At 47.2% G+C, this 72,089-nt stretch overlaps 1 long non-coding RNA gene and 1 pseudogene across 1 annotated transcript; both read left to right on the top strand.

Annotated features, from left to right (window-relative positions):
* The first annotated feature begins 37,614 nt into the window (after nt 1–37,614).
* LOC125759478 (uncharacterized) lies at nt 37,615–59,934 on the top strand (annotated as a pseudogene).
* A 4,366-nt stretch (nt 59,935–64,300) lies between these two features.
* On the top strand, nt 64,301–64,684 carry LOC125758058 (uncharacterized). Its single transcript, XR_007415780.1, has 3 exons — nt 64,301–64,359; nt 64,428–64,505; nt 64,567–64,684. It is a non-coding gene; the product is annotated as an uncharacterized LOC125758058 (long non-coding RNA).
* The last annotated feature ends 7,405 nt before the right edge of the window (nt 64,685–72,089 follow it).

The raw sequence follows: 72,089 nt of genomic DNA, 5'->3' as shown, positions 1-72,089 counted from the left end.
ATTTGCTGTAGCCTTCTACACTGCGGTCAACAACAACGCCACGGTCGTCGTCATTGCCAACTTCCTCCGGGTCTGGGAGTTCCCGTAGTTCTTCAAAGAAGTCTCTTTCTTCGTTGCAAATGTTGTGGAGGACGCATGCGCCCATAATTATCAAGCAGCACTACTTGATGCTGGCTGCATCCACGAGATACAGCCGGCGGAACCGCTGCTTAAGCAATTCGAACGCTACCTCTATAGCAACTCGCTGCTGTGCATGACACTTATTATATTTTCTTTTCCAGGTGGGGAAGCTCCGCTCCATATTTTTATAAGGCACCATGAGCCAGGGCAGCAACGGGTAGGCAGAGTCTCCCAGAATATAGCAATTACAGCACTTTGTTGCTGCTTCTTCAAAAAAAGGGCCTTCACGGAGAACCCGGGCGTCATGCGCCGAACCGGGGAATCCAATGAGTACGTCTGTGAATCGGTTTTCGTGGTTACATATGCCCTGGAGGATGAGTGACGGAAACTTCTTGCGGTTGAAGTATGAGTGCGCCGACACACTCGGGGTGTTAATCTCCACGTGACATCCGTCTACGCACCCTATGGTGCTTCGTGGCCCCTTACCAGCGCTCTTTGCTAAGAAGCCCGCTTTGATACGCTCCTGCTGTTGCTGGTTCGGCCACGTGATTACCTCCTCGCTCATGCTTTCCAGAAGGTTGAGCACCCTGTCGATGCACGCGTGCGCGGACGACTCGGCTACGTAAACCTATCTGCAATCGAGTACATGCTGTTAAAACAATAAGGCAGGTTTTCTCCGCACTGATCCGTGCACGCCCTCCATGAGCCTCCGGGAACAACGGAGATGCTCGATGTCTGTCAGCAAGAGAGTTAAAAGTCTCGCGTGACAGTCTGAAGAGCCGTTTAAATTCAAACAATAAAATATCTGCCAACGACGTCTTCACAGTACCGTGGAATGCGGTTTCTGTCCGTTCTCACAAGCTTTACAGCCAACATCGCGACGATGTCGTCGAACTCCTCTTCGTCGCTGTCCGAGTCCACACGTTCCACGGCCACTTGCGCGACTGTCGCAAGCGTGGTCCAGTCCATCGTAGAAGCTCAGCGCAACAGCTATGCACCCACACACACACACTAAAAAAAAATCTTACCGACTTTCTCAAAAACAAACGCAAATGGCAAAAAAGGAAACAGAAAAACGTTTTCACCAACACAAGAAACAGGGAACGCTGTGTTGGGACGCGGAGCAGAACGCCTGCACCGCAGCTGCACCTTGGCATTCGTTTCACCGTGGCGAACCCCCTGAACTGGTGCTCCAAGAATGCTGCACTCTCCGTGCACCACCGTGAACCGTGTTCAAGTGGTGCAGCTGAATTGAACGGACTGTTTGTCTCCGATGCCGTCTTCTCAAAGCTTTCTGTTTTGCCCTCTACGTCAGAATTGGAATGGGACTTAAGATGGCCGCTGTCCACCTAGCTGTTTATTTGGTCGTCTACGGTGAATATTGCAGCACACCCTATGACGCATGGCAATGCTGGGATATGTCAGATTCGGAATCGGTTCGGATTCGCATCGTTCACGAAGAGCCCAGACACATCGAAGACGCAGCTGACTTCAACGCGTTCCTTGCGTCAAAATGCTTATTTCGTACTCAAGGAGTACGTAGTTAGCTATTTAATTTTTATCATTGGACAGAAACGAGTTTTATTTACTCTGGAAACTTCTACATCGATGTACAATTTTACGAAGCTTAAAAAGTAACGAACGGCCGCTCAAGTTGGAAGGCAGACGACAATGCCAGCGCTCACTCTGCGACTCTTTGTCGTCTGTTTCTTTCTTTCGCCGTTTGGATAGGCCATACAGGTTAATGGACTTTTATTTTAGAATATAATATTCGTGAATGAGATGCGCTTATAAAGGTTTGGCTTCAGAGAAGTTTTATTTGCGCAGTCGAATCCGCTTTTTAGCCGAAGCCTCCCTCAACGCCAGCCAACACAAGCCTCGAGCGCAGAGACACATACCGTTATTCCCATCGCGGCAGAGCGCCCCTTAGGAAATTCGCATAAATGGTGGCACCAGATTTCCCTCTAGGTAATACTGTGAGAAGCTTAATGCTCTCGTCGTCTCATGACGTTTCGTTCCGTTCTGTCACAGAGTGCTTACAAGATAGGAGCCCTAGTGAACATGTCCATTTCGGCAGAACGCATTCGGTTACTCGAGAAAGTGGTGAGCCGTGACGTCATCGTGCTCTTGAACATCGCGCACCGAACCCGCTCAGCACAATCTCAGCGTTATCAGAAAGGCGACAAACTGTACAGTAACAGAACACTTGAACAATCTTCACAAGTATGTCCTTGCATATGAACGTGTGCCGAATGCTTGAGAACGATGCAGGGAATGCGTACCGACCTTCCCAAGTGAGTTTGGTGGGTGGCTGCATTAAACCTGATTCGAGGGCTAACGCGATCACGTGATCGGCGTTATGCACGACCTCTGAGATTTGCGCGAAGACTGGGTTCGTTGCGTTGAAGTGCATTCCGTCCCTCTCATTTGTGTCGAGAGTTGTGAAAGCTCCGTGACGTCACAATGACTTTGCGGAAAGAAGAACTGGAAACAGGCGGCGTGCTGCTTGCCGAACTCCGCCAGTCAGTGGCGGCCAAAGTGGTCAGTCCACTAACGGGAGGTCCCGGAAACTCAAATCTAGAAATCGCGACACAGGGCGAAAAGATCAACTGCGGCGCGTTCCTGTGCGACTGTGTAAATTGTCTCGTTGTAATTCATAGCTTTTAATCGCTTTTCATCAGTTTTCGAGAAGGCTAGAACTCATGTGTTTGCCTAGGGAGGGGCAAAGGCTACAGAATCTGCTGCCTGCGAATTCTCGATCGGCAACTTCAAGTGGGCGAACTTTCAATTCTACCCCCGTGCTTTTTTTTCGGCGCGTCAATATTCTACGTACTTACAGCTGAAAAAGTACTCTTCGTGTTTATGCATTTGATTTAGGCCGTATTTGTCATGTTTTTACATGTGTTCTCTTTTGAGCACAGCATAACAAAAGCGTGCATGTAATTCACAGTGATGCATATTAAAACCAACAAGAAACATTTTCGCCACAACTTCGTAGTTGACGTCGAATCCTGCCGTGAAATCGGTAAATATTGCGCAAAGCAAAAACAGGACGCCCGTGCCACCACCTCCAAATATTTTTTGGCACGCTGGGGACGTTTTTAAATGCGAAGCATTTCTTAGGCGAACGTCAGGCACTTTGGCCGTTTCTATCCACGTATCTATCTATCTGTCTATCTAGCCGCCTACGTCTGGGCGCTCTCCAGGTCGTCTCCATAACTTGTATTATACCAAAATTGGCATAGCAGGGGATCAGTCTATGACGACCACGATCCACAGGACATGATATGAATAACGCAAAATGCCTGTCGCGTATACGTCATGAAACCCTTTCTCTCAGTCACGTGTGGCACATACCGGCATACCAGAGTTGATGTTTTACGGGTATGTGCCACAGCTGATACAGTCTCAACCAACACAGTAAGCGCGAACACACACACATTGACACTCAAGCAAAGTGATAATAATAATTGTCGGGGTTTTATATCCCAAAACCACGATATGACTATAAGAGACGCCGCAGCGAAGGGCTCCGGAAATTTTGACCATCTGGTATTCTTAAACGTGTACCGAGATCGCACAGTACATGGGCATCTACATTTTGCCTCCATCGAAATTCGACCGCCGCGGCCGGGATCGAACCCGCGACCTTCGGGTCAGCAGCCGAGCACCGTAACCGCTACACCACCGCGACGGACGCAAGGAACGTGAGGAAGCTGAATACAGAACAGCCCTGGAAGACGCTCAACTACCATCGACTCGTCCACGTGGTTCGCAACGTGGGTTACTCATAAACCGGAATCAACGCTTCCAACAATAAATATGCCAAGATAACCAGGCCTCTCATCATCACCGGTGACTTCAACATTGGTTTATCAAGACCTAACAACGCCTGGTCCTTATACTGCGTGAAAGCCGGCTTGGATGTGGACAGGGCATCGATAAACCTCGCTGCCACGTCCAGGACAGGAGGCAACATAGATCATTTCATCGGAAGAGGCACCCAGGATTTCCACCAGCTGTGCTATACCTCGCTCTTCACTTAGACCCATCGTAGCCGCAATCACAAACGGATCCGAATAACAAGTCCGGTCCAGCTGCTGGGCCTCACTGATCACGGTGATGATGACATCCTTCAAGAACTGTCAAGAACCCCTTCCACATATGCACACGTGTTCGTACGTGCGTGCGCTCGCTCTCCGTGCGCGCGTGCGTTCTCCGTCATAACGGACAAGTATAAGCATAACAACTGTAACAACTGCAACTGTGACTGTAATGTACCTGCAGTGCGCCTGCGCGTGCCACTCGGTTGTGTATATATCTAGGAAAACTTTCCTGAATGAAGCTTAGTTGCGAGTAACGGCTGTCCCGCGCATCTGCATTCCTTCTTTGTCTTGTTCGGATTCGCGTTATCCAGCATTGAATTATATAAACACTACATATCAGCTTACCGCGTCTGGTGTTGGTAACATCCATGTTTGTGTTGGCATCATTACACAACAGTAAACGACTGGTTATACATATAATACATATGCGACACTTCAACATAGGAGTGTGCGTATGCCACTTCCACATTTCTCTAGCGTCATTCCGTAACGTTTCGGTCAATGTGAAAAATTACGCCACAGTCACCATCCCGTGCATGCTTCGCATAACATCGACTCCCATGGTACGTGGGATCTGCCGAATTTTCCTTGGAAATACAATTTTCGGTTCCTTGCACTTTGAATGTGCACACATACCATATAATAACGCACACAAAACAAAAATATCGACCGCGCATGCATGTTCGATCTCTCGTGGAATCACCCTGAAGCAAGTAGAAAGAGACATAGTAGCAGCTACTGCGCCGCGGGAACAGAACACAAATGTGGTAGCGCAGTATCCCACAGTGCAAGGAAGATTGAGATAAATTTTCCAGAGGATCACCCGTACACAAATCCGGGCAACACTGGGGAACATTCACCATGCAAGAACGTGACGTCCGTGACCTCACATTGCCCCGTATCCGCAATCGGTCCAGTACTGACTGCGTGGGAAGCAGTTCCTTTTTCCACTTATTTTATTTCTCGTCTCTGGAAAGCAGGCGACCTCGAGACATCGAGCTCTCGCGCGGATGTTGTATCTCTCCCGCTCCGGCTTGAGCGCGCGGAGCTCCGGAGGCACAACTTCGTCGTCGTCGACAAGACCTTGAAGGCTCACTACAACCCTATTGTCTTTGGTATGTTAGTGAGAAACCGCCCGAGCATAAGTGTAAACTTGGTAACATAGGCAAATATGGATTTGCATTAATAAAGGAATTACGCTCTAAGAGGCGTACATCTCTGAGAGTGAGAACGTTTCTTTACCGTTTGTATTATTTGCATGAAACGATGCTTCGGAGAACGCAGCGGTACATGGCAGATGTGTGGTCCAATAGGTGTAGTTATATATGCCCCGCGAGAAGCTTGTATATTGGGTCCCATCCGAAACAGCCACTGTGTATGCGCGTGTATAGACGGTGGCTGTTTCGGGTGGGATTTTTGCCTTTTTTATTTTTTTATTTTATTGGCGCTCTGAATGCGTGACGTTCTTTAGGGCATCTCTTCACCTTCACCATACGCCTACCCGCCAATTGATCGACGATTGGCGCGGCCGGTAGGCCTCCATTGCTCGAATGTTTCTACATCTCAAGTCTTCACTTTTGTTCTATAGTGGACTTTATACTTCAATTCGAAGCGTAAGAAGCTTCCCTGCATTACCCGTGCATTTGTTGTCCGGTGAGCCAGCAGATAATTAGTAGAGTTACACTTATTGTCCATAATAGATGTAGAGTATTGGTACGGGTTGTGCTTTAATGTGTATAATACTGGTCATGAAGCTTCCGCGAAAGTTTGATATAGGGACAGGAGCAGCCGCTAAGGGCGCCCTCGCCCGTGTGGAGGCATCGGTGCGGAGCCGGCGCTGCAGTTCTACGGCACGCATCGGAACTCAAAAACGTGATTAAATGTATCCGTGAACGTTGATTACATCTTCAGAGCAATATTAGTTTCAGGTACATTCGGGAAAGTTCTAAAGCAGTGCGATTTAGCGTCGAATGAGGCCTTGAAGCACGAAATTCATCGGCGACAAACGCATGTTGCCTGCGCTGTGCGATATGCTAGCGCTATAAAAGCATGTTTCTTCCGTTTTCTTAAAGCATCTAGTGGAAATCTGCGGATGACCCAGAGTCCTTCAGGGGCTCTGGCGGTTCTTAATGCCTCGCGGAACTACAGTGGCTGCAACTCTTGAACGCGCATATCAGTCTATGCACCTGGCGTTTGTATACGAAGACATCTTAAAGTACCTTCCTATTTATCGAACCAACAGTGAGTTTGAATGACTCAGTGCTTTGATTTTAACAATTTAGGAGCACCAATGAATACATTATACGGCTTTTCCCTGGTTTTGTGTTTTCTGTTGCGTTGGGTTATCACTACGGCGCCGCGCCGCGTTTAAAGTTCAGTCGCTCATGCAATACTGTTTAGTGTTCGCAGTGGTTCTTTACTGTTTTTAAGGTGGAAGCCTTAGATGCCTCATCAAATGCAAAAATTGACCGTCGACGCCGGCGGCGCCCCGCGTCGACGGCGTCAACACGAATAATGCAAAAAAATTATCACGTGATGATGCCACCATATCACGTCACAGATCATTGCCATCATGACGTCACGTAACGTGGCGTCACACGATGATGTTATCACATGACATCGTCGCTTTGCATTGCTTCCGTGATCGTTGGACCAATCACGCAGGCAGTGCAAAACAGGCGAGGTGCAGAAACCTTACAATGCCTCCTATCCTGGACGCAGTGCAAAACCACCGTAGGTGCAGACAGCTTTCGAGGAGGTGCGGGGGTGGATCAATACATCGACTGCAGAAAAAGAAGATGGTCTTAACCATTTTATTAGTATAAGGCGAATGCTTAAGAGACCCTGTGAGTTTATTGCGGTCTTCAGTTGCAACTTCCACTAAATTATTTTCTTTGTTTCCAGCATTCGTAAGCGTCTCGGTCTTCATCAGGTATTGATTACATCTACAGTTAGCATGTTAGAACCAGGCTTGTTTTGCACGACGGCTAGGAATTCTTTATTGCTTCACCAAATTCAAACCTTATGATACCAGCACTCGCAACGAAATATTTTTATTTAGTTCAGATGTTTCCTCTGATAGACATGCACAGCACATACGTTTTGTGTATCTTTTACGTTTTTGTTGTGTAGGCGGGCGAGCTCTGGATGTTTTTGCACTAGACAAGTATGCCGGGAGGCCATCGAAAATCCTCGGCACAGCGCCCGGCAGAAGTTTCGGAACATCGCGCTGCGACGTCACAACACCGCCTCCGACTAGCCAATGGTGCACGCGACCGATGCCACTCTCATCGAAGTACTTCTCGCAGACACCCACATGCGGGCAGTCAAATGTGAAACCACCGGTTTCTCGCCTTGGTATTTCCGCATTTCCTGCCGTTCGCTGTCTCTAGGCAGCCAGAGCACCGACACATTTTCGTCATGTCTCTTGCATCCTGATCGAATCCAGGTTACGCAGCAGGTACTGAGTTGCCGGTACTGAGGCACAAAACACCAGGCACAATACAGGACATAAAGTGAAAACTGCGCGCTGGCTGGTGAAGATATTTTGCACTGACACCGGCAGCCGCCTTCGCTGCCTTCTGCCCGCTGCCAACCGACTGGACGCAGCGCCGCGCCGCGGCCGCCCCTTGCAGCGCACAAAGCTCCCTCCTAGAGTTACGGCGAAGCTTCATGACGAGTAAAAGTATTGAAGGACTCTGGTATAATTATAGGATGATATATATAATATAGCAGATAATTATTACTAGTGATGTTTCTAGTCAACTTGTGATTAAGAGTAACTAGTGATTATAGATGAGTTTTTACGATGGGTGGTCAATGGTGTGAAAGGAAAGGTACCCAAGAGATAACGATCGTACGAAGTAATTAATAGAAGTAGGTGTCCTGGGACCGCGAAGAGAGCCGACCAGCTGCCATGACACAGCGGAACAGACTGATACTTTACTTGACGACACCCAAATATACATATTTTTTTGTCAAAGTGTTCGGTGGGACGGGACACGAAGAAAGAAGTGAGACAAACGAGCGCAGACTTTTTAACAGTCTCAGCCCATATGACACGTCTCCTTCGGGGTTGATGGAACATCTAAAAGCCATGAAAGAAGGCGCCTTAAGGGTTAACAATGAAACAGCCAAAAGCCATAAAAATACGCGTAATAGGCCATGGTAAAGCTGGGGAAAAAATGAAGAAAACATGAAAAAAAGCAAAAAGAAAACAACACAAGAACAAAAAACATGGCTGATCCCTACGTCATAGGAATCGCTTTAACATAAAACATGTCCTCACAGAATTGGTGCTTATTTTGTAGTGATATATGAGAGCTTGTAGAATGTGTATTGGTGTTTGGCAGTTATAGCACTGTTTGACGTGGATGCAGCCACGTTGACGCCTAGTGGCACATCTGCATCGTGACTAACGTCCATGATCATGATTTAACCGTGGTGGTAGCTGAAGTTTTTAACATATACCTGGACACAGCATATCGCGAGTCCAGCGCATAGATCACATCATCAAGCCCATATTAAACACTAATACTCTATATGCACTTCGTCAAAGCATCGTCAGTTAAGGAGAGAAACGGCACGGTGTGCGCTACCGAATAATAGGGTAACATGCGCCTGCGCTCATGCATAAACTACCACACTACACTTTAGCAGCACGTGAGGCAGAGGTTCGTAGCTTGAGCCGCGAACGCGCGCAGGCGTTCCATGTCCCGCTGGCCTTTGTCTCGCTCCACCACGGCCGTCACCCGTCGCCTGTCGAGATCGTTGCCTCTCTGGAGCGCTTATGCAGCAGTTTTATCAGTCATTGCTATCGCACATGTGGAAGCTGCACGACTCCGACAACGAGCCGTTACACGCTAACACAAAGCGAAAGCCAAAGAACGTAACTGCGTCTACGGCGACTCCCCGATGCTAGCGCGGCCAGTGCTTTTTTTTTTTTTGCTGTAACCATAGCCTCCGAGATTGCCCCTCGTATTCTTAAACGCACTTTCACTCAACGCTTCGCCTCGACTTCACCAAGTCAGGACCTCCTCCACTCAAGGAGCCGCTGGGTTTCAAGAACGCTCCTTGAGCAGGTCCTTCGCCAAGGGGCTGCTTCAGAAACCTTCATTGAGTTACTCAAAACGCATCTGGTAGCGAGGGTATACAATGAAGTGTTACAATGAATGCAAGAAAAGTCCGTTAAAACGCGTGCGGAGGGCTTAAAACGGATCAAATATTTAAATGCATGAATGGTTCAAACTTACAAGCGGTATTCGAAACCACGACCTACTATACTCCTGACCTGCCCAGATGTCCCCTCTCCAGCGCCCACGTTCTAGTTCATACCTCCTGCCGCTAGGGATGTAACCTACGAGCGTTGTGGCGCTAGTCAACACCTGTTGGCTGACGTCAGCTTTAACGCTCGTGATGATGTTTCGCCAGCGGAGAGCGCTCATGTCGTGTAATTATTATTCATAAATGCAAAATACCTCGGAAATAAAAATACGAAAAGTGAATTAGAACTTTTTTTGCATTTAAAAGGACACAGCCGTCCTAGACTAAGCAAGTCTACGGCTTCTCACGTTAGTCAACCAGTGCGCCGTAAATACTTAACCGCACAGCTTAGTGCGGCTACTTAACTTAACCGCACAGCCTAGTGCGGTTAATAGCTTACTTGACCCTTGGTCTAAATTTGCAGAAACAGTCACAGAATGCCGGCATTTCGTCACATAATACAGGCGTTCTTACTCCAGCGCCGTCCAAACGGTCGCAGAGTAGCAGACGAACAGGTTATAGGTAGCGCCACCTACGGCGAGCGGTTGAACGAGAGCGGCGACGCGCGCTTCCATAGGACCCCATAGAATAAAGAACCAGTTTAGAGAAGGGAAACTGTAGCCTTGACAACGGTACGAAAGATAAGCAGCGGTAGCGCATGGAACTACCGAAGGCACCCAAGAGATGGCGCTGCGTAAACAGGAAGCGGAAAACAAAATTTATTGTTTATTTAGGTAGAAAAAAGCAAATGGCTGCCTTTTTTATTCCGTACCTGGTGCGTATGCGCATACGCGGGTGCCTCGGCTGGTTTTTTATTCTATCCTTTTTAAACAGAAGTGGACGAAAGAGGCCGGGACTCGTGTAAGGCTACGGAGGTCTCGTTATCTTTCGCCCGCTTGTTTTGAGCGCGTCGATGCGCCGAGCAGCATGCCAAAGCGCCCTTCGGAACGCAGTACCTGTGCGTACGAAGGTTACATGGAACCGAAAGGCATACATTGGCAACTGGCACCAGTAAGAACAATTCACGAGTGAGTAGAAGAAACGATAATCTTTATTGACAGTGAGCAAGCGGTAAAAGGCCCTTGTTCAGACATCGTGAGCTCGTAAACGACTAGCCTTCGCGGTACTTCAAAGAGACAAAACAAATTAGATGACGTTTGTTGCCCGTTTCCACCGTCAGCTAGCGCTCACAATAACCAACTTGTATTGTAGGACAGGCGTAAAGCATCAGCATTTTTTTTTGCTAGAGTTTTTAGTACTTGCTTTCAACGAGTACGCCTGAAGACCCCCGGGTTTATTGTTATTACAACGTATTGCGGTCAGGCTGAGAATACCAAGCAGGTTCACGCAAAGAAATCACATTATAGTGGATGCCTACAGAATGGCAGAAAACATGAGCATTTTATTAACACGTGATACCGATGAAACAACCCATAAATGGGATATATGCAAAGCCTCAAAGAGGTGCAGAAATACAGAGAAGGGAGAAACGATTTTCTATACCGGTCATTCTTTTATTGTGACATCGCCGCTGGAAAGTAGGCTTCATCAACAGTCTGGCCAAGTCGTGCTCATGCCATCGCATAATTCACTCGTTCATTTGAGCCCACCAGACTTGCAAGTACAAGTGAAATAGCAGCTTTGTCCACACGTGTTAGCATACAACTCAAAAGCAAGAACAGTGAAGTGTGATATGCTAACGAGGTCACAAAGCAGAAAGAAAAACGCTGAGCTTGAAAGTACGTGTACCTGCCATCGTCGAGGAACCTGTGGAAACTGACGCCTTCGCTGGTATCGCAGCTCCTGCGGCACCATACAGTAGCACACCGACTGCCCACCATAATTGCAATATGATTACATCGGTGAATTAAAAAACTTTCATGCGTATTTTAGACAACATTAACGATAGAATTCGCAAGAAAACGGGGAGCAACAAACCAGCTGCCAACCATCGGACGATAACTGCGCATATTCTGCGCGTTATCTGCGGCACCCGAGACGCAGCGGCGCACTTTTTGCGCTTCGTCACTGGTCACAGCGACGGTTCGCTTGCTCGCTACCGCGCGCTGGCCGTCAGCGGTGAGCGACAAGGCAGATGTTTTCAATCACTGAACAACAAATTTACTCATCATTCAAACATTACTTTCAGTTACACAAGAAAAAGCACTTTTATGCGGCAATGATAGCTGTATTTCTCTTAAATATTGATTTTATTACGGCGCCTCTGGCGGATTTTTTGGCGTTGCCGAGGGCAGATTTGAACGGAGCCACTATGGTTTGTTTGTTAGCTGCGACGGGGTCGATTTTTTCGCCCCCCTTCGGCGATGGCTGGAACTTGAGACTTTCCGAGGCCTGGGACCCCCGATATCTGGGCAGGTCAGGAATACAGTAGGTCTTGTTCGAAACATTTTCAGCTAGTTTCGACAGCAAGCGACGCTATTTTAGCCAAGCCACGCCAGAGCCGAATCCGCTGAGATCACATGTCGTCACATGCCCGGTGGTTGTGCGATCTATGGTGCGATCGGACAGGGTTCTGTTTAGAGTGTACTAGATAGGGGTAGTGGGGCGAGGGAGAGCTGGCGGCAATGGCGCGCAGTGAGGCTGTGAAAGTACGGAAATTTTAACCTGCCGCGTGGTGGCGTTGCTGTGCCTTTCACCTGGCACTGGCGGCGCGCATGCCGTGCGCGGTCAGTTGGAATGTTTGGTGCGCCTCGACATGTTCTGCTGAACTTCTTCGCTTTATCGCGCTCGTGTGCTGCTTCCTGTGTGCAAGACTCGAGAGATTAGCAAACCACATCGCAGAAATTACTGCTTTGCACCTGGATGCAGGAGAGGATACAGTGGGGCGAAAAATGCCTCGAAACTGTCTTTGTTTGGTGTGCCCGAAGACATCGAGCGTCGCCGAGTGTGGGAGCGGAATCTACGCCGTGCACACAAACCTTTAGAAGCGCGCACACAAACCTTTAGACTGTCATCGTAGAAAAAAGTGTGTTTATGAACTACGCCGATAGCTGTGACGCTGTGATTTGCCGCACCTATATACGGAACAAGCTTGTCCGCGAAAAAATCTCCTACAGTCTGAGCGAAGGGAAGCAAGTGTTAGGTGATGCAGATTTCTTGCATCTTTGCAAAGGAGCGGGAAAACCACAAGACTTCGATGGCGTGCCGCTCACAGAGAGACTTACGCAGCAGACAGTTCACCGGATGGCTCAGCATTCAGCGTCCACTGCAAAGGAAGCGTCAACGCAGAGGGTAAGTGTATGTTTTCAGGAAAAAAAAAACATGTCCCACAGCACATCTAAGCTGGTTTTGTTGCTGGTTTCCTGAACTACTTGTTGGTGTCAAAAAGTGTCGCATTTTCACTATACTGTGTGCTTTATAACATTGCCTGCAGGGTCAACGTGCATTCCGTGCAAGTACCTGCGTAAGGCCCTTCTAACAAGAAAAAGTCACGTGAAGAGGAGGATGCAGAAGAGCAACCCCTCTGTAACAGTGCGGCTTCTCAGACAGAAGAACAGGCGAATGGCAAGCAAACTACTCAGTTTGAGATCATGCATCAAGGAAATGAGGACAAGAAACGAATCAATTGAAGAGGAAGTACTCGAAAAGAGCATTCTCAGTCTGCCACGAAAGCAGCAGGCTTGCGTAAGACAGTGTTTTGAAGCCTCAAAAAAAGCCAGCACTAAAGGCATGCGTTATAACGAAGAGTGGATGCTTGAATGCATATTGATGAAGCTTAAAAGCCTTCGTTTGTATGATCACATAAGGAAGCATGAGATCATGGTGCTGCCGAGCAGGACAACCTTAAAGAAGTACATGCGGACATATCGGTCATCATTTGGGTTTAACATGAAGATAATGAGCATTATAAAGAAGAAAGCTTCGAGTATGTCGGCTTCACGAAATGAAGTTGTCCGAGCACTTCAGCGTAACTTCATTGGGCCAGGTTCAAGGCTTTGTTGACCTTGGGGAATTTACGAAGCCAGAAGACAAATACAAGCAATGCGATCATGGAATGGTAATAATGTTCGTTCCATTCGTAGGAAAGTGGACACAAATCGTTGGAGTTTTCGCCACGAAAGGAAACGTCTAAGGGGACATTTTGTTAAAAATATTGATTGAGGCTGCCATTATAGTCGAGAAGGCTGGTCTTTTCGTTGATTACATCACGTGCGACGGGGCCTCCTGGAACCGCAAGATGTGGAGACTCGCAGGTGTATCTGCATCTGCCAAAAATATTATTTGCAAAGTGGATCACCCTGTTGATGCTGAGAGAAGGCTACACTTCATTTCAGACTTTCCGCATTTGATAAAATGCCTGAGAAATGGGCTTGTGAAAGCGGGCATCAGCACACCAGAGGGGCAGGTATGTTAATTTATATTTTCGAAAGGTTCTGTGCGTTCTGGTATCTATTCCCTTATTGCTTTCATATGCTCCTTTTTCAGGTCACCATGCGACCCGTACGAGAAGCATTTCAGCTGGACTGTAACGTGCGGACTCTTAAAGTAATACCAGGACTCACCGAAGCGCACTTAGACCCAAATTCGTTTGGAAAGATGCGCGTGCCGTATGCATTCCAGCTGTTTGGGACAAATGTGCTTAGGGGAATGACTTTCTACAGGAAGGACATTGAAAGAAAATGTGGCACCATAACCGCTACGCAAGAGTTTTTCCTGTGAGTAATTGTTCCCTAGTGTTTTGTTTAGGATATTAGGATAAGCCAGAGTCATAGTAATTTATGTGTTTTATGCAGGAAAATCAACAAACTGATTCATGGGATGACATCAAGGTTTCCCGCAGAAGCACTCAGGCCTGCTTCCCCCACTGTTACAGACCTAGTTAACTTTCTCGATTACCTGGACAAATGGGAAGCCTGCAGCCCTGGAAAGACGGGATTTCTTAGTGACTCCACGGCGACAGGACTGAGAGTCACCATTGCCAGCACTCTCTCATTACTTCAATACCTAACAGAAACACTTGGATTCAAGTACATAATGACTTCGCGTCTCAGTACCGACCCCATAGAGCACCTCTTCGGTATTGTTCGACAGTCCAGTGGCTGTAACGCGCACCCGTCGCCAGAGCAGTTTCTGATCACTGTGAACTGCATTTCATTCTAGAATATTGCCAGAAGTGTTGGCGGTGCCAATGCAACTCCCGACATCGTCAGTTCACTGCTTAATGTGCACGACAGGACGAACGCAGGCGTCACACCAAAGAAAATCGATGAACTGCTCGCGCAAGGCAAGTTGCATGAAGCACAGAAGTGTTTGGTTTCAACCCAGCTCCTTGCAGTCACCACTTGTCTTTAGTTGTAGAAAAGAGTGACTCACGACTGGTCTACTACATGGCAGGTTATGTAGCCAGGAAATGTGTTCTGAAGTTCGACTGTACATCGTGCAGGGACCTCCTTCTTATAAATCCAAGTGAGGCAGCACAGAATAGGCTCCCGTCAGCGTTCACAGAGCAGTGTGACTGGGGCGGTCTTCTATATCCATCAAAGGAGCTTTGCACTTTCATCTCTACACTTGAGGACCTATTCACAGAATGTTTTAGTGTCAGCAAGCTTCACACAAACAGCATATCCAAGTTGTGGCCCTTGTGAGCAAGAACTTTCTTCCGTCCAACACCGTGGGCTGCACAATTCACAGTGAGGAAATTAGTCTCAAAGTTGTTTCTTTTTATGTTCTTACGCGCCTGCACTTTTTGGTTAAAGGCCTGAACAGTGCTAACAGCACAAAGCGTCAGAGGGCCAAGCACCTTAAATTGAGCAGGACTACTTAGATGAAAAGTGTGCGCAAACTCATGACCCTTGAACTCGCTCACGCACATTTGTTGCCTATGTATCCTGTTGTAAATAAAATGCTCCTGTTTGTTTTCAAATACAAAAGCAGTTTTTCGCAGACTGATTTGTTAAGAGTACACGGATTCACTTTAAAAACTGGATAAGAGCGCAGGTGCATCAATAAGTTGGTAGGCGGCCAGCCAAGCGCGCTTGCGGCGCCCAGGTGAAAGTCGCAGTGGCGCCGTTTTCCGTCGTCGATGCAAGTGGCCTCGCCGGAGAGCTCACCCTCACCCCACTACCCCTATCAATACACTCTAGTTCTGTTTGGTGTCGCAGAAGTCTGTTGCCAGACTGAGAAGCGCGAAGCGGCTCGTGGGTCGCGCACCAGCGACACGGGGACACCACGGACGCTGGCAAAATACTGACGAGGGCGAAGCAGCTCGTGGGTTACGTGCGCCTCAATGACACGGGCATACCACGGACTTCTGCGACACCAAACGGAACCCTGCCGTGCGATCGCTACACTGCTCTTTCTTCCCGTGTTGTTAGTGCGTGAGATCTTGTATTGGTGTCTGTTGTGCACTTTGTGCGCTCTTTGTGTTGCCGGGGTGACTGACAGTGAAATGAGTGCGAACAACGACCGCGGCGTCATGCGTGACGGTGATGAGACGACCGCACCAAGGTTTGTGTACACGGCCGAAGAACGCGAGCTGCTTCGAAACTTGGTGATGCGGCACCGGTCTGTTATCGAAAACAAAAGAACCGACAACGTGTCGAAGCGCGCCAAGGACATTGCATGGTAAAAACTTACCGACGAACACAACAGCCAACCAGGCATTTGTCGCGTGACTGTTTTGCAGCTGCGGAAGCTCTGGAATAACGAAAAATCAAAGTGAAAAAAATGCAGTGCGAAGAAAGGCGAAACTTGTACGCTACAGGTAAATGTTTTGCTTTACGTTTGCTTACTACGGGCAAGAAGTGCCGAGGTTCGGCTTTTATTCGTGCGGTTAAACGAAATTTGTAAGAACAAATTTTGTGTGATACCTTGATACCACTGACGCACACAATCCTTCGCCAGCCCAAAATGCGCTGTCGTCGCGACTTATTATATTATTGTCTTAATATTGCTCATTAAAACATTGAAACTTACACCGATAGTGTTATTTAAAAATATATATATTTTGAGTACTTTATAGCACCGTAACTAATTATGCATCGTTGGTAGGAGATAGAATTCTGGTAGAAGATGGTAGAAATTTCCGGGCCCTCCTCTGCAGCTTGCCTTAAAACCATATCGCAATTTTCATGCGTAAAACCCTGGATATTATTATTAGTATTATTATTATTATTATGTGAGGAATAGGGTCGTCGCTCTTTTAAGGTCAGCAAAAAAGCGGTATTTTTTTTAACGATTCAACCAATATAATAATAATATCTGGGGTTTAACGTCCCAAAACCACGATATGATTATGAGAGACGCCGTAGTGGAGGGCTCCGGGAATTTCGACCACCTGGGGTTCTTTAACGTGCACCTAAATCTAAGTACACGGGCCTCAGACATTTTCGCCTCCATCGAAAATGCAGCCGCCGCGGCCGGGATTCGATCCCGCGACCTTCGGGTCAGCAGTCGAGCGCCATAACCACTAGACCACTGTGGCGGGGCAACGATTCAACCAAGCCTACAAAAATGCAGCAAAGACGTCTCCGAGGCAAAAAGATCACGCCCACTGATTTATTCGAATCGTTTTCCGAGAAACCAGAGATAGTGGTGGATAAGTTGAATCACTTTTTGACACGTTTTTCTAAGAACGCGCATGCTCACAAACGCACTAGCACACCTAAACAATCAGTTCCGGCCTCTGCTTATTTGCCCATGCTGTCGGAGGAACATCTTAGGAGAATAATTTTTAGTTTTCGTCCGAATAAGCAACCACGAATCGATGGGTTAGCTATTGCCACGCTACGGAGGAACATTGAAGCATTGGTGTAAATACTTCTCTTTATGTTGAATGGATTTTTAGCCAGTGCTTCTATTCCCGAGAAATTAAAAACGGCATTGTTAAGCCATTGTTTAAAACAGAAAAAAAGGTGATATAGAAAATTACAGACCAATTTCTATTTTGCCTATACTCTCCCAGATACTACAAAAATTTCTTCTTGAATGTATGACGTCCTTCCTACAAAAAGTTTCGGTACTAACACCCCGGCAATTTGGATTCATTATAAATCGCAGTACTATAACATTATTAGAAGAGTTTAGCGATGAAATATATTCGGCTCTAGACAAGAACCTTTTTTGCTGTGCTTTGTTCTTGGACTTGGCAAAAGCGTTCGAAACTGTGAACCATGCTATTTTATTAGAAAAGCTATTTCGTTTGGGCTTCAGAGGACCTTTCTATAATGTGCTCCATAATTATCTGCAAGACAGGTCACAGGTGGTTAATGGAAGAAAGTAGAGAAGTAATTAGCAATAGAAAATATGTTACCGCCGGTGTGCCACAAGGATCGGTGCTGTCACCATTCTTATTCAATTTATTTATGAATGACATTCCCTCAGGAATTTGTAAAGCCAATGTGTATCACTATGCAGATGTCACATACGTTATCAAGGAGCTATTCGTGCTCTCCAAAGTGCTATTCATAAGGCAATGCTATGGTTTGAAGAAAACTGCTTAATTGTTAATGAAAAGAAAACTAAAGTCATCTGCTTTCGAAGCCCTCTAAAAATACATAAAATAGGTATGCCTATTTGCATGCTGAACACTGCATTCCATGCAAATGTACTGCATTGGAAAATGTTGAGACATTCAGATACTTGGGTGTCATTTTTCACAATGGTATGTCTTGGCGACATCATATGGCATTTATATGTTCCAAATTGAGAAGTGTTATGTGTGTGCTTTTTAACATAAAGAGCTTGGTGCCTCTGCCATTGAAGAAAGTGATAGTTCATGCGCTAGCATATGTATAGTGTTCTGAGATATGGTATTACAATTTTCGCATTTTGTCCACAGCGCTGGAAAACACGTATAGACAGTTTACTTCGTAATATTCTAAAATGTGTTGTTTACGGCAGTAAGTTAGATGTCAATACTATTTTTCGTGATTTAGGGTTTTGTATGTTCAGGATTTATTTACGAGAACGGTTATTTTGAGATACAACTGGTGTGGTGATTTCAAAGTTCCATATGTTGCGCGTCGACCACTGAGATAAAAAAAGCGTTTTATTGTACCGAGGTCTTCTACCAGATATGGAGATGCGTGCAGAAATGTACATATATCTCTAAAATCTTCAATGAACTACCGCAAGAGCTTTTTTTCGGCTACATCAAAAAGGCAGTTAAAGAAATTATTCCCTGAGCTGTGAAATTACATTGGGTATGGTCTACTTCTAGGTTATATATGCTCTTGTCCCCTCTTTGTTCCATTTTTATATACTGCCAGTAAACAAGCACTGGTGTCTATTATCCATCTGTTCGTTGGCAAAAACAAAAACAAAAGAAAGTTATATTGTGACCTCGTAACCACATCGCTGTATCCCGCTCTGCCGTGCCTAGTCACACAACTCTTCGGAGACTTCGATAGGCCTGTTTCCTAGTACTTTTTATGTATGTGTACAATAAAGTATTATTATTATTATTATTATTATTATTATTATTATTATATTATTATTATTATTATTATTATTATCATTATTTATTCCCCTCTTGTGAACGTGAGGTATTTTTATATGTGTTGCCTTGTTTAAACGTTTTGTTTGTGCTATCACTTGTAATATTATTGAACCCACGTAACCGTATTTTCACACCTCAGGAAGTCGGCCATCGACCTGCCGGCCAATGAGCCCGTCATTGGCACTCGTAGGGGCGGCAGCCTCGCACGTGGCGACACGGCTCCCCGACCCCTACGACAGCGATGGAGCACACACCAGCCAGCCGGTGCTGTCTCGACCGCCGGCACGTATCTTCGAGAACATAGTGACTGGCAGAGAAGACAACATGGAAGAGCTGCTCGGTGAAGGAAAAATTGGCACAACCTGTCAGCATGTGGCAGCTGTTGTGCTGTGCAATGCCAGCATGCATGTATACTGAACGTCAGGTGTTATATTTCAGTGATATTCAGTTCCGTGAATATTTTTTTTCGTTCAGCGAATCGGGAACTCAGGAACACAAAACAGACGAAGGAAGAGTGCGGTGTGGTTCTTCCTTTGTCCGTTGGCTGTCCCAGCGCTCCCAGTTCGCTGAACGAAAATTGAATTACCAACTGCACCACCTTTCGATCCTTCCGTGACTAATGCATCTGTCGAAATGATTAGCATGTCTGTTTTACTAGAATTTACGCGTCCGCAATTATTTTTTAATATATTTAGTGATACAGTCGATCCCGTCAGGAACTTTTCCAGGAGAGGGTTCAAAACTGTGTGCGGTCATTATGCCTGCACACAATTATGCAGTAGTAGATATGGTTACAAAAAATTATACGAAATAATAACGCTAATTACTTCCCAGAGAGAGCATACCGGGATGTTGACAGAAAGTAATGCTGTGTAAACAGACTGATATCACCCCAAACTGTTCCAAATGTACTTTTATGTGGTTTAGCATGTACTTGCGCGACATGTTTCACATCATGGCTAGCTTGCTGGCCAACATACCTTTGGACGTGTAATTCAACGGTGCTCTTTGTGTGCAGATGCCCTTTGCCCAGTACCACGTCCCGGGCAACAAAAGGCTAACTTGCCAAGAAGCCAGTGCATTTCAACTGCGAGAGATAAAATTCGCCAGTCAACTCAACATTTTGCTGCCATTGAAGCACTGGTTCATGAAGGACAGTCTATTTTTCGTAATTCGTTTGTCTTGCATGCTTCCATGTGCGTTGAAGAGCTGTCCCCATCTGTTATTATTATCAAGGCGTTTGTGCGGTGTCATTGTTGCATGCAACTAGCACATGTTATTCAATTTCGTAATTACAGTATGAACAGAGTAATTTCCAATGTTCTCTGTTCACGTAGAAGCAGGGAAACACACAAGTAAGTGTGCCTGTACCGAAAAGCTACAATGTTAAAAGGCCTTTCTTATTACATGGCATGCCGGTAGGGCACCAGTTCGGTTTCTTTTGTGTGTGCAGACCCTACCGATATCGCACCATGGCCAGCTGTTGAAGTCTCGGCTCAACCAGGAGCTATGGGATTGCCGACATCTACAGTGCAGGCGCCTTCAGTCATAAAGCCCAGCTGCACGCTGTTCTAGCAGTGCTGGCAACATGTGGTCTCTCAAGTTCGATTGTGTGACTAACATGTACCAGGCGTATTGCAGATAAGTTGTTTCTCCACTTAGTTGAAATGGTTTGTTACTGCTGGTGTTCATGTAGCTAGTAAAGTAAAGCCATGCAGTATCATGTACTTTTACCTAAGAAGTTATGTGTAAAATCAGACAACCTTTTGACATTTTGATATCTTTGATTAACATATTTCACAGACCTCACAGAAAGGTGCTGGATGTACAGTCATTTCAAATGAAATGCTTCTCAGGTACGCTGCTGTAAAGCGTTAGTAGCTGCTGCTGTGACAACGCTGAGGTTGTAATGAATGCAGTTTTCACGTTTATATCTGCAGGTAACACTGGCCACCTGCTATACTTCTGTTTTACTTGCTGGCCTGAATTGCATAATGGAGCCACAAGTGCCTTCCATTCACGCTTGTAGCTGATTTGTAGTAGCTGTCTGAATACGATGCGTGCATGTCAGTGCATTTATACTCGTACCAGCTTCTGTGCTACCAACACTGCTTACCTGTGTGAACTTTCTCAACTCTTATGCAATTGTTTTTTATGTGTGCAGACATGCCGTTCGAGCCAATCCTACCAGCAAGGGAAGGTGCTGCCTCTTCAGGATTGCATGCTGTGCTAACATCTATGGCAGATCCCCCTGCAAGTAGCCCTGCACACGCTCACTCAGTGTCTGCTGAAGGAAGCAACGTGCAACGAACGAACAGCGCCAACAGCTGCTCCACAGGAAAACGGGGACGCTTTCGCTGGCGCAGACGCACCCCTGCCATCGAGATCGGTACGAAGCCGCACAGCAGCGGTAGAGCGGGTGCTCGCCCCAGAAGCTGCTGCTCGAATGGAGGCACTCAAAAATGATGAGCGGAACAAAGCGGAGCTGCATGCAATGGAGCTGCGCTTGCATAGGCAGCAGCTGTCTCAGCAATGACCGCTGCACAGAATGCGAATGCACCAGGAACAGGAGCTGCATAAAATTCAGGTGCGGCTTATGTAGCAGCAGCTGGAGCAGCAAAAGTGGTGCATTGATATGGAGCGCCAGAAGCAGCAGCAGCGCGCAGAGAGCCAGCAGGCAGAAAAATAAATGATTCGTTGCCTCTCACACACATTGTTCTTATGTGCAAGACGTACGACACAGCTCTGGTGAAGGATAAAAATATGCTGCGAATTGGCAAGCATGGGAAGAAAGCCTGAAACGGGACCAAAGTATGTGCATTAAGGATGTGGTAGACATGTCGTCAACGCAGAAATTCTGATTAACATTCAATGGCATTACACCTTGTTACACGAGAGAGTGCTGAAAAGTTCCTGTCTTTGCACAGACAGTGTACAGTGACAGCTTTCAAAGCGCACAGTTCTTCAAAGTAATACCTTCTCGAGCAGATGTCCCTTCTACATTGTTGTTTCACCTGTTATAGTTGCTTAAAAAGAAGCCTTGCTATAGGTCGTCAAAAGAGCCCTCAGCAGCATGTCTAATGATAACGTCGTCATAACGATGTGATGTCTCGTCAAGACATCATTATGACATCTTCAAGCATACGGTAGTTGTAAAGGACCAGGTCACGTGAATATGAGCGATGCAGGTCCACTTTGTAACCCAATGCCTTCAGTTTGGCAGTCACAACTCAGTCCATCTGTAAATGTCCATTGCCGACTGTTCCAACATTTCTGCGCCCACTTCTGACATGCTCCTAGAAGATTCCCGGGAACTGGGCTGTATTTTTGGCAGGTGTTTACCTATTTTTTAGAAATCGGCTTGCAGACAGCATAGCTTGCGACCGGATTTTTCGAGGTTGTCGGGAGGCCTCTATGCCATTCATGTTTAATAGCAAAATGTCATGCCGCCGCGCTGGTGTTGCGGTTATAGCGCTCGTCTGCTGACCCGAAAATCGCGAGATTCAATCCCGGCCCCGGCGGCTGCATTTTCGATAGAGGCGACTATAACACGTTATTGGCCGCAATGCTGGACGTTATAACATCCAGCATTGCGGCCCACTGTTCAGTGCTATGCCGCGGGGCATAACGCTGTCGGTGCTGGCTCGGCTGGCTCGCCCGGTCGTCGCCCATCTTCAAATATGGCGCTCGTTGCAGACGGTATCGTCTGCTTCTCGTCTGCTTCACGACCTTAGAAACTACGCGTCGTTCCACGTTCATTTTTTTTTATTCTTTGATTCATATTTACAGCAACACACTGTTACTTAACTGCACCTTTCTTAATTACACGTTTAGTGGCTAGAACAGTTGCTGTGGCTTCCTCGGTCATCCTCAAAAATGGCGCTGTTTTGCAGACAATACCGTTGTTTCACGAATTTGCAACTAAACGCTCCATTTTGGCTTTATTTTTTTATTGTTCATTTACAATTAGAGAAATAAAACGTTACCTAATTGCACGTTTCTTTGCATTTCATGTCCCCTTCACGTCACGTTGCGCTATCAGTTCATACGTTTGCGTCACCATTGTGTGCACGTCACGCCTACGTCAAATTATACAGAAAATGGCGGAAGTCCACGATAGCACCCCCGGAGTGTGTTCCAATCATAGAGTTTCGTACACTTACCTAGAGCGAAAAGTAGCGCTGTGAGCTGTTGGACGCATGGGAATGCCGGGATATGTGAGCTTCGAACTTGACTCGGATTCGTATCCTTCACGTAGAGCCCAGACACCTCGAAGACGCGTCTGGCTTCAACGCGTTCCTTGCGTCGAAATAGTTGATTTCTTACTGAAAGAGCACGTAGTGAGCTATTTGTTTTTTATTATTGCCGAAAAACGAGTTTTGTTAAACATTGGAAACTTCTGCATCGATGAATAGTTTTACGAAGCGTAAAAAGTAACTAACGGCCGCTAAACTTGGCAGGCAGACGACAAAGGCAGCGTTCCCTCTGCCACTAGGTGCTCGTCGTCTGTTTTTCTATTCGCCGTTTGGTTATGTCGTCTAGGTGAGTGGACGTTTATTTTAAAATATAATACGTAATGCGCGTAAATGACATCCGCTTATAAAAGTTTTGTTTTAGAGAAGCTTTATTTGCGCAGTCGTATCCGCTTTTGAGCCGAAGCCTCGCTCAACACCGGCCAACACAAGCCTCGTAGACACATACACCGTCATTCCCAGAGCTCCAACGGCGCCCCTTAAGAAATTCGCATAGACGGTGGCGCCAGATTTCCCTCTAGGTATTTTTGTAAGAAACTCTATGGTACCAATACTCGCCGTAGACAGCTAAATAGAGAGCTAAGGGGACAGCGGCCATTTTAAGTCCCATTCCAATTCTGACATAGACGGCAAAATAGCTTGGAGAAGGCTGCATTGGAGACAAAACATTTCACCATCTCCCACTAAAGGGAACCATGTGGGGATGCGAAGGAGCGCATGGGTCGACTTAAAGTTCCGTTCATCGCCCCGCCACGGTGGTCTAGTGGTTATGGCGCTCGACTGCTGCATTTTCGATGGAGGCGAAAATGTTTGAGGCCCGTGTGCTTAAATTTAGATGCACGTTAAAGAACCCCAGGTGGTCGTACTTTCCGGAGCCCTGCACTACGGCGTCTCTCATAATCATATCGTGGTTTTGGGACGTTAAACCCCAGATATTATTATTAAAGTTCCGTTCATCACGGGCACCTTGCCCGATGTTAACGCGTCTTTGCGTGTGGAGCACACCATGAATTCACTGTAGTTTCTGTTGCTGTTACTCGTCCCGAACTCTTGTTGGAGCACGCCACGGGGGTTCATCGCGCGTCTGCAGAATCTCGTTCCCCGACGCCATCATGTGATTGCTCAGAGAGTGTAAGGGGGAGAGGCCACAGCGTCTTACCCAGCGCCTTACACAGGCCCGAACGCGCTAGCGCGTGCCGGCACACGTGGTTTTGTCTGCGTTACGCCAAGCTAGTACAGCATACGGCAGCTCGGGCACCTAAAGTGCTCTGGACGTATCATCATGAAGGCGGTCGAAGAACAAGACGAAGAAGACTTCTCGTTGGCGTGAGCACGCGCTCTGCACGTATCACCATCAAGGCGGTCGAAGAACAAGACGAAGAAGACTTCGCCTTGGCGCGAGCGCACGCTCAATATGTTACAGGTGGCTATGGTAGGTTTTAGAAAGTGGACGGTCGCCAATGGAACTACGGACAAAGCCCAACGCCACGGCTGCTTCGCATCTAAAACAATGCAGATTACTTTGCTGTTCAAACAAGATAGTGGCTCAGCGAAATCTTCGCATAGCTCATATTTTGCCGGTATACTTGTCTGCTCACAAGCAAACGCTTTTCCAGGCGCCCAATGTAAGCTAAGTTCAGTTTTCATAGATTTTAACACGAAAGAAGTTAAAGAAATAACAGTTACGTTTGTTTTCCTTAGCTTTCTTTTCTCGACGCGAGGTGGCGTCACATCGCGTAAACGTCATGCAGACACATTCCATTTCACGGACAACATGGGCTCGGTGCGGTCTTCTAAGCTGCCAGCGTAGACTGTCTACGATGCTGTCCAGAATTGAAACACAGCCCATCACGAGATTGGGCTCGTCCGACGGTCAGAGAATAGCCAACGTAAAATGCAGTCATGTCAATCATTTTGGCACAGAACGGGCACAGAACGAACGGAGGCCCCGTTCCGTCCGATAGAACGGATATATAACGGTCTCCGGACGCTATGGATTGGATCGAAACGGAAGCGCTCGGGCCGGAGAGTCGAATTAGCCTGCTTTGTGTCTGGCTTACTCCAATCCCGCGCCGATCATAGAGTTAGTACAGACTCTAGAGGAAAAGCTCCCCATAGGGCCCGTGCATTAGAATCTCTGACCACAAGGGCACCGCCATTACTGTACCTTACGACTGTTAAAAGCCCCTAACGCATGCTAGACTTGACGGTAGTATTAAGTTTTCATCGTAATTAGTGAAAGTGAGCTCACGTGAAGTCGAGCTGTAAGTACGTGTCAACAGAAAGCGCAGAAGACGACGCATTGCGACTCACAAGTCAGTCAAAAGACGCGCAATCGGCCGCGATCTCCAACTCGAGTGGATATCGTGGCGCCATCTAGCAAAAGTGCCTGAAAACCCATCCTCCTTAGTCGCGGTTCCGCGCACAGTAAAATGCCTAAATGGCCTTAAACATTGCCTAGAATTTTTTTTAATAAACGTTAAACACTGTCTGCATGTTGCTAATTTGTCAAAATTCCCGTGATTGATTTTTATTGCCAGTATTACTCTCATTGAATAGAGCTACTTATAGCCGATTTGTAAACAAATGCAAAGGCAACAATCGCAATGGTACAGTAATTGCGGCGTTCTTGTGGTCGGCACTTTTCGGCCCAGCTTTTCCTCTAGAGTGTGTACTAACTCCATGGCGCCGATAGCCTGCGAAAATCGCTACCAGCCCCTCACCACCGAACGACTCGACAAATTGCGACGCCACCTAGCATCCACTCAAGACATTACCGTAAATATATTGTCAGAGTCATCGCACTCTTCAATTTCAAGCTTTGAAAATCAACGCCCGCGATTATTGATGTTCAGCTATAATAATTCTATATTTCTTAATGCGTAAAAACATTTCGGAATTCCCTGAGCTCATCCATTGGCTGTTTGCTCTCTTCGTCCATAGAGTTTCTTACAGAGGGAAAACTGGCGCTGCGAGCTGCTGTACGCATGGCATGGAGGAAGGAATACTATGACGCATGGCAATCCTGGGATATGTCAGATTCGGAATCGGTTCGGATTAGCATCGTTCACGAAGAGCCCAGACACTTCGAAGACGCATCTGGCTTCAACGCGTTCCTTGCGTCAAAATGCTTATTTCGTACTCAAGGAGCACGTGGTAAGCTATTTCTTTTTTATCATTGGACAGAAACGAGTTTTTATTTAACTTTGGAAACTTCTACGTCGATGTACAATTTTACGAAGCTAAAAAAGTAACCAACGGCCACAACACTTGTAAGGCAGACGACAATGCCAGCGTTCACTCTGTGATTGTCGTCTGTTTCTTTCTTTCGCCGTTTGGTTATGCCATACACGTCAGTGGACTTTTATTCTAGAATATAATGCGCGTGAATGAGATCCGCTTATAAAGGCTTGGTTTTTTTAGAAGCTTTATTTGCGCAGTCGTATCCGCTTTTTAGCTGAAGCCTCGCTCTAGGCCAGCCAACACAAGCCTCGCAGACACACATACCGCCATTCTTATCGCGGCACAGCGCCCCTTAGAAAATTCGCATAGACGGTGGCGCCAGATTTCCCTCTAGGTAATATTGTGAGAAACTTAATGCTCTCATCCTCTCGTGACGTTTCGTTCCGTTCTGTCACAGAATGCTTACAAAATAGGAGCCCTAGAGCACATGTTCATTTCGGTGGCGTGCATTCAGTTACTCGAGAAAGCGGTGAGCCGTGACGCCATCGCACTCATGAACAAGTCGACCGAACCCGCTAAGCACAATCTCAGCGTAAGAAGAAAGCGGACGAAATGTACAGTAACCGAACACTTAAACAAACTTGACAAGTGTGTCCTTGCACATGACCGTGCCCCGAATGATTGAGAACGATGCAGGGAATGCGTAACGACCTTCCCATGTGCATTTGTGGGCGGCCGCATTAAACCTCATTCGATGGCTAACGCGATCACGTGATCACTGTTATGCACGGCCTCTGAGATTTGCGCGGACGCTGAGTTCGTTGCGTTTAAGTCCATTACGTCCCTCTCATTTGTCTCGAGAGTTGTGAAAGCTCCATGACGTCACAATGACGTTGCGGAAGAAGAACCGGAATCAGGCGCCGTGCTGCTCGCCGAACTCCAGCTAATCAGTGGCGACCGAAGTGGTCAATCCACTAGGTGGACAAGCAGGGCCTGGAAACTCTCATGTTCTAGAAACTGCTACAGAGGGTGGAAAAATAAACTGCGGCGCGTTTCACCTTCAAGCACCTGAAGTGAACCTGCTGTCTCCTCCGTTATGACGCGATGGGTGTCGCCAATGGCGCTATTGAGCTTTTCTTAGGGGCGCCCTCGTCGGGGCCAAATTTGAATTCAAAATATTCTTGAAATAACCGAATACTACTTCTTTGTATAATGCTACGCTTAAATAAAACTAATGGCTGTTTATACCGAGTGGTCTTGCCAAGTACCGCGTCACCAATCTATTGCAATCGTTTTAAGTGCGTAGCACTTAGGGGCCAGGCTTGTCATCGATCCTGTGTGTCATGTCGCGTGATCACGCTCAAAATTAAGTGGTCAATACAGCCCTAAAACAAGGCTAGCAATGCTCAAAACTGGGCTAAAATAAACGAACAATGTCTTAAATAATATATTTAGGAGAACTAACCAAGAAGTAATCGCAACAATTAATTACAATTGCTAAAAAACGCTTAGGATACATGCGGCTGACATATGCGCCACGCAAGAGAGGCTGCCACCACCTCGCAAAACGCGCGATTGCTCCTCCCAGCGACGCTTCTCCGTCGCCTTCGCCCCTACATCTGAACGGGGAAAGAACCTGATAAACTCCACCAATCACTGCACAAGTTTTTTTCGTCATAGTTTAAGTACGCGTTTCTGAAACTCAGGGTATCACAACTTGCACTGTGCTGACACCGCGAAACTACTTTTGCGTCATGCGACTGTGTTACTTGGCTAGTTCTAATTCATAGTTTTTAATCGCCTTTCTTGAGGACTGAAACGTTTTCGGAGTTATCGAGAAGGCCACAAGTGACGCGTTTGCCCAAGGAAGGGTTAACAACTATAGAATGTGCTGCCTGCGATATCTCGATCCGCAACTTCAAGTGAACCAGCTTTCCATCCTACCACCAGTGTTTTTTTTTTCGGTGCGTCAACATTCTACGCACATCGAGCATGAAAAGTACTCTTCCTGTTTATGCATTTGATTTGGGCCGTATTTGCCATGTTTTCGCATTTGTTTTCTTTTGAGCACAGCACAGGGGAAGCATGGATGTAATTCACACTGATGCATATTACAACCAGCAGATAAAATGTTCGACACAACTTCATAGTTGCCGTGAAATCCGCCAGTGAAATCGCAAAATATTGCGCTGAGCAAAAACATGACGCCCGCGCCGCAACCTCCAAATATTTTTCTGGTGCGCTGGGGTCGTTTTTTGGAAATAAAATTTACGGTTCCGTGCACTTTGAATGTGCCCACATACCATATAATAAAGCACACAACATAAAAATGTAGACCGGACATGCACGTTCGATCTCTCGTGGAATCACCCTTAAGGAAGTAAAAACAAAGAGACATAGTAGAAGCTACTGCGCCGACAGAAGACAAATGTGGTAGTGCAGTATCCCTCAGTCCAAGGAAGATTTAGATAAATTTTCCAAAGGATCACCCGTACTTAAAAGTCCTAAGCATGTCCTTCAACATTCGTTTTCCGTTGCGATGTTTTACGCGGTGTAATGTCGGTGTTCCTTCAATAAAATTTTCAAATGGCAGTTCAGCACTCGTTCCATCTCTCTTGCTTAATTTTTCATTCCTGTCCTCATCTTCGTTGACCTGGTTCAAGTTATCCTCACGATAATCCAATTTGTTACTGCATATTTATTTCCATTGCAAGTACGCACATGCACAGTAGTCTTGTGAGTTTGTTTCCCCGTAAAGCACACGTAGCTGTTCACGTTCTGCAAGACTTTTTTACAGCGTACATAATCCGGGAAACACTGGAGAACATTCACCATGCGAGAACGTGACATCCGCGACCTCACATTGCCCCATATCCGCAATCGGTCCAGTACTGACTGCGTGGGAAGCAGTTCCTTTTTCCACTTATTTTATTTCTCGTCTCTCAAAAGCAGGCGACCTCGAGACATCGAGCTCTCGCGCGGATGTTGTATCTCTCTTGCTCCGGCTTGAGCGCGCGGAGATCCGGAGGTGCAACTTCGTCGTCGTCGACAAAACGTTGAAGGCTCACCACAACCCTATTTTCTTTGGCATGTTCGTGAGAAACCGCCCGAGCATAAGTGTAAACTTGGTAACATAGGCGAATATGGATTTGCATTAATAAAGGAATTACGCTCTCAGAGGCATACATCTCTGAGAGTGAGAACGTTTCTTTACCGTTTGTAATATTTGTATGAAACGATGCTTCGGAGAACGCAGCGGTACATGACAGATGTGTGGTCCAATAGGTGTAGTTATATATGCCCCGCGAGAAGCTTGTATATTGGGTCCCATCCGAAACAGCCACTGTGTATGCGCGTGTATAGACGGTGGCTGTTTCGGGTGGGATTTTTGCCTTTTTTATTTTTTTATTTTATTGGCGCTCTGAATGCGTGACGTTCTTTAGGGCATCTCTTCACCTTCACCATACGCCTACCCGACAGTTGATCGACGATTGGCGCGGCCGGTAGACCTCCATTGCTCGAATGTTTCTACATCTCAAGTCTTCACTTTTGTTCTATAGTGGACTTTATACTTCAATTCGAAGCGTAAGAAGCTTCCCTGCATCACCCGTGCATTTGTTGTCCGGTGAGCCAGCAGATAATTAGTAGAGTTACACTTATTGTCCATAATAGATGTAGAGTATTGGTACGGGTTGTGCTTTAATGTGTATAATACTGGTCATGAAGCTTCCGCGAAAGTTTGATATAGGGACAGGAGCAGCCGCTAGGGGCGCCCTCGCCCGTGTGGGGGCATCGGTGCGGAGCCGGCGCTGCAGTTCTACGGCACGCATCGGAACTGAAAAACGTGATTAAATGTATCCTTGAACGTTGATTACATCTTCAGAGCAATATTAGCTTCAGATACATTCGGGAAAGTTCTAATGCAGTGCGATTTAGCGTCGAATGAGGCCTTGAAGCACGAAATTCGTCGGCGACAAGCGAATGTTGCCTGCGGTGTGCGATATGCTAGCGCTATAAAGGCATGTTTCTTCCGTTTTCTTAAAGCATCTAGTGGAAATCTGCGGATGACCCAGAGTCCTTCAAGGGCTCTGGCGGTTCTTAATGCCTCGCGGAAGTACAGTGGCTACAACTCTTGAACGCGCATGTCAGTCTATACACCTGGCGTTTGTATACGAAGACATCTTAAAGTACCTTCGTATTTATCGAACCAACAGTGAGTTTGAATGAGTCATTGCTTTGAATTTAACAATTGAGGAGCACCAATGAATACTTTATGCGGCTTTTCCCTAGTTTTGTGCTTTCTGTTGCGTTGGGTTATCACTACGGCGCCGTGCCGCGTTAAAGTTCGGTCGCTCATGTAATACTGTGTAGTGTTTGCAGTGCTTCTTTACTGTTTTTAAGGTGGAAGCCTTAGATGCCTCATCAAACACAAAAATTGACCGTCAGCGCCGGCGGCGCCCCGCGTCGACGGCGTCAACACGAATAATGCAAAAAAATCATCACGTGATGATGTCACCATATCACGTCACAGATCACTGTCATCATGACGTCACGTAACGTGGCGTCATGCGATGATGTTATCACATGACATCGTCGCTTAGCATTGCCTCCGTGATCGTTGGACCAATCACGGAGGCAGTGCGAAACAGGCGAGGTGCAGAAACTATACAATGCCTCCTATCCTGGAAGCAGTGCAAAACCACCGTAGGTGCAGACAGCTTTCGAGTGGGGCCGGGGGTGGATCAATACATCGACTGAAGAAAAAGAACATGGTCTGAACCATTTTATCAGTATAAGGCGAATGCTTAAAAGACCCTGTGAGTTTATTGCGCTCTTCAGTTGCGACTTCCACTAAATTATTTTCTTTGTTTCCAGCATTCGTAAGCGTCTCGGTCTTCATCGGGTGTTGATTACATCTACAGTTAGCATGTTAGAACCAGGCTTGTTTTGCACGACGACTAGGAATTTTTTATTGCTTCACGAAATTCAAACCTTATAATACCAGCACTCGCAACGAAATATTTTTATTCAGTTCAGATGTTTGCTCTGATACACATGCACAGCACATACGTTTTGTGTATCTTTTACGTTTTAGGGGCGAAGCTCCTTAAGGCGGCACCCGTTCGTCCCTCGTAGTAGTAGTCGTAGTGCGTAACCATTCTTACGCTTTGACCTCCAAGGTGGTGCCGGTGGGAGATTTTTCCTGTGCGTTGTTGAACAATAAAAAATTCGCAGCGTGCGCGCTAACTAAAAGCCGAATTCTTCTGTCTCTCATTCCCCATTAGCAGCCATTGGCATGTTCCAGTAGGAAACGTTAGTAGAAGTAGAAGTGTAAGTGTTAGCTAAAAGCCGACTTCTTCTGTCTCTCATTCCCATTAGCAGCCATTGTTTACCTCCAAGGTAGTGCCTGGTGAGATTTCTCCTGTGCGTCATTAAACAATAAAAATTTTGTTCAAAACGCCGTTGATTGATGAAATAAACCAACGAAAGACGCCAGATGTTTTGTAAAAGCAAAACGAAAGAACGCCAGATGTTTCTAAAGCAAAATGAAAAGACGCCAGCTGCTTAACGAAAGACGCCAGATGTTTTCTAAAGCAATGGTTTTCTAAACAATGAAAATTCACAGCGTACATGTAAAATTAATGTGAGCTGCAAGTCGTCATAACTCATCGAACCTTTAGTATAAACGCGCCCGATCTCACGTCGGTGATGATGTACTGGGCAGAATTCACGGAAGATTCACGGTTTACCGATGAACCTCCGCAGCTTCGCCCACTCATCATCATTCACTCCGTGGATATGCTGTGATTTTTTGTTGTGTAGGCGGGCGAGCTCTGGATGTTTTTGCACTAGGCAAATATGCCGGGAGGCCATCGAAAATCCTCTGCACAGCGTCCGACAGAAGTTTCGGAACATCGCTCTGCGACGTCACAACACCGCCTCCGACTAGCCACTGGTGCACGCGAACGATGCCACTCTCATCGAAGTGCTTCTCGCAGACACGCACATGCGGGGAGTCAAATGTGAAACCACCGGTTTCTCGCCTTGGTATGGCGCGCTTCCGCATTTCCCGCCGTTCGATGTCTCTAGGCAACCAGAGCACCGACACCTTTTCGTCATTTCCCTTGCATCCTGATCGAATCCAGCGTACGCAGCAGGTACGCGGCATCCTTGCCGACACTCAGGCACAACACACCAGGCACAATAAAGGACATAAGGTGAAAACTGCGCGCTGACTCGCCAAGATATTTTGCAGACACCGACAGCCGCCTTCACTGCCTTCTGCCCGATGCCAACAGACTGGACGCAGCGCCGCGCCGCGGCAGCCCCTTGCAGCGCACAAAGCACCCCCGTAGAGTTACGGCGAAGCTTCATGACCAGTAAAAGTATTGAAGGACTCTGGTATAATTATAAGATGATGTATATAATAAAGGAGATAATTATTAGTAGTGATGTTTCTAGTCAACTTCTGATTAAGAGTAACCAGTGATGATTAAGTTTTTACGATGGATGGTCAATGGTGTGAAATGAAAGGTACACGAGAGATAACGATCGTAGGGTGTTCTGGGACCGCGAAGAGATCCGACCAGCCGCCATGACACAGCGAAACAGACTGATACTTTACTTGACGACACCCAAATATACATATTTTTTTGTCAATCTGCTCGGTGGGATTGGACACGAAGAAGTCAGACAAACGAGCGCAGACTTTTTAACAGTCTCAGCCCATGTGACATGTCTCATTCGGGGTTAATGGAACATCTAAAAGCCATGAAAGAAGGCGCCTTAAGGGGTTAACAATGAAACAGCTAAAAGCCATAAAAATACGCGTAATGGGCCATGGAAAAGCTGGGGAAAAAATGAAAAAAACATGAAAAAAAGCAAAAAGAAAACAACACAAGAACAAAAAACATGGCTGATCCCTACGTCATAGGAATCAGTGAACACAAAAGTAAAACATGTCTTCAGAGAAGTGGTGCTTATTTTGTAGTGATATATGATAGCTTGTAGAATGTGTATTAGTGTTTGGCAGTTATAGCACTGTTTGACGTGGATGCACCCACGTTGACGCCTCGTGGCACATCTGCATCGTGACTAACGTCCATGATCATGATTTAACCGTGGTGGTAGCTGAAGTTTTTAACATATACCTGGACACAGCATATCGCGAGTCCAGCGCAAAGATCACATCATCAAGCCCAGAATAAACACTAATACTCGATATGCACTTCGCCAAAGCAACGTCAGTTAAGGATAGAAACGGCACGGTGTGCGCTACCGAATAATAGGGTAACCTACGCTTGCGCTCATGCATACACTACCAGACAGACAGACAGACAATGAACTTTATTTGATCCTGAGGAGCTTTCGCGGGAACCCCTATCGGGGACCCGCGGAGGCCGCTGGCCGTGTCCAAGTCGCGGCTGGGACACCGTGATGTTCCGCGCTTTCTTGGGCCCTCTGGATTGCCTGGATTTGTGCCTGGAGCGATGGGCTCCGGAGTGCCTCTTCCCAGTCGGATTCGCTGGATAGAGGGCCGTTCGGTAACGCGGGGCATTGCAAAAGCATGTGCGCTAAGGAACAATGACTCTTGTTACAGTCCGGACAGCTTGAGTCAACGTCTGTGGAGATACGACTGAGAAAGCCGCGCGAGGGGAACGAGCCCGTCTGGAGCAGTGTAAGTGTAATTGACTGAGACCTATCTAACTTCGGGTGAGGAAGTGGATAGGCCCTTCTACTAAGCCGATAGTGAGAGGTGATTTCATGAAACGTAAGAAGCAGATCGTTATGCTGGATTTCATCCTGACCCCATAAAGCACCCATGCCGCCGCGGCGCGTTAGATCTCGCGCACGGTCATGGGCAAGCTCGTTGAGGTTAGGTACGTGCTGATGAACGTCCGCACCCATATGGGCGGGAAACCAAGAGATGAAGTGAGTGCCAGGGTCTGATTTTTCTTGAATGGAGGCAGCCTCTCGCGCTAGGTTACCCGATACAAAAGCTTTGATGGCCGCTCGTGAGTCTGTGAACACGTTGGTGCGCGAGCGATCGGTCATGGCCAGGGCTATGGCGACCTGTTCTGCAACTGCGCTCGTAGCTAACCTGACCGAGGCTGAGGAGCGTAATTCCCCGTTGCCGTCAATGACTGCCAGCGCGAATGTGCTAGACTTGCCGTACTGAGCCGCATCGACAAAGACAGTCGATTCTCGATTCTCGACGGCGTTCTGTAATATCGCCCGTGCTCGGGCTTTTCGCCTCCCTACATTGTATTGCGGGTGCATATTCCGAGGGAACGGGCTGACCACAAATGTTTCCCGGACCTACCTGGATAAGGTGATTTCCCGTTCAGCAAGCATTCTGGGAGCCATGCCAGCCTCGTCTAGGATGCGTTTCCCTGCCCTGGTTGACGACAGCCTGACCACCTGGGTGGTGACCTGCGCTTCGATCACTTCATCAATGTCGTTGTGCATGCCGAATTGCACAACGACAATTTGTCAGACCATGTGGTTACTGGTAACCCCAGTACCTTTTTGATGCTCTTACGGATGAGAGTGTTTAGCTTATTTTTTTCCGTTCTACTCCAGTTAAGGGCCGATGCTACATAGTTATTTTGGCTCATTAGGAAGGCATGATGGATCCGAAGTAGGTTGGCTTCACCTAGTCCCTTTCTGTGTCCTGATACTCTAGCAACAAGTCTCAGCATGCTTTCTGTTTTGGCCGTCATGTGCGTGAGGGTTTTGGCGTTACATCATCTCGCGTCAATCAGTAGTCCTAGGATTCTAATTGAATCTACTCGTGGAATGCGCTGTCCATTTCTTGCAAAAAGGGCGATGGGAATTTGATCCAGGTGTGGAAGTCTCCTAACGCCTTGCCTGGCCGGCCTGTACAGTAACAGTTCTGATTTTTTTGGAGAGAGTTGGAGGCCTGTGCCTTCTAGGTAGGACTCCGTTTCGTCTAGGGCTGATTGCAGCGCGTTTTCTACTTCTGCGAGTGATCCTCCCGGGCACCAGATCGTGATATCGTCCGCGTAAAGCGAGTGGCCTATATTGGGCAGGGGTCTGAGCCTCTTCGATAAGCCCTTCATGACTATATTGAATAACAAGGGGGAGATGACCACGCCTTGGGGAGTGCCTGTGGCTCCTAAGGCGAATTCATCTGACTTGTGTTGAGCGATCCTTATGGTAGCCGTTCTATTCATCAGGAATGATCTAACAAAGGCCTGAAACTTTGCTCCCAGACCTAGGTTGGCCGTGGCCTGCAAGACAAAGCGATGAGATACGGTGTCAAAGGCCTTGGTGAGGTCAAGGGCTAATATCCCCCTAACATCCCAAGTGCTGTTATCGAAAATGTGCGTCTTAAGAAGTAGCATTACATCTTGTGCGGAAAGGCTGGGCCTGAAGTTGATCATGTTGCGTTCTATGTAGTTCGAGATCCTATTGAGAATCGCATGCTCCGCTACCTTGCCTACACAAGAGGTTAGCGATATCGGCCTTAGGTTGTCTAGATTTAAAGGCTTACCCGGTTTCGGAATAAGCACAATCGAGGCCGCTTTCCACTCTACCGGGACGCATCCACTCTCCCAAGTCTTGTTGACCTCTTTCGTTAGCATCTCAATTGATCTATCATCCAGGTTCCTTAACACTCTGTTTAAGATGCCTTCCGGTCCTGAGGCTGACCTGCTATTCAAGTTGTGAAGGACGGCCCTCATTTCAGACTCCGTGAAGGGGTCATCGAGCTCTTTTACCGTGTCACATTCTATTTCAGGATACTCTTCTGAGCGTCCTGCGCCGAGCGGGAGATATCTATGAGCTACCTCATCTAAAAGCGTTTCTTCCGTTCCACCCTCTTGACTGTGCTTGTGAATCAGGCGGCACATTGCCTGTCTTTGATTGCCTTTGGTCTGCGTGTCATCTAGCATGTGTTTAAGGAGATTCCATTTTCCCCCTGTACGCATGCGTCCATCGACTGCTGAACATATCTCATCCCATTGTAGCCGAGCTAACTCGGTGCAGTACTGTTCGATCTCCCTATTAAGTTCCGCAACCCTCTTTCTTAACCTCCGGTTAAGCCTCTGTGTTTTCCATCGCCTCAGAATGGAGGCTTTGGCTTCCAAGAGATGTGCGAGGTGCGGATCCATCCTGGGAACCTCGAGCTCGGTTTGAATAGTTTTTGTGGCCTTTTCAGCATCGGCTTTGAGTGTCCGAATGAGTTCTCTGACGCTGTCGTATTCGCCCGTGTCCTCTTTTCTGAGCTTTCGGAAAGCATCCCAGTCCGTCACTTTAAATTCCCTGGCCTGGGGGGCTCTGACCTGAAGGGTAACACTAATGATGAAGTGATCGCTGCACTACATTTTAGCAGCAGGTGAGGCAGAGGTTCGTAGCTTGAGCCGCGAACGCGCGCAGGCGTTCCATGTCCCGCTGGCCTTTGTCTCGCTCCACCACGGCCGTCGCCCGTCGCCTGTCGAGATGGTTGCCTCTCTGGAGCGCTTATGCAGCAGTTTTATCAGTCATTGCTATCGCACATGTGGAAGCTGCACTACTCCGACAACGAGCCGTTACACGCTAACACGAAACGAAAGCCATAGAACGTAACTGCGTCTACGGCGACTCCCCGATGCTAGCGCGGCCAGTGTTCTTTTTTTTTTTTTTTGCTGTAGCCATAGCCTCCGAGATTGCCCCCCGTATTCTTAAACGTACTTTCACTCAACGCTTCGCCTCGACTTCACCAAGTCAGGGCCTCCTCCACTCAAGAAGCCGCTGGGTTTCAAGTGACTACACCTTGAGCATGCCCTCCGCCAAGGGGCTGCTTCAGAAACCGTCCTTCCCTTGAGTTACTCAAAACGCATCTGGTAGCGAGGGTATACAATAAATTGTTACAATGAATGCAAGAAAAGTCGGTTAAAACGCGTGCGGATGGCTTAAAAAGGATAAAATATTTAAATGCATGAATGGTTCAAACTTACAAGCGGTATTCGAAACATGTTCAGCTAGTTTCGACAGCAAGGGATGCTATTTTAGCAAAGCCACGCCAGAGCCGAATCCGCTGAGATCCATCGTGGCTGAGATCGCATGCCGTCACATGCCCGGTGGTTGTGCCATCGCTACACTGCTCTTTTTTCCCGTGTTGTGAGTGCATGAGATCTTGTATTGATGTGTGTTGTGCACTTTGCACGCTCTTTGTGTTGCCGGGGTGACTGACGGTTAAATGAGTGCGAAAAACGACCGCGGCGTCATGCGTGACGGTGGTAAGGCCACCGCACCAAGGTTTGTGTACACGGCCGAAGAACGCGAGCTGCTTCGGAACTTGGTTATGCGGTACAGGTCTGTTATCGAAAACAAAAGAACCGACAACGTGTCGAAGCGCGCCAAGGACATTGCATGGGAAGAACTTACCGACGAATACAACAGCCAACGAGGCATTCGTCGCGTGACGGTTTCGCAGTTGCGGAAGCTCTGAAATAACGTAACATCAAAGTGAAAACGAATGCAGTGCGAAGAAAGGCGAAACTTGTACGCTACAGGTAAATGTTTTGCTTTACGTTTGCTTACTACTAGCAAGAAGCGCCGAGGTTCGGCTTTTATTTGTGCGGTTAAACCAAATCTGTAAGAACAAATTTTGTGTGATACCTTGGTACCGCTGACGCACACAATCCTTCGCCAGCACAAAATCCGCTGTCGTCCCGACTTATTATATTATTGTCTTAATATTGCTGATTCAAACATTGAAACTTACACCGATAGTGTTATATATATATATATATATATATATATATATATATATATATATATATATATATTCTGAGTAATTTATGGCACCGTAACTAATTATGTATCGATGGTAGAAGATCGTAGAGCAGAAGAAGGTAGAAATTTCCGGGCCCTCCTCTACAGCGGTCCTCAAAACCATATCGCAATTTTCATGCGTAAAACCCTAGCTATTGTGGGCACTAGTTATGTGCTTCTTTCTCATCTGTGCATTATGATAATCATCATCATCCGTTTGTCTCTCTGTCCTCATCATCACCGTGTGTCATTGTCGTCATCACGAGTATGTGCGCGCTCGGCCCATTCTCTTCCGAGGACTTGAGCTGAATAAACGTCGCGTCAACCAAGACGTCATACGTGGTGGAGGTGGATTTTCGGTCCTCGGTCCTCTCCCAGCCCGCGCTCTACCCCTGGAACTTCGTTCAGGCCGCCGCTTGCCCCCACTGTCCGGCAGCATGTCGCAGAACGAGCCTGCCGGCGCTGATGCCATATCTACCCCTCCGCCGCACGCCGTGCCTCCTGTTATCATACATGGCCACCAACGTGACCCGCCGCTCTTCGCTGGTCTTCGTGGAGAAGACGTCGAGGACTGGCTCGATGAGTACGACCGCGTGAGTGCCGCTAATCGATGGGACGAGGCCGCCAAACTGCGTTACGTCCCTTTCTACCTAACCGGCGTCGCGAAGACATGGTACTTCAACCACGTCGTTGACTTACCCGACTGGGCGACCTTCCAGCGGCAGCTCCGCCATGTTTTTGGCACACCGGCCATTCGGTCCGCCGTCGCGAAGTGGACCCTCGATACTCGCCAACAACATCCCGGCGAGTCGTACGCATCGTACATCGAGGAAGTCCTTGCGCTATGCCGGCGTGTCAATTCGTCCATGCCAGAATCGGACGAAGTACGCCACATTTTGAAGGGCATAGGGGCTGTTGCCTTTAATGCCCTCGCTGCTCAGAACCCAACTACCATAGCTGACGTCGTCACCACTTGTCAGCGCCTCGATGCCCTGGACTCGGTCCGTCTACAACCAGACATTGGCGAACACTCTACTACGTCTCATAAACATCTCCGTGACCTCATAAGGGACATTATACGGGAAGAACTACAGTCGATGGGCTTCTCACCTGCTTCACCGTGTTCTGCACAGTCTTCTGGACCGGTCTTGCGCGACATCATCCGGGAGGAACTCACATCCATGACCTCCCCTGCGCACGTACAGCCATCTGCTTATCGGCCCATACCAACCTACGCCCAAGTTGCTGCCGCGTCTCCCAGCGACGTAAACACGTTACCGCTACCATACTCGTCGATTGCTGCCGCGCCCCCGGACAACTTCCGTTCGGTGCCGCCTGACCCTTCACCTGCCTAAAGTCACTGGAACGGGAAAAGTACCGCGACCGTCCTGCGCGCCGCCATATTTGGTCCAGTGCGGCCGAAGCGGCGGCGGTGCGGTGTTGATTTCACGTGGAGTAACGCATGTTTTACGCATTGCGTGCGCTTTTGCAGCCCCGAGAGAAGCATACCGTTGTTCTCTGACTGATTAGGAAAGAAATAGCGCTTGCCTAGATGCGCACGCACGCGTACTAACGCGATAAAGAAATGCGAACTGCGCGGCATTTACCCGCTCGGCTGTCTGCATTTATTAAATGCGAAGCATTTCTTAGCGAGTTTCTGCGACTTTGTACGTATCTATCTATCTATCTATCTATCTATCTATCTATCTATCTATCTATCTATCTATCTATCAATCTATCTATCTATCTAGCCGCCCCCGACTTTGTGCTGTCCTGGCCGCTTCTTTAATGGGATGTACACCAAATTTGGTACGGCATAACATGACTGTATGGCGAATACAAATTACAGGTGATAAGATGAAAATAATGATATGCATGCCATGTACGGCATCATTTACATGCCACGCTCATGGTGCGCTCGCGGCCGCTTTGATAGCTTGATACACAAAATAGGTATGGCGTGACAAGAGTGTATGACGAACATAAGTGACTGGTTATAACGTGCAAATCATGACAGACATGACACGTAAAACGTGATTTACATGACATGCGTACCATTATTTTCATGTTACCGCAGGGTATTCATGTTCGTCATACAGTCACGTCACGCAAGTCCGATTTTGGTGCATATCAAGCAAGCGAACCGGCTGCAAGAGCACATGAGCATGGCATGTAAATCATGCCTTACATGACATGCGTACCATTATTTTCATGTTACCGCAGGGTATTTAGGTTCGTCATACAGTCACGTCACGTAGTACCGATTTTGGTGCATATCAAACAAGCGAACCGGCCGCGACAGCATCATGAGCATGGCATGTAAATCATGCCTTACATGACATGCGTGCTATTATTTTCATGTTACCACCTGTTATTTACGTTCGCATTACAGTCACGTCACGCAATACCGATTTTGGTGCATATCAAGCAAGCCAACCGGCCGCGAGAGCATCATGAGCATCGCATGTAAATCATGCCTTACATGACATGCGTGCCATTATTTTCATGGTACCGCACGGTATTTATGTTGGTCATACAGTCACGTCATGCAATACCGATTTTGGTGCATATCAAAGAAGCGAACCGGCCGCGAGAGCATCATGAGCATGGCATGTAAATCATGCCTTACATGACATGCGTACCATTATTTTCATGTTACCGCAGGGTATTTGGGTTCGTCATACAGTCACGTCACGCAATACCGATTTTGGTGCATATCAAGCAAGCCAACCGGCCGCGAGAGCATCATGAGCAGGGCATGTAAATCATGCCTTACATGACATGCATACCATTATTTTCATGTTACCGCAGTGTATTTATGTTTGTCATACAGTCACGTCACGCAATACCGATTTTCGTGCATATCAAACAAGCGAACCGGCTGCGAGAGCATCAGCCATTATTTTCATGCTACCACCTGTTATTTGTGTTCGTCATACAGTCACGTCAGGCAGTACCAATCTGTAGCAGTCATTTATCATGGTGCGCTGATCATTATATGTGAGCCCAAAGGCGTCAGTTTTACGCCAAACGTAATAAAGAGCCGCCTGGCAATGGTATTGTGCATGAACCTCCTGCGACAACCACGCGAAACAAGCTGCACTAGTGCAGGGTAGGCGCAAACATTCCCCGAAGAACATTCGCGAATTCTCAAAGAAGCGTTTACCTCACAAAGGCGGGTATCAGTCGTGGGAACAAAATTTTCCCGCCTTATTCTGTGCAGCCACACAGCCCGTCGCTTGGCATCCTTTTTCCCGCTGGGAATGGCAAAAGAGGGCCTTGCTCGTTTCCCGCCGGTTGCTGCACCCAAAAGCGCAGCACCCAGGCATTCTTCGATGCCTCGATAGGCTTTCGATGAAGTCTCAAAACGACACGGGATGTCGAAATGTTCCTGCACGCTTTCCTGAGCCTATAAAAACAATCACCCTCCAAAGCGCCGTGCGTCTGCGGCCGGGAGACACTAGCGAGGCGAGCGAGCTGGACCATTTATGTGGCGAAGCCGCCGAAAGGGCGCGGCGGCGAAGAGAAAAGGAACGCGGTACTTTTCCCGTTACAGTGACTTTACACCTGCCCACCTGACCGCACAATCTCCAGGTGCTTTGAACGCCTTCTACTCTCCACCCTGGCGTTCGACCCGCCCAGTATGCTACTACTTCGGGTTTCGCGGCCACATATCTCGCTTCTGCCGAAAGCGCCAGCAAGATGAGCGTCGAGGTTATGACATGCGTGAACGAGATTTTTCCACTGGGGTCTCTTATGGTCAGCGTTACTCGTCGCCCCCGTACCGTTCTCCGTCCGCTCCCGCGTCGAAACCACCACGGAACAGCCGATCCGCACGACGCCGCTCACCCTCGCCCTTTCACCGCTCCTCTTCTCCACTTCGGGCTGCCTCATTCGCCACCGATAATCAGTCGGAAAACTAGGTGATGCAGTTTTTGGAGGACAAATTGCATTCCAAATTAGGACTGAAATTCCTCCATCAGGCCCGTGCAACATGGTTTTTGTGGTAGTGGATGGAGTGCATGTCGGTGCTTTGGTGGACACGGGTGCGACATTTTCTGTTATACGTGCTGATTTGTGTCAACGTTTGAACAAAGTGATGACGCCTTACGATGGACCCACGCTGGTCGCTGCCCAGGGGAACACCATTCACCCTTCCGCTTTTTGTACTGCTCGTGTTTTTATCGACGGTACACGTCATCATATCCAGTTCGCTGTCCTGTCCAGTTGCTCTCACGAACTAATTTTAGAGTGGGATTTTCTGTCATCTGCTTCCGCGGCTATTTGTTGTGGACAACGCGTCGTCCACCTCACTGACACCGACTACATGCTCGACGACGACACCCAGAAGCCACTTCGTCTGATCGCTGCGGACGACACCGAACTGCCGCCACTCCAAGACCAGATTGTCACCATTACGTCCAGCGACATCGACCAAGGCGACGTGTTGGTCTCGCCTTCATCACTTTGCGCTCGTAAAGGCATAGTTATTCCGTCCGGTGGCGTTCGTTTTCGCAATGGATTGGCCCTCATCACAGCCGTAAACTCTACATCGGAGAAGATTCTCCTGGCACAGAACACCACGGTGGCTCGTGTTGCCGACCACGAGCCTGTCTTCGTCATGCCACTGCAAGCCGCCTCATCCAAAGACCATTCGATCGGGGAGCATCCCAATGGACAACGAATATCCTGACGACGTCCGAAGAAGAGCCTAACGTCCGCGTCCCAGAACGGCGGTTCACGGGGCGTGCAGCGGACGTCGCGTTTTGGATGTCCAAAAAAGGTCTTCCGACAGACGTCCAAGAATATAGCACGTGGACGTTTTCAATAATCCAGGCGTGGATATCAAGAGGACGTTGACAGGAGATGGCCGTGCGGACATTTCAAAGCTGTTTGGATGCAAACCGCTAGTTCATCTGACAATGCGTGAAACTCATTTTGCAACATATGGAAACCGCCGCTAATTTTTATCTTTCGGAAAATATGTGATTGAGGAAATAATTCATGGATAATTGTGCGAGCATGTATGCATTGCATTCGTGGCATTTCTCGCGATTATTTACGTGCTTAGGAGAAAGGTGAATGGGAGACGCACATACGTAAACGTGACTGCAGTTTCTTCCCACGAAACACAAAACCTCTAAAAAACGTCTTAGTTTACGAGAAGACCAAAAATATATGCCTTTTTTAAATATAGCATTTATTCGCCCCTCAAATGTGCTTGCATACTCTTTATTAGCATTTTCAACAGCTACGGCATACCCAGAGTCTATTTTGCCAAAGAAGTTCATAACTCCTAGTTCGAGACATTTTTCAGACATTTTGTCTGAAAGTATACGAGTGCACAACGACTATCTCAATGATTCTTCGAATGTTTTCTCGAGAAGGGCCAATATACAAAAACGGCATGTCAAAAGAGCGGTTACCGTCGGTTTTACTCAAACAAATGACGCAGACAACCATACCCCCAAAATAATTTGTTTCACAACGATGCCTCTAACAGCACGCTCGCACAGCAGCGACTGACAACAGTAGTAAAACTGGTAAAACCGGCAAAACGCAGGCACGCACGCAGCGCACCCGGCGCACCATGCGGCGCACCGTGCAATCAGCTTCGGCGGCACTCATGTTGAAACGTGTCCTTCGCGATCGTGCTGTGCACCGGCGACTGCGGAGACGCCGTTGGCGTCGTCGCGTCGTTTTGCGTTGGCAGCAGCTCGGCTGTCATCGTTTCGCATTTTGTGTTGCGTGCCAGCTTTTCTGTACGGTTCACTGGCTGTTATCTGGCATGAAGTAACTGTGCTCATGCCATTTGCCGCATATTTTCCATCAGTGATTCGTGAAACAAGCTCTACTGTGTGTTTTCGCCGTCGGTAAGTTGCAACAATGGCCTGATCTGCTCGCCACCTTCGTTGCAGCTAGCAAGCCGCTATTCGGATAACCTACTTCTTTCGGTAAGTGAAATTAAGTGTGCCTGACTTTTCGTCATTACTGCTAGAACTTTTGACAGTTCTTTGCTGGTGGTTGAATCTTGGTCGAACGCGAAACTATATACGGAGGACGCGCCGTTGCGAATCGTAAGCCAGACTTACTCGCCCTATTCCAGGTCGGTCATCTTGTTCTTCTGCGGGTTACAGCTCGTGTGTGGGTGGGTGTATGCGTGCGAGCGAGTGTTTGCTTGCTTGCTTGCTTGCTTGCTTGCTTGCTTTTCTTGATTGCTTACAACCATGCCGGCCTGTCGCTGACAAATAGTGCAACGATTCTACAACAGGTGCCTCGCTTTGTGAGTAGATATGATTGTCGTTAATAAATACATGACAGCATTTGTGCACATCTGTAATTGGAAATCTGTCTTTAGAATGACTTGATGCTCAATTATTTGTTGTAAATTATACCTAGCTTACTTGCTTCTTCTTGTATGCAGCTTTTCTTCACCGCTGTTTGTACAAGACATGAGGCCCGAGACCACGCCAGCTTGTGTGAAAGCCAGCGCAGTTTCTTTGATGGGACCTGGAGTGCATTCATGCAGAACTTGAATTTATGTTGCTGCTGCGTCAATCAGCTTCACCTTGTGCGGTCACCTTCTGTCGTATTTTGTGCCACATTCGGTGCTCTTTATTCATTAATAAAGCCGCTTTTACAAGATCATTGGATAATTTATTGTTTCTGATAAGCATGATTATTTGTGCGCCATACACTAAACGTCATTTATGAAGTACGTGTTCATCCTCTGCATGTTCAGATTTATTATTTGTTCAGTAGTAAACCGATGTGAATTCTACATGGAAATTGGATATAAGTGGTGTGTAGAAGAAAAGTAAGGACACAAAGCTGCGCTTGTTTGTGTCCTTACTTTTATTGTCTGCGTCTCGATTTTTGAGCTGTATTTACAATGAGCCCATTGGTGCCCCGCTGGATATAGTGAGGCTTTTGGTCATTATCACGTCCAGAGCTGTACTTTCTGTGGATTTTTTGGCACCTTCAGGATATGATATCCTGAAGGTGCCAAAAATACACAGAAAGTCCAGCTCTGCACGTGATAATGACCAAAAGCCTCACTGTGTCCAGCATATGGGTCATTCCACGGACGTTTTCTGGACGTCGGGTAAGATTTTTATTGAATTTGCATACATCCAAGCACGTCGGAATATCCGGTTTTGACGCCCGGTGGGATTAACTCGGGATGTTCAATTCCTTTGCGCCATATAGTCCTGCGGACGTCCCGTTGAACGTCCCACGGTATTTGTCGTGCATCCGCCGGATGTACGTAATGTCCAGTAAAGTGGTCCGGTAGACGTCCCAAAGTTATTGGTTGCCCATTGGGATGCTTCTTCCTCCGCCTTTACCGCCGTCATCAGCAACGACTTGACAGCTTCATAGACACAGCAGCTGCTTGCTTTGCTAAAGAAACACACAAGTTCTTTCGATGTTTACTCGTCTACGTTGGGCCGCACTACCACTACAGCGCATCGAATTCCGACAGTCGGGACATCTATTGTACACCGCCGGCCCTACCGCGTGTCTCTTGCCGAGAGAAAAATTATAGAAGAAAACGTTGCCGACATGCTCAAACGTGAGGTAATACGCCCCTCATCTAGCCCTTGGTCATCTCCTGTTGTTTTGGTCCGCAAAAAGGATGGCTCTGTGCGCTTTTGCGTGAATTACCGAGCGCTCAATAAGATCACCCGCAAGGACGTGTACCCCATGCCACGCATTGACGACGCCCTTGATTCCTTACAAGGCGCGGAATACTTTTGAGGCCTCGACTTGCGTTCAGGATACTGGCAAATTCCCATGCATCAAGGCGATAAAGAGAAAACGGCGTTCGCAACACCCGACGGGCTATACGAATTCAACATGATGCCTTTCGGGCTGTGCAACGCGCCCGCGACTTTTGAGCGCGTGATTGACACCGTGCTGCGCGGCCTCATATGGAAAACTTGCCTTTGCTACCTGGACGATATTGTTATCTTTTCGTCAACGTTTTCTCAGGACCTGCAACGCTTGGATGAAGTTTTGACGTGCCTTGCCGGCGCTGGTCTCCAACTCAACACAAAGAAATGCTGTTTCGCCAGCAAATCTATCAAGGTCTTGGGACACGTCGTTAGCAAAGATGGAATTCGGCCAGACCCTGACAAGATTGCTGCAGTCCTTCGCTTTCCGCGCCCCAAAAGACCGAAGGAGTTGCGGAGTTTCCTTGGCCTCGCCTCCTATTTTCGTCGGTTTATCCAGAACTTCGCCTCAATAGCTGCTCCACTACACCAGCTACTTGCTTCCGACGTCCCCTTTCGGTGGTCTGAAGAATCTCAAACAGCATTCGACCTGTTAAAGGGCACCCTCACGTCCGAACCAGTTCTCTGCCATTTTGACGAAGCCGCACCGACTATCCTTCATACAGACACTAGCGGCCGCGGTATAGGTGCCGTTCTTCCGCAACGCGACACCTCTTCACAAGAGAGAGTGGTTGCATATGCCAGTCGCGTGCTCACCGCTGCCGAAAAGAACTACACGATAACTGAACAGGAGTGCTTGGCTGTGGTTTGGTCGGTGCAGAAGTTCCGTTCCTATCTCCACGGCCGTCACTTCACAATTGTTACGGACCACCACGCCTTATGCTGGCTTTCCGCTCTGAAGAACTTGTCCGGACGCGTGGGTCGGTGGATTCGACGCCTGCAGGAATATGACTTTGACATAATTTACAAGTGTGGTAGAAAACATCAAGACGCCGACGCACTTTCTCGCTGCCCGCTTCCTACTACCCAGATCAGCGTTGGCGAGACCTCGGCCGTCACTTCTACCGCAGTTCCTACGCTCGCCTCAATAGGCCGTCTATTCTCGGACGATAATTCAACATTTCGCTCTCGCCAGCTGTCAGATCCATACTGCAGGCGTATTATGGACCAACTTTCAGGAGCATCCCATCCACCTAACGCGCGACTTCGTCGTCAACTCCTGCAATTTAAGCTGGGAAATGGCGTTCTCTACCGCCACATTTACCATCCTGACGGTCAACGCTGGGTTCCTGTGCTACCACGCGCTCTTCGACTACATGTGCTTAAAGCCTTCCACGATGACTTGACTGCCGGCCATCTTGGTTTTCGAAAAACTCTGGACCGCATTCGATGTCGTTTCTACTGGCCTGGCCTTTCTACTAGCGTAGCGCGGTACGTCGGTTCCTGCTTCCCATGCCAGCGACGTAAACTCCCGACATCTGCACCTGCCGGGCCTCTACAGCCACTTCCGTGCCCCACAATGCCATTCGAGGTTGTAGGTGTCGACCTTTACGGGCCTCTTCCCGTCACATCTACTGGCAAAAGATGGATAGTGACCGCCGTAGACCACTTGACGCGCTACGCTGAGACAACCTCTGTGATTACTGGCTCGGCTGCGGAAGTTGCGGACTTCGTTCTTCACGCCATAATACTGCGTCATGGGGCTCCTCGTATACTGCTTAGCGACTGTGGAAGGGTGTTCCTGTCACAAATGTTAAATGAAGTACTGCGCGCTTTCGGAACTACTCACAAGACAGCTTCAAGCTACCACCCTCAGACCAATGGTCTCACCGAGAGATTTCATCGTACTCTTGCTGACATGATAGCTGTCTACATCCAACCAGACCACAAAAACTGGGATACCCTGCTACCATTCCTCACCTTCGCCTACAACACGGCCGTTCAGCGCACAACCGGCTACTCGCCGTTCTACCTCGTTTACGGACGTCCCCCTGCTACCTTTCTCGACGTTTCCCTCTTCAAGAGCGAAGACTTCAAGAGTGAAGACTACATTTCTCGATTGGCCCAGTCCCGCCATCATGCTCGCATCAACACAGAAGCGAGACAACAAGAGCGGAAGATCATTTACGACGCATCCCATCGCGTTGTATCTTTCCGACCTGGTGACGAGATACTGCTTTCGACTCCTATTCGCACACCTGGTCTCTGTGACAAATTTCAACCACGCTTCATCGGGCCGTACATAGTTTTGGAACAGACTTCGCCTGTTAATTATCGTGTTACACCACTCGTCATCCCAACAGACCGCCGTTACCGCAGCACCGAGATTGTACACGTTGCTCGCATGAAACCCTTCACGCGACGTTCCTCGTCACCTTGACTTGCAGCGGCCAGGATGTCCGCTTACACGTGGGGAAAATTAGTGTGGACACTAGTTATGTGCTTCTTTCTCATCTGTGCATTATCATAATCATCATCATCCGTTTGTCTCTCTGTCATCATCGTCACCGTGTGTCATTGTCGTCATCATCGAGTGTGTGCGCGCTCGGCCCAATCTCTTCCGAGGACTTGAGCTGAATAAACGCCGCGTCAACCAAGACGTCATACTATTATTATTATTATTATTATTATTATTATTATTATTATTATTATTATTATTATTATTATTGTTGTTGTTGTTGTTGTTGTTGTTGTTGTTATTATTATTGCGAGGAATAGGGTCGTCACTCTTTTAAGGTCAGCAAAAAAGCGGTATTTTTTAGAACGATTCAACCAAGCCTACAAAAATTCAGCAAGGACGTGGGCATTGATAAATAATCTCCGTGGCAATAAGATCACGCCCACTGATTTATTTGAATCGTTTTCCGAGAAACCATGGAGATAGTGGTGGATAAGTTCAATCATTTCTTCACACGTTTTTCTAAGAATGCGCATGCTCACAAACGCACTACCATACCTAAACAATCTGTTCCAGCCTCTGCTTATTTGCCCATGCTGTCGGAAGAACATCTTAGGAGAATAATTTTTAGTTCTCGTCCGAATAAGCAACCAGGAATCGATGGGTTAGCTATTGCTACGCTACGGAGGAACATTGAAGCATTGGCGTAAATACTTCTCTTTATGTTGAATGGATTTTTAGCCAGTGCTTCTATTCCCGAGAAATTAAAAACGGCGATTGTTAAGCCATTGTTTAAAACAGGAAAAAAAAGGTGATATAGAAAATTACAGACCAATTTCTATTTTGTCTACACTCTCCCAGATACAAGAAAAATTTCTTCTTGAATGTATGACGTCCTTCCTACAAAAAGATTAGGTACTAACACCCCGGCAATTAGGATTCATTGCAAATCGCAGTACTCTAACATTATTAGAAGAGTTTAGCGATGAAATATATTCGGCTCTAGACAACAACCTCTTTTGCTGTGCTTTGTTCTTGGACTTGGCAAAAGCGTTCGAAACTGTGAACCATATGCTATTTTATTAGAAAAGCTATTTCGTTTGGGCTTCAGAGGACCTTTCTATGATGTGCTCCATAACTAACTGCAAGACACGTCACAGGTGGTTAATTGAAGGAAGTAGAGAAGTAATTAGCAATAGAAAATATGTTACCGCCGGTGTGCCACAAGGATCGGTGTTGTCACCATTCTTATTCAATTTATTTATGAATGACATTCCCTCATGAATTTGTAAAGCGAATGTGTATCAGTATGCAGATGATACGGTGCTATTAAGGTGACGGGACCACCGTCGCCATCTTGCGAGTACTTTCTGCTTGAGCCACCAGAAGACGCCACTAAGTCACGTTTGGAAAAAAAGGGAGGAAAATGCACTCTCCTTCGTCGTAGCATGCGGCGGCAAAGAGCCTGTTCCTGCTGCAACTAATCCATTCTTTTCGGGGGTGCCGCTGCTTTCATAATCTCCTTTGAAACGTTTCAAATGTGCGTGACGCCCTCCCTCCCCCCTCCCCCCCCCCCCGCTCCCCAACAACAACAACAACAAAAAAAAAAGGCACGGACCCGAGAGCCTTTGTACTCCCGTGCAACGGTCCAGAAAAGAGGTGCCTCTCTCTCTCTCTCCTGGAAACGTATAACTATTTACAATAGAGTGGTTAGGCGCTGAGCCGCGCTGCCGCAAGGGTTGCTGGAAATAATGGTTTGGTTTCTGAACGACTCTTTCTCTTCCTCGCTAAAAAAGAGTAGAAGACCGTTCGTTTGTGCAGTAACTTCTCGAGGAAGTTCTTCAGTGGCCCTGAACACCGGCAGTGTTGGGTCGCGTGGAACAGCCCCGACCTTGTGCATAGTAATTATAGATTTCTCCACTGTCACCAGCTTTGGTTCGACTGTAAATGTAGGGTGTAGGAAAAAACGTCCCCGGAAGATACGTTCCCGGAGGATACGTCCCCTGAATAAACGTCGCCGGAAGAAACGTCCCCGTTGGCATGGCTCTCTAGGAAAAAAAGTCCCCAAGTGAAAAATTTACCGAAAAACAAATTCAATGCGAACTCACGTGACAAAACACTGCATTCTGTATTCGACACTTCGCAAATTTTCGTCCACATTGGGTTAAAAAAAAGAATGAAGGTAAAGCCGGATCGTATGTCCATTAACCCTCGATCAGGAAATGTTCAGTTTTCGTCGTCCCGGCAGTATAGTCCTCACACAGGTTGTGAACACTCTGCTGCATTGCCATGACCGCTGATTTGCGCCTCTTCTTTCGGGGTGCACCGACTCGAGACTGGGCCATCTCCAATGTCACGGTGGCTTCTTCCGAGCGCAAGGCATCAGAGGCCCTCCCCACTGTTGGGCGGCTGTGGCCCGCGATGCTTCCCAGCCTCTTCTGTTTCATGCCTCCGCATGATTGTTCGTCCTGTGAACTCCATTGACAATGGCTGAGTAGGCGTTCCACATAGGAGTAAACTTGAATTTCAGTAAACTACAATCTTCGCACTGATGTTTTTTTTTTTTTTTTGCAGCGGGAAATAAAGAATTGGAGACTTGAAGGCGCAACGTTTGACGGCCCCCGTATGGGGACGTTTGTTCCGACAACGCAAATGGGGACATTTCTTCCAGGGACATTTGTTCCGGGGTCATTTATTCTGGGGACGTATCATCCGGGGACGTTTAATCCGGGGACGTTTTTTCCGGAACCCGTAAATGTAGTGTGGGTGTCGCGCATGGTCCGCTTGATACTTATGTCACTACATTCAGAAGCTACCCAGAAAGCTCCTTTCCACTACTTCCTGGCTATCATTACACAAAGCCCCCTTTTCGTGCCTTGCAAGCTTTGCCTTTTTGCCAGCTAAAACACCATGAGCCTCATGCATCCCTAAACAGGTGTATGGGGCGCCGCTTCCTTTTCCTCTGTTACATAGCTATTTGAAATCTTCAAGAATGTGAATGGGGATTAGGGTGACATCGGCCATGTTGTGGTGCAAGCGTGGCGAGCAGGCAGAGAGCGGAAGAGGAGGTCAAGCAACGCGACATACATACTTGGAGGGCGCACTCACAAACATACGCGAACGCACTGCTCAGCTTTAGCCAAACGTATGAGAGGTATTTTTTTTTCAGCTATAAAACGAGTCCTTCTAGCACCGCAGCGAAGAGCACAAGTCGTAACACAGATGCGAATTGCGTCCTTTTGGGAGTATTGAATAATAAAATCTGTAAGGGCTCTTTCTCGGCGAAACCCAACCTATCTGTATAGGCCGAAAGTCGACACCCGAAAACTAGCTCAGCTTTTCGAAGAGGCTCTCCAGTAAGGCTCACGGAAGCGATTGTTTTTTACTAAAATTGTCATTTCTTCCCGCAGGTTGGCTGCTATTGGCAAAGTTGGGCAAACTTATGCGAAGCAGCCAAGTGTGCAGCTATAGTACAGAACTCGATCTATGCATTGCTTGTACTTTCAGTGCCGGCCAAAATTTCCCAACGTGCATTATTATCGGTTGTCTACGTAGCAACAATGTAAAGTAAGAAATAAATAAAACAGAACACAAAGAGAGACGGCAGTTGAACGAAGAACGCATTCAGTGCGAAATCTCCACGAAGCGTCAAGAAGGTTGATCCTGAAAAGGACTTTTTTTTTGCTGGCTTTCTTGCTTCTGCTAGAGGTGGTGGATGTCGCCGCACCCTTTTTCGCCGTCTTAGCACAGTACACACAGTTGGGAAAGTTTAGAGTCCTCATCAAACGCGAAAAGTGCCCGTCGCCGTCTACACGAATGCTACAAAAAAATCATTGGTTGACGTCACCTTATGACGTCACAGATCACCAAAATTTTTGTCATCGTGACGTCATCACATGACATCGCTGCTTGGTCAAAGGTGGGCAGATCCCCGAGGAACTGAAACCGCGTGAGGTGCAGAAAGATTCCGGTGGGGTGGGGCGGGGGGGAGAAAGTCGACTGAGAATAAAAAGAAGGCGGCTTTGGCGTTCGAATCCTGTTAGTCAAATGCATAAGGGACCTTGAGAATTTTCTTGGGATATATATTTCGCACACCCCCTGCGCACTTGCCGGCCTTTCGCTAATGCGACGGCGCACCTGTCAGAACCTGATGAGTTCGCGCACATGGTAATGGAGATCTTTTCATTTGTTGTTGCAGAGCCGCCGCACAGTGGTGTGGTAAACGAAGTGATCACATAAAGCGGTTGCTTTAGGAAATTCGCACGCGCTCACCGATGCGAGCACTCATAGTGCCAGCATATGGGATGACCATAGCGAAAACTCACGAACAGATTTTTTTTTTCACGTTTTGCCGCCAGACATTTTTGAGATGCGACAGAAGCCCCAGAGCACGCAACTAAGCGCAAGGGTTTCAAAAAAGGCGCCCGTGGCTTCGCATAGAATAATTTTTGTTACTTTGCTAAATAGTACAGAGGCTGGACTGGTCTCAAGCATTATTTTTTTTCTTGAGGCATCCTGAGTGGTCACTTTGAATTGTAACTTCACCATGGAAAGAAAATTCTATATTTTAGAATCGGCGTCCAGATTTTAGTGATTGTGGAAATCAGTATCGATGTGTTTTTTCCAAACCTGACGTCAAACCCCTTTAATAAATGACCCATATATAGGATATTGGAAAGGCGTTCTTTCAATGACAACGTTAGGTGACATCTTGTTCAAATTCGCTGTGCCCGCCCCCTCTATGTTTTTACCATCTTCGGTGTCTCGGCACTTGTGGGACTAAATTTCGTGATTGCAGCACGCTAGCTGATTGAGACCCGTGGCTTAGCGAGTGGAAGCTGCAAAATGGGTCCCGGCACCGCATTTGTTATTTGGGGGGTGGAGAGATAGGCGGCTCACACATATGCCTAACTCAGGGGATAATGGCTGCACACAGTGAGCTCTCGTTCAAAAGGTCCATCGGAAGGGCACTCTTGAGCGCGTCTATGTTTTCTGCGAAAGCCTCATTTACTAAGTGTCTATGGCGGCCGATGCCGGCGATACTGAGACGGTAAATGAGCTACGTCGCGCGCTCTGGCCTGGGAAGGGTGCCTAGAAAATAAGACGTCACATGATCTACGTGAGCAAAAGAATTATCTGCTAAATTTAGTTTTGCTAGAGGTTGTTAGTTCATATAGCATAAATTGTGCGCGTGTTGTCTATTTCACACAGTCCAAGCTTTATTCCTGTGTTTCCAAACTTCAGTAGGCGTCGGGACGCGTCCCGTTCGTTTTGCTGCGCGCGGCTGGGAACGCTAGAGTTCACGCAGCCATCCGCACTTTTCGCTGCGGTCAGGGAAATGTAGCTCGCTACCTGACGGCTTGCAAAATAGTTACTGCGCATATGCGAGCAAGCTTGTTTTCCACACGAAAGCCTCAACCACAGACTAGCAGGCGAATATTTTTTTTCCCATTTACCACTAATCCCTGTCTTTCCTTTCTTTCGTTTTCCGCTTCCTCGCGATGGAAGAGGAAACTTACAAATGAGGCGTGACATTCCTGAAGTGTGATCGCGCTCAGTATGAGCTACATCCCGCGAGCGCGTGGCCGAGCGCTCTGCAAGGTTGTACAGTGGCGCCGATCTTGGCATATTTTCGATTTATCGGGAGAGAGTTTGGCTGTTCCTGCGAACGCGCATCGCCTCCACTTACGTTCTCCCTCGCCATCGTTTTGCCCTGCGGTGATATCAGCTTAGAAAATGATAACTTCGCTGGTGAAAGCAAGCAAGGGGGGGGGGGGCGATACGCGCTCGCAAGTGTAGCCAAACTCTCTCCCGATAACTCGAAAATATGCCAAGATAGGCGCCACTGTACAACCTTGCAGAGCGCTCGGCCACGCGCTCGCGTGATGTAGCTCATACTGAGCGCGATAGTACGTATTGAGAAGCCTTGGTGCTGATCCGGCACCTTCGTATGAATGTGGAGGGGTGAACACGCTTAGAGCGAGAAAAACACTCAGGGAAGGAGAAGTTTTACAGATGCTTGCAAAGTGGGCGCCAGATGCAACACCCTCTACGACGGAGTTGCTTTGTCGGCACTATCGGAAAACGGGAGACAGCATGAACAAATGGATTCGCAGCGCGCCGTTGAGTACACAACGAGCGCATAGCAATGAGCATTTCTGAGAACGCGTCCTCCGCTACCGTCGTAGTATGATGACGTCAATTGAGGCCTCAGCTAGTCTAGAGGGTGTTGGCCAGGGGTCGCTCACTATTTTGCAAAGTGTCAATGGGCTTTTTTCAGGTCCGAACAGCGCCTCCAGTGGAGATCACCGAAATCGAAACTGCGGGTCCGTGGCCTCCGAAATTATCCGCCACACACCGGTAAAAAAATCTTGTGGGTCCGGTATTTTTCGGGATAATTTGCAAACGACGCCAGGTGCCCCTCAGATCGCACCTGCCTCTCAGTTCACACCTGTCGCGGCCCCGTGCAACGTTTATAGAAGCTGTTTGGCCTAAAGTCCCTAGATTTTTCCCTGTTCTTTCTTAAGTACCGACAACCATTGAAGCGCCAGCGACGAATCTCATTGGCTAACGCTCGTTTTCGGTAGCCATGTTCTTCCTAACTCTTTTCCAGCACCTGGTGAAACGCGTGCCCCATTCACTAATGACAGGGGGTTGACGAGAGGAGAAAGACGCGTCGCGGTGGCATATTGTCCGCTGAAAGATGCGTGGCTAATGTACTTAGACGCACATGGCTTTGTAAATCTTCCAAGTTAGGAAGAAAATGGCGTCGGACGCCAGCTGCGCGTGAGAGAGGGCCGTGAAAGGAGGCAGTTGTCGGTACTTAAGTAAAAAGGAAACATCTAGGGACTTTAGTTTGGCCCTGTGACCCCCCAAAAACATGGCACGCGTCAAGTCACCACCACTTCGCATGCGCAGGCTAGTCTCCAGAAAAAAAGTCTATTGTTATCCTATCGTTCAACCGGCGTCACGTGAGATAGTCAAGCACACATACACTGACAAACAATCGTCACCTCCCCGCGAGTGGAAAGCAGGCTTCCAGATGTCCTACGACCCTCAAGAATATGAGGAGGTAAGGTCAAGTTCTTTGTGTACTTCAAAAACGCTTCTACAGTCACCTGAGTACAAAGGCGAGCAACCGAGCAATTTCTGGAGTCCTCAGCACAATAGCCTATACTTCTGACTATGCATTCATAATGTACAGTGCAACACGCTTTCTTCCCTTCTTTCTTTCTCTTTCCCTCTCTTTCTTTCTTTCTTTTTCAGCAGCCTCATGGGGTTACATTGTGCTATGGTGGCTAGATAATTGTGCATTCAAGACGTGGCGACTAGATTTAGCCTCTGAAGTCTGGAGAAATAACCCATCCGTGTTTTGGCGACTTGGATGGATGGATGGATGCTATGAGCGTCCCCTTTACAACGGGGCGGTGACATGTCTGCCACCAGGCTCGAAGAAAAAAGAAAAAAAAACTTTCTTGTTTCATGTTGGCCTAATACCTTATCTACATTGATTATATCTGTTATTATACCAAAAAAAATATAAATTCACGGTCCATCTCTCTGCCTCTTAAGGCAGAATGACCTTATTTTTCCCCATTATTTATTTTTGTACATTATCTCTACTTTTCTGCCACCAATACTCTAACCGTCTCTTATTTCTATCGCGGACGTGTTCAGCTTTCCATTGTTGTCCCTAAAACCCAAGGCTTCATGTAGACTCGTGCCCACACGTATACCTGGGTGAATATCGCCACATTCAATCAGTACATGTTCCATCGTTGCCTTAGTTCCCCCGCAGCATGTACATTGTTCTTCGTTACTGAATCTCGCTTTATAACTTCGCGTTCTAAAGCAGCCCGACCTTGCTTCAAACAGTAAAGCGCTTCCCCTTGAATTATCATAAAACCTTTCCCTCCTTAATTCGTTTTTTTCCCCTTTCGGTAGTTACTCAGAGCCGGCTTCTTTTCCATCGCTGTCATCCAATAAGTCCTCTCCGCCTCTCTGACCTTCCGCTTAATGCTCCTTGTTGCCATATCGCCCGCACTGCTAGCCGTATATTTACTGGTGAGCCTCCTAGTTCTTTTTCTTTACTGCGTGTCAACGCTTTTTCTATACAAATACCTGAAAAGCTTCTCTGCCCATCTACTCTTCTTCATTTTCCTCAGCCTCTCTTCGAATCTCATTTTGCTCTGAGCTTTCCTCACTTCAAGGCCTGTCCATCGCATATCACCCTTTACAGCCTCATTTGTCGTCTTCCCGTGAGCACTCAACGCGAGGCGGCCCACCGTCCTTTGATTTACATCCATTCCTGATTGTACCTCTGACTTCATGCACACCACTTAGTTCCCAAATGTAAGCCCCGGGACCTTAATAATGTTTAGAGGCGCCACTTTTGACGAACGTCCGAACTGACGCGAAACAACTTGTTTTTTTTTTTTCACAGATGGCGCCACCGCCAAAAAAAATGTTTGCGAGATTTATTATTTCTTGAAAATCTTTTGTTTCAAGCACCGCTTCGTAAAGTTAGTGAGCACTGGTGATTACAAGACACTACATGGTCCTTCTATTGTGCAATACTTGTTGTGAATTAGCCTACAAAAGAAAAAAAGCAAATTTGCACGAACCTGGCAAGCAGTAAAATGAGCTGAATTCACTGCTGTCCTACAAATTTTCTAATTAACTTACGACAATTTTCTCTTCATAGAAACCTACAGAAAGGCTTGCCGTTTGAATATTGAATATTTCGGAGTTTCAGCTTGGATAGTTTTGTCCCTTCGTCGGTAATGCCTGACCAAGTAGAGGCATAAATTGCTGAATTGAAGTAGTAATAATTCAAGAACTGTTCATCAGAACACAAGACAACATCGCGTAGACATAAAGTATATTGTAGCCTGGAAACCCATTCAATATTGTTGTTCTGCACAGAACAGAAAAAAAGTTATGTACTCATAAACTTTCAATATTTTGCCCATTTATATTGGAGCGTGCATCAATTTCTAATTGGTTTACTGGCAATATCTCTTCATAGAAACTTTGCATAAAGCTTCGTTAAAAGGCTCAGCAAATTTCATTTCGTTAGGTTGAACAGTTTTGCTGCACTGGCAGTACAATGGAGGCTTGAACAGCAAAAACGCCGTTTTTCGCTCACACTGTTTTCATTTTCATGAACTAACGCTCCAGACTAGGTGACAATACTAGCTATCATTAGAAAGCGGAGAACGTAAGCTTTCTAATGCAATACAACTCATATTCATCCATTGAGCAGAGCAAGCACAGTGAGCCAGTAAACAACGACTAAAATGTCGAGTGCTTCCCACTGGAGTGGGACCGCCACCTGCTATTAACACGTCACATACGTTATCAAGGAGCTATTCATACTCTTCAGAGTGGTATTCATAAGGCAATGCTATGGTTTGAAGAAAACTGCTTAATTGTTCATGAAAAGAAAACCAAACTCATCTGCTTTCGAAGCCCTCTAAAAATACATAAAATAGATATGTCTATTTTTCTGCATGCTGAACACTGCATTCCATGCAATTGTACTGTAGTGGAAAATGTTGAGACATTCAGATACTTGGGTGTCATTTTTCACAATGATATGTCTTGGCAACATCACATCGCATTTATATGTTCCATTTGCAATACGTTTTGTTGGGCTAGTTGGTTCATGACTTCTGAAGCAAAAAATTGTAGCGCAAAGCAACACACGTCCCGTCCTCTCTGTCTGTCCGTGTGTTGCTTTGCGCTACAATTTTTTCCTTCAGAAATATATGTTCCAAATTGAGAAGTGTTGCATGTCTACTTTTTAACATAAAGAGCTTGGTGCCTCTGCCATTGAAGAAAATGATAGTTCATGCGCCAGCATATGTATAGTGTTCTGAGATATGATATTACAATTTTCGCATTTTGTCCACAGCGCTGGAAAACACGTATAGACAGTTCACTTCGTAATATCCTAAAAGGTGTTGTTCACAGCAGTAAGTTAGATGTCAATACTACTTTTCATGATTTAGGGTTTTGTATGTTCCAGGATTTATTTACGAGAACGGTTATTTTGAGATACAACTGGTGTGATGATTTCAAAGTTCCGTATGTTGCGCGGCGACCACTGAGAGAAAAAAAGCGTTTTATTGTACCGAGGTCTTCTACCAGATATGCAGAAGCTTGCAGAAATGTACACATATCTCTAAAATCTTCAATGAACTATAGCAAGAGCTTTTTTTCGGCTACATCAAAAAGGCAGTTGAAGAAATTATTCTCTGAGCTGTCAAATTACAATAGGTATCGTCTACTTCTAGGTTATATATGCTCTTGTCCCTTCTTTGTTCAATTTTTATTTACTGCCAGTAAACAAGCACTGCTGTCTATTATCCATCTGTTTGTTGGCAAAAACAAAAACAAAACAAAGTTATTTTGTGACCTCGTAACCACATCGCTGTACCCGGCTCTGCCGGGCCTAGTCGCACAAGTCTTCGGAGACTCCGACAGGCCCGTTTCTTTATACTTTTTATGTATGTGTACAATAAAGTATTATTATTATTATTATTATTATTATTATTATTATTATTATTATTATTATTATTATTTATTTATTTATTTATTTATTTCCCTCTTGCGAAAGTGAGGTATTTTTATATGTGCTGCCTTGTTTAAACGTTTTGTTTGTGCTGTCCCTTGTAATATTATTGAACCCACGTAACCGTATTTTCACACATCAGGAAGTGGGCCATCGACCTGCCGGCCAATGAGCCGTCGTTGGCACTCGTAGGGGCGGCAGCCTCGCACGTGGCGACACGGCTCGCCAACCCCTACGACAGCGATGGAGCACACACCAGCCAGCCGGTGCTGTCTCCACCGCCGGCACGTATCTTCGAGAACATAGTGACTGGCAGAGAAGACAACATGGAAGAGCTGTTCGGTGAAGGAAAAATTGGCGAAACCTGTCAGCATGTCGCAGCTCTTGTGCTGTGCAATGCCAGCACGCATGTATACTGAACGTGAGGTGTTATATTTCAGTGATATTCAGTTCCGTGTATATTTTTTTTTCGTTCAGCGAATCGGGAACGCAGGAACACACAACAGACGAAGGAAGAGTGCGGTGTGGTTCTTCCTTTGTCCGTTGGCTGTCCCAGCGCTCCAAGTTCGCTGAACAAAAATTGAATTACCAACTATCCCACCTTTCGATCATTCCGTGACTAATGCAACTGTCGAAATGATTAGCATGTCGGTGTTACTAGAATTTACGTGTCCGCAATTATTTTTTAATATATTTAGTGATACAGTCGATCCCGTCAGGAACATTTCCAGGAAAGGGTTCAAAATTGTGTGTGGTCATTATACCTGCACACAATTATACAGTAGTAGATATGGTTACAAACATTATACGAAATAATAACGCTAATGCCTTCCCAGAGAGAGCATACCGGGATGTTGACAGAAAGTAATGCTGTGTAAACAAACTGATATCACCCCAAACTGTTCCTAATGTACTTTTATGTCGTTTAGCATGTTTTGCGCGACATGGTTCACATCATGGCTAGCTTGCTGGCCAGCATACCTTTGGACGTGTAATTCAACGGTGCTCTTTGTGTGCAGATGCCCTTTGCCCAGCACCACGTCCCGGGCAGCAAGAGGCTGACTTGCCAAGAAGCCAGTGCATTTCAACTGCGAGAGATAAGACTCGCCAGTCACCTCAACATTTTGCTGCTATTGAAGCACTGGTTCATGAAGGAAAGTCTATTTTTCGTAATTCGTTTGTCTTGCATGCTTCCATGTACGTTGAGGAGCTGTCCCCATCTGTTATTATTATCAAGGCGTTTGTGCGGTGTCATTGTTGCATGCAACTAGCGCATGTTATTCAATTTCGTAATTACAGTATGAACAGAGTAATTTCCCATGTTCTCTGTTCACGTAGAAGCATGGAAACACACAAGTGTGCCTGTACCCAAAAGCTACAATGTTGAAGGCCTTTCTTATTACATGGCATGCCGGTACGGCACCAGTTCGGTTTCTTTTGTGTGTGCAGACACTACCAATATCGCACCATGGCCAGCTGTTGAAGTCTCGGCTCAACCAAGAGCTATGTGCTTGCCGACATCTACAGTGCAGGCGCCTTCAGTCATAAAGCCCAGCTGCACGCTGTACCAGCAGTGCTGGCGACATGTGGTCTCTCAAGTTGGATTGTGTGACTAGTAGGTAGCAGGCGCATTGCAGGTAAGTTTTAGGGGCGAAGCTCCTTAAGGCGGCACCCGTTCGTCCCTCGTAGTGTAGTCGTAGTAGTCGTAGTGCGTAACCAGTCTTACGCTTTGACCTCCAAGGTGGTGCCGGTGGGAGATTTTTCCTGTGCGTTGTTGAACAATAAAAAATTCGCAGCGTGCGCGTTAACTAAAAGCCGAATTCTTCTGTCTCTCATTCCCCATTAGCAGCCATTGGCATGTTCCAGTAGGAAACGTTAGTAGAAGTAGAAGCGTAAGTGTTAGCTAAAAGCCGACTTCTGTCTCTCATTCCCATTAGGAGTCATTGTTTACCTCCAAGGTAGTGCCTGGTGAGATTTCTCCTGTGCGTGATTAAACAATAAAAATTTTGTTGAAAACGCCGTTGATTGATGAAATAAACCAACGAAAGACGCCAGATGTTTTCTAAAGCAATGGTTTCCGAAACAATGAAAATTCACAGCGTACATGTAAAATTAAAGTGAGCTGCAAGTCGTCATAACTCATCGAACCTTTAGTATAAACGCGCCCGATCTCACGTCGGTGATGATGTACTGGGCAGAATTCACGGAAGATTCACGGTTTACCCATGAACCTCCGCAGCTTCGCCCACTCATCATCATTCACTCCGTGGATATGCTGTGATTTTTTTCCTCCACTTAGTTGAAGTGGTTTGTTACTGCTGGTGTTAATGTAGCTAGTAAAGTAAAGCCATGCAGTATGATGTACTTTTACCTAAGAAGTTATGTGTAAAATCAGACCACCTTTTGACATTAGATATCTGTGATTAACATATTTCGCAAACCTCACAGAAAGGTACTGGATGTACAGTCATTTCAAATGAAATGAAATGACACGTCTCCTTCGGGGTTGATGGAACATCTAAAAGCCATGAAAGAAGCGCCTTAAGGGTTAACAATGAAACAGCTAAAAGCCATAAAAATACGCGTAATAGGCCATGGAAAAGCTGGGGAAAAATGAACAAAATATGAAAAAAGCAAAAAGAAAACAACACAAGAACAATAAACATGGCTGATCCCTACGTCATAGGAATCGCTTTAACATAAAACATGTCCTCACAGAATTGGTGCTTATTTTGTAGTGATATATGAGAGCTTGTAGAATGTGTATTGGTGTTTGGCAGTTATAGCACTGTTTGACGTGGATGCACCCACGTTGACGCCTAGTGGCACATCTGCATCGTGACTAACGTCCATGATCATGATTTAACCGTTGTGGTAGCTGAAGTTTTTAACATATACCTGGACACAGCATATCGCGAGTCCAGCGCATAGATCACATCATCAAGCCCATATTAAACACTAATACTCTATATGCACTTCGTCAAAGCATCGTCAGTTAAGGAGAGAAACGGCACGGTGTGCGCTACCGAATAATAGGGTAACATACGCCTGCGCTCATGCATACACTACCACACTACACTTTAGCAGCACGTGAGGCAGAGGTTCGTAGCTTGAGCCGCGAACGCGCGCAGGCGTTCCATGTCCCGCTGGCCTTTGTCTCGCTCCACCACGGCCGTCACCCGTCGCCTGTCGAGATCGTTGCCTCTCTGGAGAGCTTATGCAGCAGTTTTATCAGTCATTGCTATCGCACATGTGGAAGATGACTCCGACAACGAGCCGTTACACGCTAACACAAAGCGAAAGCCAAAGAACGTAACTGCGTCTACGGCGACTCCCCGATGCTAACGCAGCCAGTGTTTTTTTTTTTTTTTTGCTGTAACCAAAGCCTCCGAGATTGACCCTCGTATTCTTAAACACACTTTCACTCAACGCTTCGCCTCGACTTCGCCAAGTCAGGGCCTCCTCCACTCAAGGAGCCGCTGGGTTTCAAGAACGCTCCTTGAGCAGGTCCTTCGCCAAGGGGCTGCTTCAGAAACCGTTCTTGAGTTACTCAAAACGCATCTGGTAGCGAGGGTATACCATGAAGTGTTACAATGAATGCAAGAAAAGTCCGTTAAAACGCGTGCGGAGGGCTTAAAAAGGATCAAATATTTAAATGCATGAATGGTTCAAACTTACAAGCGCTATTCGAAACCACGACCTACTATACTCCTGACCTGCCCAGATGTCCCCTCTCCAGCGCCCACGTTCTAGTTCATACCTCCTGCCGCTAGGGATGTAACCTACGAGCGTTGTGGCGCTAGTCAACACCTGTTGACTGACGTCAGCTTTAACGCTCGTGATGATGTTTTCCCAGCGGAGAGCGCTCATGTCGTGTAATTATTATTCATAAATGCAAAATACCTCGGAAATAAAAATACGGAAAGTGAATTAGAGCTTTTTTTGCATTTAAAAGGACACATCCGTCCTAGACTAAGCAAGTCTACGGCTTCTCACGTTAGTCAACCAGTGCGCAGTAAATACTTAACCGCACAGCTTAGTGCGGTTAATAGCTTACTTGACCCTTGGTCTAAATTTGCAGAAACAGTCACAGAATGCCGGCATTTCGTCACATAATACTGGCGTTCTTACGCCAGCGCCGTCCAAACGGTCGCAGAGTAGCAGACGAACAGGTTATAGGTAGCGCCATCTACGGCGAGCGGTTGAACGAGAGCGGCGACGCGCGCTTCCATAGGACCCCCGATATCTGGGCAGATCAGGAATACAGTAGGTAGTGTTCGAAACATTTTCAGCTAGTTTCGACAGCAAGCGACGCTATTTTAGCCAAGCCACGCCAAAGCCGAATCCGCTGAGATCACATGCCGTCACATGCCCGGTGGTTGTGCGATCGGGCAGGGTTCTGTTTGGTGTCGCAGAAGTCTGTTGCCAGACTGAGAAGCGCGAAGCGGCTCCTCGGTCGCGCCCCAGTGACACGGGCACACCACGGATGCTGGCAAAATACTGAGGAGGGCGAAGCGGCTCGTGGGTTACGTGCGCCCCAATGACACGGGCATACCACGGACTTCTGCGACACCAAACGGAACCCTGCCGTGCGATCGCTACACTGCTCTTTCTTCCCGTGTTGTGAGTGCGTGAGATCTTGTATTGGTGTCTGTTGTGCACTTTGTACGCTCTTTGTGTTGCCGGGGTGACTGACAGTGAAATGAGTGCGAACAACGACCGCGGCGTCATGCGTGACGGTGGTAAGACGACCGCACCAAGGTTTGTGTACACGGCCGAAGAACGCGAGCTGCTTCGAAACTTGGTGATGCGGCACCGGTCTGTTATCGAAAACAAAAGAACCGACAACATGTCGAAGCGCGCCAAGGACATTGCATGGGAAAAACTTACCGACGAATACAACAGCCAACCAGGCATTCGTCGCGTGACGGTTTTGCAGCTGCGGAAGCTCTGGAATAACGAAAAAATTTCCGTAGTCTTTCAAGAAGACGAAAATGACGCCCTTCCATCAAGGAACCCCGACCCCGCTACACCAGCCACACTTGAACCATGTGGGACCCTAGGCGCCGCACCGACGCAAGAGCGCTCCGGATCCCCTGAGCCCGAACTTTGGAGTTCCCAGAGGACTTGGTTGCTCATTGGAAAATATAAGGAGCTAAAGCCTCTCGTCGGAAAGAAAGGCGGATTTAAGCAAGTTTCATTTTGTTAATTAACAAAAAAAAAAGAACGAGTCACAACTTTTGCATACCCCGCTAACTTATTTCGTGCTCAAGTTTCCTGTCTCTTTTCATTCTCTCACAGGACAAAAAAGGCCATGTGGCAAGCCATTGCAGGCATGATATCGTCCGAATTCTCGGCTGAAATCACGCAAGTGCAAGTGCAAAATAAATGGAAAAGTTTAGAGCGCTCATACAAGAAGAGGACAAAGGTGAAGAAGAATTCATCGGGGCACTCAAGAGCTCTCTGCGAGCATGAAGAGTGAGTATTGTCGAGCATTTCACAGTAGTCGAACTTTTTAACTGGTTATATATTTACAATACCTTTTTTTTTCTTAGTGATGTACTTGAGAAAGAGCACCACATCAGTCCTACTGTACTAATGAGGCCTGGAGCCATAATAGAAAAGGACAGCAGGTGCAGTTACTTTATAATTTCGCTGAAGTTATCCCCCTTAATACTGTACTTTATTTTTCAGCAATTGTCCTAACATCGACGAGAACAGCTGCACAGAGCCAGCCGCACCTCTGTCACATGACGAGTCCGTCCCAAGCCCCGCAAGAGCTAAACTTTCGAATGAAGGGAATAGGGAAGCATCAGTTAGAAAAAGGAAAAGGGACGGCACATCACGGCAAGCATTGCTCAATGAATTTCAGCAGGCCAAGAAAGAGAGGGTAGACCGCTTCGAAAAAAAATTGGTCTATTGGAGCGATTTGTGACTGCTGTGGAAAAAGCAGCCTCCTGTGCTTCTGAATAAAATGCCCTGAAAGTCTTGTCAAATAAATGTAACTGTGTGTGTTTTAATCAGATTTTGCACCGCAATAGAACGATATGGGGACCTCCAGTTCCCATCTTTTACAAACAAGAGACATTTGCAGCATGAAAACACAACCTGAATCAAAAGATATATGCATGAATATTCCTTAGTGGAACCAACAAAATAAACTGCTGTTCGTCACAAAAGGTACAAGGCAAAGCAGTTCTGTGCTCTAGCATTGCTTCTGAGCAATTGCCTTTCGCAGGCATTTGCTGTAGCCTTCTACACTGCGGTCAACAACAACGCCACTGTCGTCGTCATTGCCAACTTCCTCCGGGTCTGGGAGTTCCCGTAGTTCTTCAAAGAAGTCTCTTTCTTCGTTGCAAATGTTGTAGAGGACGCATGCGCCCATAATTATCAAGCAGCACTACTTGATGCTGGCTGCATCCACGAGATACAGCCGGCGGAACCGCTGCTTAAGCTATTCGAACGCTACCTCTATAGCAACTCGCTGCTGTGCATGACACTTATTATATTTTCTTTTCCAGGTGGGGAAGCTCCGCTCCATATTTTTATAAGGCACCATGAGCCAGGGCAGCAACGGGTAGGCAGAGTCTCCCAGAATATAGCAATTACAGCACTTTGTTGCTGCTTCTTCAAAAAAAGGGCCTTCACGGAGAACCCGGGCGTCATGCGCCGAACCGGGGAATCCAATGAGTACGTCTGTGAATCGGTTTTCGTGGTTACATATGCCCTGGAGGATGAGTGACGGAAACTTCTTGCGGTTGAAGTATGAGTGCGCCGACACACTCGGGGTGTTAATCTCCACGTGACATCCGTCTACGCACCCTATGGTGCTTCGTGGCCCCTTACCAGCGCTCTTTGCTAAGAAGCCCGCTTTGATACGCTCCTGCTGTTGCTGGTCCGGCCACGTGATTACCTCCTCGCTCATGCTTTCCAGAAGGTTGAGCGCCCTGTCGATGCACGCGTGCGCGGACGACTCGGCTACGTAAACCTATCTGCAATCGAGTACATGCTGTTAAAACAATAAGGCAGGTTTTCTCCGCACTGATCCGTGCACGCCCTCCATGAGCCTCCGGGAAGAACGGAGATGCTCGATGTCTGTCAGCAAGAGAGTTAAAAGTCTCGCGTGACAGTCTGAAGAGCCGCTGAAATTCAAACAATAAAATATCTGCCAACGACGTCTTCACAGTACCGTGGAATGCGGTTTCTGTCCGTTCTCACAAGCTTTACAGCCAACATCGCGACGATGTCGTCGAACTCCTCTTCGTCGCTGTCCGAGTCCACACGTTCCACGGCCACTTGCGCGACTGTTGCAAGCGTGGTCCAGTCCATCGTAGAAGCTCAGCGCAACAGCTATGCACCCACACACACACACTAAAAAAAATCTTACCGACTTTCTCAAAAACAAACGCAAATGGCAAAAAAGGAAACAGAAAAACGTTTTCACCAACACAAGAAACAGGGAACGCTGTGTTGGGACGCGGAGCAGAACGCCTGCACCGCAGCTGCACCTTGGCATTCGTTTCACCGTGGCGCTGATCTCGCGATCCAGCTGAACCCCCTGAACTGGTGCTCCAAGAATGCTGCACTCTCCGTGCACCACCGTGAACCGTGTTCAAGTGGTGCAGCTGAATTGAACGGACTGTTTCTCTCCGATGCCGTCTTCTTAAAGCTTTCTGTTTTGCCCTCTACGTCAGAATTGGAATGGGACTTAAGATGGCCGCTGTCCACCTAGCTGTTTATTTGGTCTTCTACGGTGAATATTGCAGCACACCCTATGACGCATGGCAATGCTGGGATATGTCAGATTCGGAATCGGTTCGGATTCGCATCGTTCACGAAGAGCCCAGACACTTCGAAGACGCAGCTGACTTCAACGCGTTCCTTGCATCAAAATGCTTATTTCGTACTCAAGGAGTACGTAGTAAGCTATTTATTTTTTATCATTGGACAGAAACGAGTTTTATTTACTCTGGAAACTTCTACATCGATGTACAATTTTACGAAGCTTAAAAAGTAACGAACGGCCGCTAAAGTTGGAAGGCAGACGACAATGCCAGAGCTCACTCTGCGACTCTTTGTCGTCTGTTTCTTGCTTTCGCCGTTTGGATAGGCCATACAGGTTAATGGACTTTTATTTTAGAATATAATTTTCGTGAATGAGATGCGCTTATAAAGGTTTGGCTTCAGAGAAGTTTTATTTGCGCAGTCGAATCCGCTTTTTAGCCGAAGCCTCCCTCAACGCCAGCCAACACAAGCCTCGAGCGCAGAGACACATACCGTTATTCCGATCGCGGCAGAGCGCCCCTTAGGAAATTCGCATAAATGGTGGCACCAGATTTCCCTCTAGGTAATACTGTGAGAAGCTTAATGCTCTCGTCGTCTCATGACGTTTCGTTCCGTTCTGTCACAGAGTGCTTCCAAGATAGGAGCCCTAGTGAACATGTCCATTTCGGCAGAACGCACTCGGTTACTCGAGAAAGTGGTGAGCCGTGACGTCATCGTGCTTTTGAACATCGCGCACCGAACCCGCTCAGCACAATCTCAGCGTTATAAGAAAGGCGACAAAATGTACAGTAACAGAACACTTGAACAATCTTCACAAGTATGTCCTTGCATATGAACGTGTCCCGAATGCTTGAGAACGATGCAGGGAATGCGTACCGACCTTCCCAAGTGAGTTTGGTGGGTGGCTGCATTAAACCTAATTCGAGGGCTAACGCGATCACGTGATCGGCGTTATGCACGACCTCTGAGATTTGCGCGAAGACTGGGTTCGTTGCGTTGAAGTGCATTCCGTCCCTCTAATTTTGTCGAGAGTTGTGAAAGCTCCGTGACGTCACAATGACGTTGCGGAAAGAAGAACTGGAAACAGGCGGCGTGCTGCTTGCCGAACTCCGCCAGTCAGTGGCGGCCAAAGTGGTCAGTCCACTAACAGCAGGGCCCGGAAACTCAAATCTAGAAATCGCGACACAGGGCGAAAACATCAACTGCGGCGCGTTCCTGTGCGACTGCGTAAATTGTCTCGTTGTAATTCATAGCTTTTAATCGCTTTTCATCAGTTTTCGAGAAGGCTAGAACTCATGCGTTTGCCCAGAGAAGGGTCAAAGGCTACAGAATCTGCTGCCTGCGAATTCTCGATCCGCAACTTCAAATGGGCCAACTTTCAATTCTACCCCCTTGCTTTTTTTAGGCGCGTCAATATTCTACGTACTTACAGCTGAAAAAGTACTCTTCGTGTTTATGCATATGATTTAGGCCGTATTTGCTATGTTTTCACATGTGTTCTGTTTTGATCACAGCATAAGAAAAGCATGCATGTAATTCACAGTGCTGCATATTAAAACCAACAGAAAAAAATTTTCGCCACAACTTCGTAGTTGACGTCAAATCCTGCCGTGAAATCGGAAAATATTGCGCAAAGCAAGAACAGGACGCCCGTGCCACCAGCTCCAAATATTTTTTGGCACGCTGGGGACGTTTTTAAATGCGAAGCATTTCTTAGGCGAACCTCAGGCACTTTGGCCGTTTCTATCTACGTATCTCTCTGTCTATCTAGCCGCCTACGTCTGGGCGCTCTCCAGGTCGTCTCCATAACTTGTATTATACCAAAATTGGCATAGCAGGGGATCAGTCTATGACGAACACGATCCACACGACATGACATGAATAACGCAAAATACCTGTCGCGTATACGTCATGAAACCCTTTCTCTCAGCCACGTGTGGCACATACCGGCATACCAGAGTTGATGTTTCACGGGGATGTGCCACAGCTGATACAGAGTCTCAACCAACAAAGTAACCGCGAACACACACACATTGACACTCAAGCAAAGTCATAATAATAATTGTCGTGGTTTTATATCCCAAAACCACGATATGATTATGAGAGACGCCGTAGCGAAGGGCTCCGGAAATTTTGACCATCTGGTATTCGTGTACCAAGGTCGCACAGTACATGGGCATCTACATTTTGCCTCCATCGAAATTCGACCACCGCGGCCGGGATCGAACCCGCGACCTCCGGGTCAACAGCCGAGCACCGTAACCGCTACACCACCGCGACGGACGCAAGGAACGTAAGGAAGCTGAAGACACAACAGCCTTGGAAGACGCTCAACTACCATCGACTCGTCCACGTGGTTCGCAACGTGGATTACTGAAAAACCGGAATCAACGCTTCTTACAATAAATCTGCCAAGAGAACCAAGAGAACCAAGAGAACATTGATTTATCAAGACCTGACAACGCCTGGTCCTTATACTGCGTAAAAGACGGCTTGGATGTGGACAGGCATCGATAAACCTCGCTGCCACGTCCAGGACAGGAGGCAACATCGATCATTTCATCGGAAGAGGCACCCAGGATTTCCACCAGCTGTGCTATACCTCGCACTTCACTACACTTAGACCCATCGCAGCCGCGATCACAAACGGATCCGAATAACAAGTCCGGTCCAGCTGCTGGGGCTCACTGATCACGGTGATGATGACCTCCTTCAAGAACTGTCAAGAACCCCTTCCGCACATGCACACGTGTTCGTACGTGCGTGCGTTCGCTCTCCGTGCGCGCGTGCGTTCTCCGTCATAACGGACAAGTATAAGCATAACAACTGTAACAACGGCAACTGTGACTACTGCACCTGCAGTGCGCCTGCGCGTGCCACTCGGTTGTGTATATATCTAGGAAAACTTTCCTGAATGAAGCTTACTTGCGAGTAACAGCTGTCCCGCGCATCTGCGTTCCTTCTTTGTCTTGTTCGGATTCGCGCTATCCAGTATTGAATTATATAAACACTACATATCAGCTTACCGCGTCTGGTGTTGGTAACATCCATGTTGCTGTTGGAATCATTACACAACAGTAAACGTCTGGTTATACATATAATACATATGCAACGCTTCAACATATGAGTGTGCGTATGCCACTTCCACATTTCTCTAGCGTCATTCCGTAACGTTTCGGTCAATGTGAAAAATAACGCCACAGTCACCATCCCGTGCATGCTTCGCATAACATCGATTCCCATGGTACGTGGGATCTGCCAAATTTTTCTTGGAAATAAAATTTTTGGTTCCTTGCACTTTGAATGTGCCCACATACCATATGATAAAGCACACAAAACAAAAATATCGACCGCGCATGCATGTTCGTTCTCTCGTGGAATCACCCTGAAGCAAGTAGAAAGAAAGAGACATAGTAGCAGCTACTGCGCCGCTAGAACAGAAGGAAATGTGGCAGCGCAGTATCCCACAGTGCAAGGAAGATTGAGATAAACTTTCCAGAGGATCACCCGTACATAAAAGTCCTAATGATTTCAACATTTGTCTTCCGTTGCGATTTTTTATGTGGTGTAATGTTGTTCTTTCAATAAAATTTTCAAATGGCAGTTTCATTCCTGTCCTCATCTTCGTTGAGCTGCTTCAAGTTATCCTCAACCTAAACCAATTTGTTTCTACACATTTATTTCCATTGCAAGTACGCTCATGCAAAGCAGTCCTGTGAGTTATGTTTCCCGGTAAAGCACACTTAGCTCTTGAAGTTCTGCAAGACCTTTTTAGACCGTACAGAATCCGGGCAACGCTGGGGCACATTCACGATGCGAGAACGCGACGCCCGTAACCTCACATTGCCCCGTATCCGCAATCGGTCCAGTACTGACTGCGTGGGAAGCAGTTCCTTTTTCCACTTATTTTATTTCTCGTCTCTCGAAAGCAGGCGACCACGAGACACCGAGCTCTCGCGCGGATGTTGTATCTCTCCCGCTCCGGCTTGAGCGCGCGGAGCTCCGGAGGCACAACTTCGTCGTCGTCGACAAGGCCTTGAAGGCTCACCACAACCCTATTGTCTTTGGTATGTTCGTGAGAAACCGCCCGAGCATAAGTGTAAACTTGGTAACATAGGCAAATATGGATTTGCATTAATAAAGGAATTACGCTCTAAGAGGCGTACATCTCTGAGAGTGAGAACGTTTCTTTACCGTTTGTATTATTTGCATGAAACGATGCTTCGGAGAACGCAGCGGTACATGAGAGATGTGTGGTCCAATAGGTGTAGTTATATATGCCCCGCGAGAAGCTTGTATATTGGGTCCCATCCGAAACAGCCACTGTGTATGCGCGTGTATAGACGGTGGCTGTTTCGGGTGGGATTTTTGCCTTTTTTTATTTTTTTATTTTATTGGCGCTCTGAATGCGTGACGTTCTTTAGGGCACCTCGTCACCTTCACCATACGCCTACCCGCCAATTGATCGACGATTGGCGCGGCCGGTAGGCCTCCATTGCTCGAATGTTTCTACATCTCAAGTCTTCACTTTTGTTCTATAGTGGACTTTATACTTCAATTCGAAGCGTAAGAAGCTTCCCTGCATTACCCGTGCATTTGTTGTCCGGTGAGCCAGCAGATAATTAGTAGAGTTACACTTATTGTCCATAATAGATGTAGAGTATTGGTACGGGTTGTGCTTTAATGTGTATAATACTGGTCATGAAGCTTCCGCGAAAGTTTGATATAGGGACAGGAGCAGCCGCTAAGGGCGCCCTCGCCCGTGTGGAGGCATCGGTGCGGAGCCGGCGCTGCAGTTCTACGGCACGCATCGGAACTGAAAAACGTGATTAAATGTATCCGTGAACGTTGATTACATCTTCAGAGCAATATTAGCTTCAGGTACATTCGGGAAAGTTCTAATGCAGTGCGATTTAGCGTCGAATGAGGCCTTGAAGCAGGAAATTCGTCGGCGACAAACGCATGTTGCCTGCGCTGTGCGATATGCTAGCGTTATAAAAGCATGTTTCTTCCGTTTTTTTAAAGCATCTAGTGGAAATCTGCGGATGACTCAGAGTCCTTCAAGGGCTCTGGCGGTTCTTAATGCCTCGCGGAAGTACAGTGGCTGCAACTCTTGAACGCGCATATCAGTCTATACACCTGGCGTTTGTAGACGAAGACAACTTAAAGTACCTTCCTATTTATCGAACCAACAGTGAGTATGAATGACTCAGTGCTTTGATTTTAACAATTCAGGAGCACGAATGAATACTTTATACGGCTTTTCCCTGGTTTTGTGTTTTCTGTTGCGTTGGGTTATCACTACGGCGCCGCGCCGCGTTTAAAGTTCAGTCGCTCATGCAATACTGTGTAATGTTCGCAGTGCTTCTTTACTGTTTTTAAGGTGGAAGCCTTAGATGCCTCATCAAATGCAAAAATTGACCGCCGACGCC

Source organism: Rhipicephalus sanguineus, chromosome 1 (genome assembly GCF_013339695.2).
Source record: "Rhipicephalus sanguineus isolate Rsan-2018 chromosome 1, BIME_Rsan_1.4, whole genome shotgun sequence".
Taxonomy (NCBI): Eukaryota; Metazoa; Arthropoda; class Arachnida; order Ixodida; family Ixodidae; genus Rhipicephalus; species Rhipicephalus sanguineus.
This window is presented reverse-complemented; position numbering and strand designations above follow the sequence as displayed.